Raw genomic sequence first — 72,089 nt, forward strand, 5'->3', positions numbered from 1 at the left:
AAAATATATTACAACTATACTTTCGGGAATTAGTTTCCCGGTAATTTATTCATTTTTTTCTGCAAGGCATTTTGTAGCAAAATTTTCGCATACAGCCGAAATGTATAAATGAAAAAAAACAGTTATTGATATATTTAACTTTTGTTTGATACTTAAGTCTGAACTTATTCCTTCTTCCTTTCGTACCTACATCGGTCCACATATTGCTCTTAATAATTTGTTTTCGAATGTAATTAATCATTGTGGAATTCATTTCGCATCTTTAAGGTTACATCGCACAGTGGGAGTTTACCGTGATAAAAAAAAAATTTATATATATAAAAATTTAGATCATTACCTACCCAATTCAGCCTGCTACGAGGATCATCGGCGCTTTTCGTTTGAACGCAGTACTAATTGTTTGCGTTGATATACTATTTTCTGAGTTAGGCGGGTGACTGTGAATTAGATTATTGCGAATATCTTGGAGAACCATATTGTTTTCAGTATACACTTTTGCCCTGCAGTATTAGGTTATACACCGTCAACGAGTTGCACCATCTGATTTATTTTTTGATCCAACTCGAAACTCGATAATTATTTAAGATCAGTGATGGATTACAGTGATTGGTTTCAATGCACTCGGCCATAGTAAACCTTAGAGTATTAACGAAATAAACTTTGTAACCGTATGAAACGCACTCACAGTGAACTATAAATATTTTGTGAAATCCCATGGTACCTATTCTATGCACATTTATAGAAACATACTAGATGAAGGCAACACAATAAAAATAACTTAGTAGTTGTATACTAGTATAAAATAAGGAAATTCTTGTGTTGATAAATATACTTGAAATACATTTCAACTTATATGTTGTTTAAGCATTCATACATATTATTATTATTTGAATTTGATTTGAAATGTTGCTGTTGACATATTAAAAAAAGTAATAAACCTCATAATTACGTTTTAATTACGACGTCTACTATTATTAGGTTAATTTTACTGGTGATTGCATATATTTTAATTGGCAACTCTTTGTTAAAGATAAAAAATAATTTATTTTTATTTTTATACGAACCGTAGAGTTTTTTTTCTTGTATGAAGTCAATTTAATATATATTTTGTTAATTTAATTTTGAGTAACATACTCACAACTATTGTAAATAAAAGAAAGAACTTATTAGGGCTTATTACTTCCCCAATTATAGAGTTGGAATTTGTAAATAATTATTATACATATAACATAATATACATTTTATCGTGGTTACTGTTTTATGTACAATTGTACAAAGCTGGCAATATTATAATTGAAGTAAATAAAAAACAGTACAGTGGAGTCGGGGCATAAAGAGGACGGAGAGCTCACAGGTTTACAGGAATTTTTAAATCTGAAAGTGTTAAAATCACTTTCGAATAAACGCTTCGATGTAAATCAGTAGTTAGTATTTTCAAGCCAGTACAGTCCAAACCAAGCGCAGTGTAAACCAGCTAGTAAAAAAGTATTTAATTGAGGTGCTGTATTCACAAATAAGCATCAAAGCGTTTATTTAAAAGTGATTTTTCTTAAAGACTAAAAAAAGTCATGTCATTAGGGCTGATAGACTATACAAGGCCATAATCTTAGTGTCCCCTTAAAGTAATCCTCAACTCGCAACTTTTGTCGCCTAAGTTTTAATTTTTTTCTAATTGGTTTTGATTTACTGTTAACAAATTAGTTTGTTATATTGCCAGAAAGAAAGTAAGAATGAAAGAAAGAATATGTTTTATGTTTTTGAAATTTCAATTATTGAATTTTCTGGTATTAAGTTACACTTGCAATACCGGTTTCCTATCTTTTTGAATTTGGTTAAAATTTACAATACCGATAATATTTTTTTCCGATATCGATTTTTATATAGAATACCGGTAACATTTTTATCGAAATTATTTAATGCTACAACTCTTATTAAATTACATAAAAAATGTAGGTACTAAGTCTGACAATTCACCCGGTATATATATTTTGTAGTGTTAAGCTACCAAGACGTACAATTTTTTATTTGTGTATCGTCAGCCATCGCAGATGTATCGATAAAGATTGTCAAAGATATAGTTTAATATCTGTCAACAAATTCCACCGATAGTTCGACTGTTTAAAATAATTTCACTATTTTCCACAAACGTTACTCTAAGTAAAAAATACCAAAAAAGTATCAAATATCAATTGTTGAAAATAGCTCCACATTTTCTGCAAATTATTCTTTGTTTAAAAACTTCATAAAATGGTTATGTTACAATTAAAATTTTAATTATTTTGTATGTATTTATAAATTGAATATTCTAAATAGACAAAATTATTTGATATTACACCGAACCGAATCTTTTAATATTTTCTTAAAAAATAACCTAATTTGTCATGTTACAGCCAATTATTATGAGTATAAAATACGATCACGTTCAATACAATGTTAAAACAAAATCAGTCCTTCACCGCCAAAACCTAAAACAATATTTAATATCCCACAATAACCTCAAATTTACATTTCACCAAACCCCCAAATATATCGCAGCACTTTTTTATTGTAGAAATACAGGATAATATAAAATGTTTATATTGAATATTTAGTAATTTGTATCCACAGTTTCACAACGAACCGTTTATTTAAAAATAATTTTATCACTTTCAAATAAAATTATTTATTCCTGAACCCCTTTGACCCCTACGTCCATAATATACTTCGATGTTTTTTTTCGAATTTCAACAAAATATGTGTGTTTACTAAATAGCAACATCGACGAACACATTTTTTATAATATTAATTTTTTAACAGTATATACTCTGTCAGTGCTATTAAGGCATTTGCGAGATACACGACACGTGTTAAAATTATTTTACCTATGTAATTTATACACGGTATTTTATTAAAAATTTAATATACTTGGTTTTATGTACTTGTAATAACTCATATAGACGTGCGATACCCCCTCGCCCTATTGTGCTAAGCTAAGCGGATACAATATTACATTTATGTGTAATACAAAAATGTTTTACATTTTATAACACGAACCTATAGTCGTAAAATAATTATTAAACTAAAAGACGACGTGTACAAATTACAGACCCAGTATATATTAAAATCGTTGGGCCCATGAAATTTTTCCAAGTAGTTTTAGTTAAAATGAAAGTATATTTTGTTGCATGAATATTCAAACAATACCTACCTATAGGAGTTACAAAAGAATATATCGAAACATCTGTGCAAAGACACCCAAAATATGATGTCTGATTGGAGAATATTGTCGACTTATGACTTTGTTAATAAATCACCTTTTAACATATTAAACTATAATAATAATAGATGCACACACTAAAACGAAAAAACAAAACTTGTGGGCTATGATTTTATACATTAGGTTTGTGGCTTACAACTAAAATATTATACACAATACAACTAAAACATTTAAGAACTACAACTATCCCAAATCTATTTACCCACATAAATATATTACTGTTTTATTTATTGTTTGTTTTTCTACAATTTACCTTTCAATTAGTAGTAGACTATTCAAATGAGCAATTTTTTGGTACAATTTCAGACCCCTAGCTCAACTCAAGAAGTACCTACTTCTTCATAAAACAATTATAACTAACACATCTTACAGATTCAACTAAACAACACTTTTTAGATTTAAAAAACGGTTCTTAAAGCCATCTTATGACACTTGAAAATTATTTTTATTAAATTGTAAATATTTTGATTAGTTTCAAGATCAGATAGTTAATTGAAAAAAATTGAATTTCCCTTGTTAATAGAATGTAAAAAATAATTCACGAGGAAGTACTTAGTAAAGTTAAGTTAGGTAGATGAAATTGTATGTATTTCTTATTCAAATAGGCTACTACTAATATTGAGGGGGGGGGGCAGAAGGCGGTTAGAAACAACAAATTTAAACTGCCTAATATAATGTATATATTTAATATAAAATTATTATTTAAAACCCTTGATCATAAAATAATACACTGCGTATACGTATTTCAGCAACAATGTATATATTTTTTTTCTCACAGCTCAAACCCCGCCACGAAAAGAATATTGAGTTTCAATTTATTTACTCTTTTTTTTATGAATTTGTTAAAAAGCTAGTATAAAAATTGAATGTGTTTAGGTTTTTATATTATTTAAAATTTTGAAATTTGATAAATATATAACCAGTACTAATAAGTCAATAACAATAAAAATATCTTTGTCTTAATACACATTTTGGCTTTGATGCGAAGCTTTTATTTATTTTTATTATTATTGACCAATTTACCAAATTCATGTAAATTTCAAGCTGCATATTTTAAATAACTATAATATGTAACAAACTTAGAAATAAAAATATAGACAAACGTAAAAAAGTATTTATAGTACACCTATTTACCAATAATTCGAACAAAATTACAGCAATTGTTCCAGAACTTTATCATTTGTTCAGATAGTTACAATTATAAAATTAATATTGAATATTCTTTTAGTTTTACCGCATCATCAAATGAACTATTTTGTTCTTCTCCAATATTTCATCACCGAATAAATAACTTTTTTATTGTTCTTCTTAGATTATCATCGAAAATAAATAACCAAGACATATAGTATTCTAACCAGTTTACTTTTAAATCGTCGTATTTTGTTTTTGTGATTGTAAAACGAGTTTGAACTTGAGAACACTAAAAAATAATATTACAGTAATAACGATTTTTAGTGATACCTCAAACATAATCATTTCCAGTTGTCTATTTAAATCCAATTTTTTCTGTATTTAATCACTTTACTTACAATTATACCATGCTTATTAAAACTCAAAATAACATTGTGTATCAATTCTATATAATAAGTTTATAGTTTTGTAGTTAATTAATTGTGATAAAATACCAATATATTTAAGTGTCACCACAATACTAAGATTCTATAACTACAGACAAAATAGGATAGTTTATGAGAAAGACCAATATTCAAGAAAAATATGACAATAAAACAAGAATAACTATACTAATAAACTTTTTTTTTTAATTAATTAAATAATATATTTAATAATAATCAACCCTAATCACAATAAAATTCACATAATAGTGGCTAATAGTATATCATGATTTGTTACCAACACCACAAACTGCTGACTTAAGTTAATTTTAGTTTTAAATAAAAATTCAGTGAAAAATTGCCAAACTCGACAGCACTTACTAAAAACTGGTGTATTGCAAAGTTTGAAAATTAAGGTCCACCGGTTTTTTTGATTTGTCCATTGACTTAATTTCTCTATTCTTTACTTTATTTTTTATATATACAACCTGAACACTCGGGACGTTGAAAAACACCCATCTGAATATATACTTGAGTCATTTTCATATTTTAAAAATTAAATAACAAATCAACTACAGAATATTATAAAGTAATACAAGTTTAATAATTACAGTAAACATTTCTTTTCTAGGACTAGGAAATTGATACCTTTTTTTAACATAAATTGATAAAAAAAAAGAATTATATTTATATGAATTTGATTTTTTTTTTAAATTATATGAATTATTTACTCATTCAAAATGAACAACATCAGAAGAATTATTACATTAGAACACTATTATTACAGCTTAACATTGTAGCACCCCAATACTCGGGTATTATTCTCTAATATTGTCTTGTAAATATAAATAATAATCAGTCCAACTTCTTATACAACAACAAAATGAACAATGAAAAATAAGATTACTTGCTTTCCCTAATAATAGAAACAATTTTTTTGTAAGCGTACTCCAAACATTTGGCTAATTCTAGACTGCAACCGTTTTCTGCAATCGTAATAAAACGATACGTGCGAAATATATTGTTTTCGATGAATGTAACAGCATTCATCATAGGACACAGTATGACTTTACTGTGATCTGTGAAATTGATCTAAAAAATAAAATAAAATTGTAACCAAAAAATAAAAAGTTATTTTTAACACAATTTTTGACTTTACCTGTAATGTACCATTCGTAAGCTGCATGATAACCGATGTAGTCGATCTAAACCATTGATACATGTATGGAGTACGGCTTAACTGATCAGCGTCTTTTGCCAATATATCTGCCCCAGCCTTGATCAAGTGATCGTTCATATATCGCCTGAAGTACATGAGTAATTTAATTTTTTTTTCCAAAGTCTGAGGCGTGTGATCAATGGTGTAGTATTGTTCAGAACCGTTTCTCTCTATGTAGTGAACATCTCTGAAATAGTATCAAGTAAAAAAATTTGAATAACTAGTTATTTATTTACAATCATGATTTTGGTATTACTTAAAATTTGCTAGGAGCACAATACGAGTGAAATCATTGAACATGACGCCCACGCAATCATCAGACAGCTCATAACCAAATCCATATTTATCTGAGTAATCAACCCATTTACTCACCCATACAAGAGGTTGTGCAGCTGGATCCGTGCCCTCCTCTAAAATATGTGTATTTAATAAGAGAAAAAAATAATACTCTCAGTATTTCGGATGCGCAATATTATTTAAATTATTAAAAATAAAATATTAACCCATATTTATCATTCCTTTCTTAGCAAGATTAGTCTTCAGTAATTTTTCCAATTCTCTTTCTAACGACAACATATGTTCTTTACACTCACTTACGGACACACCGTTTCCATCAATCACTCTGTTTGGTAGGTTAAATGGAGGAACTTTGGAAGAGTCTTGAGGTTTAGATGCAGCTTTCGTGACAACAGCTTTTGGACTGTTAAGTTCTAAAAGTTTTGGTACCAAACAAATTAACAAATAAGATATTAAAAATGTACTTTTAAAGTATTGTTGTAGAAATCTAATAAATCCGACAGCTTACATAATTTGTTTTATCTTAAACAAATTACAAATTTTATTCATTATTTATAACTTTATTTAATATTAATTCTTTATTAAAAAAATGAAATCAATGTTGAACCATCTTTTAACCCAACTATAAATAATACTTAGAAAAGTGATAGAAATTTAATAAGATTCATTTAAAATAACACATAATAACAATTTAAATAATTACAACAAATAATTTTGTCATAATAATCATATAATAAATGATAAAGTAAAATACAAGGTGGGCCAGAGAAACGGGAAAATTTGGAAGTTTTAGCGGCAGCCCCGAGGAGCTTGAAGAAAGGTGATAGTCTGACTGCCACTCGCAGGGAATTTTGATGTCATAACAAATTGGGACGTCATGGTTGTGTTCTCAAAATTCTAAGCCCAAGTCTTGATGGCGTTGCATGATAGAGCACAACCATAACAATCATGCAACGCCATCAAGACTTGGGTTTAGAATTTTGAGGAGATAACTTCAGCTCTCAAAAAGAAACCACAAAGAGCTCAACTTACTCAATGAACCCCTCAGAACATTGAAGCAGTTCGGACGTTGTTTGAAAAGAGCCCGCGACGAAAAAAAGCAGAAAATTATGGAAAAAATTAATTGCAACCCCAATTTTGTTGACAGCCTGTTAATAAAGACTCATGAACCGACCCATGATTACTAAATGTCAGTTACCTGTGAACATAACATTAACACTATTGCCTTTCTACAAGCTCCTCAGGGCTGCCAATAAAACTTTCAAATTTTACCGTTTCTCTGGCCCACCCTGTATAATTTTTTTATTTATTTCTTCGCCTAGAAAAAAACATGGCTTAAATATATCAGGTTATTGTAATGCTATCTCCCCACCAAATTCACTAAAGAGATTACTGCTAAAAAGTCCCCCACTCCATGACCTTATTTTTTTCACACCTATTAAATACTTCAAGGATTTTACTAATAACAGCCTTAGAGAACTAATTTGGTAATTTAGTAATTTTTTTTTTCAACTAGATTTACGCTCTTGGCTTGCTGCAAACTTAAAATATATAACTTCAAAATCAGTTGCGATCCGCACAAAATGTTTGTTCATTAAAAATTAGGAAAAAAATTGTTCAGTAAAGAATATTTCTAAAATTAGAAGTAAAATCGTATTAGATCAAGATTTAACTAATAAAACATAAATCATAAAAACAACATGGTAATAATAACTTACCGTTAAGTGGCCTGCGATTAGATATCGACTCTCTGTAGTTGATTGAATCGAAACGTGGCGCCATAGTTAAGCAGGACGGTGGCAACCTTTTTGGCATATAACCAGTGGTGAAAAAATCAGCTTTCATTATATCGGACACTGATGGACGTTTTTTTGGATCCGATTGTAGCATTTTGCTGATTAGAATACTGGCACTTTTGTTTACATGAGAGGGTACATTGTAATCACACCGCGTTATTCTCGCATATGTTTCTTTAAGCGAACTTGTTTCAAATGGTGGTTTCCCTACCAAAAGTGTATACCTTAAACATAACAAACCCTCAGTTGAATAAACCACCATTGTTTATTAATTTAATACTACATTACTATATTTACATTAGTTATATAGTTATATTAACTATATTACTGTCCCAGAAAAAAAAAGTATTTTTGCTACTTCCTGAAACATTTATACTCATGGAAAAAATTAATTATTTAAAATTTTAGCATTTTAGGACAACACTAAATGGTTCCTACAGAACCATATTTTTCATTGAATTAACACTTAAAAATATATTTCTCATTAAAATTATCACGACTTCAAGTTATAAAAAAAATTTTAATTTAAAGAAGATAAAGAGTTGAAATTGTACCTTTATATTACTTTTAGACTTTTGTTGTTTTTTCTTCATTTTTTAAGTGGACGTCATACCTCCTAATATTAAGGAGTTATGTATAGGCAAAATCTTTTTTTTAAGGTTAAACTGAGATGTGTTATTATTATTTCAGTAATTAGGACTCTTTTTGATGTTATTTATTTTTAGGATTATCACAGCAACCTTGAAAGCGATTTAAAAATGTTTTTTCATCTAAACATTTACGCAGACTGACAATGAGTACAACTAGCTTAATTTTGGTTTCTCTGGAGGGCACCTCAATACGTTTTTTCCATTATTCCAAATATAACACTCAATACAGCGTTTAGATATAATAACTGTTTCAACATATTTTAATGACTAACTTATCAAAAAAACAGTTTTTTTTTTAAAAAAACCATTGAGGAGCCCTTTGAAATATTGTCCTCTTTTAATTTTGTATTTAACACTAAAACCAAAACTACGTGAGTTCTACGCAGTCTGCGTAAAAATGCGTTTACCACAAAAAATTACCATTACGACAGCTTCTTAATTAGTTACAATGACTTAAAGTTAGTAAGTTTTTTTACAATCGACTATAAACAATGACTAAAAATGTATTAATATGTATCTTTTAACCATTGTTTCTAATTTAATTACAATTTTTCTATCAATAAAAATGAACAAGATCAAATGTCTAGTAGAGCATTTTTAAGGTCAAAGTGTCTTGAAATTTTTGAAAGTGTTTTGAAATTAGGACAATTTTAATGAGAAATAATTTTTTTATGTGTTAATCAACGTGGAAATTATGGCTCTATAACCATTTAAAAATGTGCTAAAAGGCTGAAATTTCAACATTTCTTCTTTTAGACAAATAAAAACGATTCAGAGTGGTAGCAAAGTATATATATATATATATTTTTTTTTTTTAATTCGTCTTAACTATATTATAAGCTATTATTATTTATTAATACTTACATAATACAACCAATGGACCATACGTCGACTTCAAAGCTGTGCCCTGTTTTGCTTAATATTTCTGGCGCAATATAGTTTGGTGTTCCACATAACGTCCTAGAGTTACACAACAGAATTATTATTCAATTTCAATATTCACAATGCCATTACAAATGTTGATACTTTTTACGTTGCCCGTCATATTCGATTCTAGCGGCTAAACCAAAATCTCCAACTTTTACTTCCATCTCATCATTCAAAAACAGATTGCCTAGTTTTAAGTCTCGATGAATAATGCCTAAATTGTGTAAGAAAAGAGTGCCTTCAAGTATCTGACACACATAGTACCTAGTCTCTGGTTCAGTTAAAGTTTTTCGTCTTCTAAAAAATAATAAAAGAAAAAACATTTATTTCCTATTAATAATAAATAATAGTATTATTTAAAAAAAAAATAATAGAATAGAGTATGTTAAAAATTAGGTTCAAACCCTTGTTTATGCCATCAGTAATCTATAGAAATTTAAAAAAAAATTTTATAAAAAAATTACATACTTGTGTAACTCCATCATAGATCTCTTTCGGCAAAGCTCCAAAACTATATAAACGAAATCAGAGTCTTCAAAAAAACTGTGAAATGACACAATATTTTTGTGTTTTAACCTTTGGTGAATATGAATTTCTTGTGTCATTTTATCTTTTTGATTGTGTTTTACTAGGTATTTTTTTGAAACAATTTTTCCAGCAAATATTTCTTTTGTACGCATGTCCACAATTTCATAGCATTTCGCAAAACCTCCCTAAAAAATAGAAACACTATCAAAAAACAATTTTGTTTTTACTGGAGCACACAATTATTTGAAGTACTACAAATATTGTAGTGTAATATAATCAATCGAATGAAAACTTTAACAATCTGGAGGTAAATCTATATTATATGTTCTGAATGGAGTCTGGTTTCAGATTGAAGTAAAACATACATGTATATACTTATTTTTATTTTTCTCTCTTCTACACTTTATATTGTATTACTTTATCTATAATTAAATTTGTATGGATGTATTTGTAAAATTTGATATACTCAGTGAATAAAATTATTATTATTTCTACTGGTTCTATCATGTCAATTTCTTTTTTAAATTGTCTCAAAAGTTGTAAACCAACCAAAACAAAAAACCAGAATTTTTTAATTGGTTTTGTTTAAAAAAAGATAAAAATTGTACATTAATAAAAACACAAATCAAAAAGGAGGGAGAAGAGTTTGTTAACAATGGTCAATAAACCTACTGAAAAAAAATGGAAAGATTTTGATTATTATTCCAAAATTGTGTTGTACTGTGTACAGTATTAATATAATGAATATTTAAATGTTATGTAGGTATGTATTAATAAAACTACCCCATATAATGAGAAATTATTTAACGATTGTGCTTAGGATCACACAAATTATTGTTATATTCCAATTAAAAAAATCCAACAAAATGTATTTTGATCTAAAATTTTGTCAAGTGTAATCAGTTTACTTTAAATGTTAAGGTCTATATTATTTTTTTATAGATTTGACTGTAAATTAAAATTGAATTTTACTTCGAATATTATAAATTTATGTCACAGGAAATTGATAACGTTTTATTTTAAAAGCTTCAGCAAGAGTAATCGCCGTCGGCATCTTAAACGCATACCTTTCCCAAAAAACTGCCCCTCTGATATCTCTTATTGGTCTTGTTGTCTACAATTATCTCTGGGATTTTGATCTCTTCATCTTTCGGTTTGGACGACATGTTTCAGCGGACGGTCGAAGCACAGCAACAATGGCGATGTAGCACAAGGGGCGCGAACAACAAATACTGGGTGGCAACTCCAACTGGACCGAAGACAACGAAAGCCGCGTTGTCCGGTTAACGGCCAAAGAATTTTCCGGCAACAACGATGATTAACAAAACATATATATATATATCAGTAAAAAAACGTCTATGATGATAAAATAATATACTGTTATTGTAATGGCTAATGAAGCTGTACGCTCAGATTTCACGTGTGAGCCGTGAATGTAACCGTTAAATTATCAAATTAAATTAAACCCAACAACAACAGCAAGCGCAGCGCGCACGCCTACAATAGTCGCCGGATACGGACGGAATACAGATTACAAATGACGTATAAGTATAACGTGATAATGTCATTAGTAAATTATTGCATAATTATTATGTTATATAATATCGATGTGAACGTTTTACCGTTTGGCGTATTTGTGTACAAAATACAAATGGTAAACTTTGTGCACACTGCACAGCAATAAAAAAAAAAGGTATGCCGGCAAGTCGCGTCCAATGATGACCACGAAATGGCTGCCGACTGCTGCTGACTGGTGTTCTCACTTCTCGGGCGGCGGCGAATCGGTGACCCGTTTGTGTTCAAACCAATCGCTTTTCTTTGAACACACCTATGTCACTTAACCATGCGCGTTGCACGGCCGCCTCGGCTTGGCTCTGTCATGGCAGAAAAAATTAGACAACCCCTTACCACCACACGACGACAATATGTCATAAAGGTCACAGGATCAGCTGATCGGGCGGCTGGTTACTTTCAATCTAAACTTACAAAGTTAAAGTTCTTTGATAGTAAATAGTTAATACAAACATCACATATGTAGTTTTCAATACTCATTATGGTCATCTCTAAATCAACATACCTAAATATATGAATCGCTAATTACAGAATGAGCACACGTCCAAATTTTAAAATTTTTCAGGAGAGACAAAAAAATGAATGAGTGAAAAAAATTGATTGCAAATTGTATGTTGTTAAATAATTTAGTATGAGACATGATATAGATGGTTCTACAACCACTAGCAGAAATATTGTAAAACTCTAGGTACTTAATGATTTTTAGGTCTTGAACATGTGCCGTTTATGCTTCAAATTACTAAGAATACCTATAACATTTTCTTATAAATAATTAGTAGCTTATTTCTTACCAAAATATAAAATAACATTAATTTGATAAACAGTTGTTTATTTTATGATAATGAGTCATAACAATTTTATTTTATTGAAATTTAGGACGAAAAATAGGACTTGTTTGGCTCCGTTTGCACAAAACCATGTATTTATCAATATTAAATTTAATAATGTAAAAAAGTGATTTTTGTAAAATATAGTGTACATGTGCCCTTTCTGTATTTAGCGATTCATATACTAAGGATTTAAAAATAAATTGCGCTCAGATACCTACTATAATATTAAAATAAATATTAAAGTAAACGGTGAATGATATTATAAACATATTGAAATAAAACGTACGTACAATAATTATAATTGTATATAAGCCATTGAATTTCTCTACTTAATTGAAGTGTTGGTAAATAAATGAACAGTATTTTATTATTTTATACAATAATGCATTCGCTCTGTTGCCTGTTAGCGAACTAATATCAAGGGCAGCGTGAATTGCTTTCATCGTTTCTCTATTAAATAAAATAAATCCAATGATAACCTTATAGTGTTTACAGAGTTTCCCAAAAAGATCATCTAATTATTTGAATATTAAATATATTTCTAAATTATATTATGATTTTTAAACTAGGTTTGATTTTAATTATTTTGTATTTACAGTGATAGGAATATTTTTTACGAATAATTATCTGAACTATTTGAATAGTTAAAATTCGAGTTATTAAAAATTTTTAAAAATTATTTATTGGAATCTAAATATTTGTTTATTCAAATTTAAATCACAATCCTTCAAAAATGTATTCCTTTTTTTTTTTACTTTTTAGAACTAAAAACAATAGATCTTAGTATACAATGTTTTTTTATAAGTATTAGTAATTTGTTAAAGAATGATCTACTAAAAAAAATGACTATATACTGTAGTTAATAATATGTATTGAACATTTTTATAGTTAAGCGCACACATGTGTTAAGTACACATTTAATAACTAATTGTTAATCAATTAGTTGGTGTAAAGGTTTTAATGTACATTTAACGATAATACTCCTAAAAATTCAATTTTTATCTTGCTGTTTTAAAAAAATTTAAAAAGCCAATATTTATTTTGCCAATGTGAAGTTATATAGTAATAATGGACCATTGTAAAAGAAAATAAACTATGAATAAATATTTTAATAAATAATAGATTAAAAATCATCAAGAATTTCTGAGTATGTTTTATTAGTTATTGTAAACCTATACCTAACGACTAACCTGAGATACACTTATGTGTAGTGAAATTGCCTACTTAAAGCGCCGTTACATTCTTGAAAAATTCAAATACTTCTATCATAACGTTCTAAATGCAAATCTGGTGACGTCAATCTGTCAATAAATTAAATAGTTTAGTTTTACAAAATATAATAGGGCCGTACAAATAATTGAATGAGTCAATCTATACATTTTAAAATATAAGAAATACAGCCGACCATTTAACGTCACAGCATAAGTATAGCATGCAAGAGGTCGTATTGTGGAAAATGTAACCTGTACAATATTCCACATACATAGATTGGTTACAGGCAAGGAAAGTTTTATGTTAAATATGCCAACAGAAGGTCATAGTTATTGGAAATTGTTTTCCAAAGTTGAGGCATATTTAACTATATTAGGCTGGACACATATTTTCGGTAAGTGTAAACACACAATATTTCCAAACAATCATATAACAACAGCCTAGTCAACTGCTGTAAAGATGAGCTGCATCGCTGTGTTGTATTTTATTTCCGCAGTTTGCCACATGTAGGGTAAGATACGGGAAGGGTTTGTCTAAAAAATGGCCTTTGGTTATCCTATATCAGTTGCACCTATATCAGTGAGGGATTTATGTTCCTTTACACTCGAGTCTAGGTGTTGGTGGGATATAATACAGACGCCCGAAGACGTAGAAAGTGTATAACCCCTTACTAAGTATCACTTATATCGTGTCCAAACTAAATCGCAACAAAACTATAAATAACGAGTTTCAAAGTCAGAAAAAATGGAGCTGTTACATACAATTTGTCCCTTAAATTTATTGTTCTTATAGTTGTGTTTAAATTCTTGTGTTAATTACTCTTGTTTACTAGTACAGCCAGCCAATTCCAGATTAAAATAGACGTTATAATTTTGCATTAAAAATGTTCTCATCATCAACACGATGGTCTCTTGTCGTTGGGGCAGGCGGTTTGTTTCAAAAATTGAACGATGGTACGCACCGGACTACCAGTCATTCTTTCTGGTCTAAGGTAGTGTTCCGGTTTGGGGCTTCTGAGAAATGACGATCCTCCAATGTCCAACGTAATCATGGCCGATCCCTTGGGCTTGTATCTCTCGAGATACATGGCAGCGGACATAGAATCTCCTATAAACTGATTGGGCGACGCTCGGGTGTCGGCCAGTGAGGGCCACAGCGTTTTGGCCTTGTAAAAATTCCACAGCGGACCGCGAATGACCCTGTCACCGGTAGAAGCGGACGCGCTCTCCAGTTCGTTGTACAGTACGTCGTCCATGGTAAACCCGAATATGGCGCCTCCGTCGATGTACTTATGCGTGTCGATGGACAACGCCGAAACGTTGATGATCATGTTCGGTGTGAGCGTAGTACTGTAGCCGACCATGTCGCTGAGCACCAGCCTAGACGCCACGTTGGTACGGTGCACCTCGGTAGTGCTGCCATCGTAAGTCTTGATGACCGACCCTGGCTTCATTGCCATAGCACCTGGCTTGTTTTCGTACAGCGGCACCAGAGCATTCACGTTCAATGGTAGTGAGAGCTGCGCTATGGCTTTCATCGTGCCAATCACAGACGCGGCGCCAGATTTGCAGTACATGCCCCAATCTACATGAGGATTATTCCGTAGGCAAAGTCCCCAACTGTCAAAAGTACATCCGTCGCCAATGAGCACTGCGGGTTTTTCGTCGGGCAACCCACCGCAGTACGATAGCTCAAGCATCATCGGAGTGCGACGTGATCCCATGGCTACGGCTAACAAAGAGTTGAGCTTCTTTTCTTCGATCCATTCGACGTCACGGATGGTCACGTTAATACCGCATTTACAAAGAACGTCGCGCGCGTAATCCGATATGCCATCGGGCGTGCCAATGTTGGGCGGCAGGTGCGAGATGTGCCGGGCCAAGTTTTGTGCCTCGCCCGTAATTGTACCGTTCTTCCACAGTTCTGGATTCTTGACTTGGTACGGCATCACTTGACTCTTAGTGCGTTGCTCGGCCACCTTGTACCCTTCAAAGTCCCATGCGCCTAGCACGGCTCCCTCGGCGGCCGCTAGGTCGTTGGACATGTTTTCTACGTAAATCTCGTCGACGCCGTACGCCTGCAGTGCCCGGGCTCCGATACCCGCTCCGGTCCTCGTCCATTCCAGACACTCCTCGAGGTTCTCCAGCTTGTTGTATTCGGCGTCCAACGGCCCGATGTCGGCGAACGCCACGGCGAAGAACTCAGGGTGCAGGTTGTGCGCCACCACTGCGCCCTGCCGAGCAATGTTGGACGTTAACAGAAAGTCTTTGGCGTGCCCAGACACGGATAGGTCGAATTTCTGTGCCTCGTCAGACATGCGCACTTCTCCTGGGTTACAGCCTCTGTACACACCCAACACCAATCCTTTTTTAATCGGAGCACAGGCACTGTCGGCGGACGTGCTCCTGACCATCGTCATCTTGCTCAAATGCTTAGGCCGCACAAGTCCTAGCATGGCTCTTCGCATAAACATGTTATTAGGTTAATTTGTTGTCACGTCGAATTTTAAAAAAAAAATTATATTTTCACTATAGGTACTACAAATTTTGAAAAAATATATGTGTATACGAGACTCGCATAGTTTTGAATGAATCTACGATTCAAACTAACTAAATCAAACTATTGTTTAGTTTGGTGGCATAGCTTGTTCTTAGTGGCCAGCACATTTAGCGCGCACACCTGATTCAATCACAGTTATCTAATAATAGTAATTTATTTCAAAACATTTCAACTATATTTCCGTTCCAAACCCTTTCTATAAAGTATATAATTAATATTCTTTTAAAAGCGATATGATCAATTCAGTTTTTCAAAAATTGTTTCATACATTTTTATTTTTATCGAGTACCACCCAGGCATTGAAAAAAATATGTTAAGTCAAAACCATTACCAAAACTGTTTCAGAATATTTAAATTTGTCATTTTTTCTGTACATATTTTTATTTTTCATATAGAACAAGGAAACTGAGTGAACTATTTTTAATTTTGGTAGGTAAATATGGTGTCTATTGTCTATTTATCCAATAGACATTGTACATTCAACTCTTATCGGAGATCTTAACCACCGTATTTATGTCATCATATTTTAACATGGCCAAGTATTGCTTTTTTTGTTTGACAATTGACACCTTAAATATTGTCTGTAAACTATTATAGAAAATAACTACATAATATGTATGGCGCATTATATTTAATAAATTAAAAACCGTTTATTTGTATATACGACCAATTGCAAATATATAAAAGACTGACGGATAATCGTAATTTATTTGTATACACAATTGGCATGTTTGTTCGCGACGGGTTTTTGATCTTTTGTACAGTTTTTTTTATGCTGTATGGAAAATTTGTTCATTTTGACAGCATTTAACTTACCTATACAATAACAGTGCAATATGTCTATTATTGTCTAACCCATTAAATCTAACACGGTAATAATACAAAAGCGGACTATTATATTATTGTTATTAAATGGCGTGGATTTATAACATTTAATATAAAAACTGTTTGGAATACAGTGTTCTTTTAAGTCTCAATCAGCAATCTCTTACTTAACACATTCCAAACATGAAGGTCATCGTTATAGCATTGTATGTGTTTGTAAGTAAATTTTATTGAATATATCATTACTATGTCTTGTTTGTTCATTCGATGATAATCGATAAGTTAAACGGTATGAGTGGGTATTCCTTATATTTTAATCAGCGTGCACTGTTTCGATCCACTTTGATTTTGTTTTTCTTTTGACACTTGAATTCTCAGGTTTTAAATACTTTATTAATTATTTGTACAAAACAATGCATCTCATATTCAGTGCAATCCGTTTGGACTCTAATTTATGCTTGTTTGTCGAAGAAACTTACCAGCTAGGTTCCTAATGACCGTGCAATAGAAGGTTCAGTGTGAAAATAGTTGTGCTTTGTCTCAATAATGTCCAAGCCGACTCTTCCCTCTAGACTATTGTGTTGTCCTAACCGCACGGTTTCTTATACAACTATAAACTATAATAATACATAATTCAATATAATATTACGCTATAATAAATCATTACAAACTATGATCGATGTTTAATTTATAGTAACGGGTTCATTCAAGTTTAAAGTCATAAATAATTTCTTAATATTTCAGGTTTGTCTGGCGTCGGTCGAGCCGATAAGAAGCCCCATTCAGTCCTTTTTGCCCGCCAAAGCGTCGGCGCTCAAATGCTTGTCAAACAAACATATTCTCCAATATGCAAAGAACGATCCGCAATATGGTAATTCGTTTAAATGATAACTTAATGAAAAAAAAAAAACAATAGGCATAGACACGCATGCATTACGGTTATATGGTGCCTACGTGGTATCTACTATTATTAGTATAGTTTTAAAAATTGTATCAAGTAGAAAATAAAAAATGATCTTGATTAATCTTAGATAAACAATTTTTTAAATTTAAATACTACATATGTGTTGGAAATGAATAAAAGTATTTTTTGTTTTGTTTCGGAAACATAAGAAGTGGACGCCGAACTGCTGCACTTTGCGCTGAACTTGAAAAAGTCTAAAGACAGTATAGACGACCAAAAGGCAGTCGACGAATATATCGACAACTTCTGCTCTTCCAAAACGACAATTAAAACACAAATAGAAATGGTTCATAACCTTAGAGTCGATTGTCGGACGGCAATGAAGGAATGCGCCACAGATTTTCTGAATAAATTAGTCTAGATAACGACCGTGGTCGTTTTATGTTGAAAAATTAAGTTATACTATTATTAAGGCGGTCGGAAAAAAGCCGCCTTTACACATTTATATTTGGCTGCACGATTTTTGCTTTAAATGTTCATTATAATTATAACAATACATTATTATACATATTATACGTATTGAACGAAGTTTAACATTGAACATGATGCGCTGTTTTTTTTTTAAACGCCTCTTAAACGAAATTTTATGGCGTAGGTATGTCGCGTGCACGGCTATTATGGCAATTAAACTTTAGTAATGCACGCAAATCACAATGGAAACAGATGTCGTGTTTTGACAATATACAATAATTGTGATTAAGTGCACAATTTCCAGTACTTATACGTTGTTTAGAAATAAACGATTGTAGATAACGCATAACTATCTAATACAGGATAATAGAGACACATGCAAGCTAAAACCACATTATCCATAAGATATTATGGAATATTTGTTTGGGTAGTGTTCAACTAACTTCACATCAACACTAAATAGTATACTGTCTTACAAAATAATTTAATTCCGACATTTGACGTCTGAATTGGATATCAGTTACAAAACTCTGCAAGTTTGAATTAGTAATATCAAAATAAGTTATCTCATAAACAATAAATTTCCAGCTAAAAAAAAGTAAATCTCTAAATTTAAGCTTTTTCGATTGTTTTAACGAGGCTTTAAATTAAAGTTTCAAGTGTTTGAATATGTCTAGCATGTAGCGCCCCCTAAAATTGCGCCAATGGTAAAAAGGTACAATTAGCAGAAACTTGTAAAAGTAACTAGGTAAAGACGTTAATCCCATATATTTTATTAAAATGTATTAGACATATTCGGTATTGTATGTTTTTTTTTCTATTCGTTCACTTTTTGGTTGTAGCTACTCTTTTATGGCTAAAATCAGCCAAGCATTGATTTAGAAAAAGTAATCCAATTTAGAGTGAAAAAATCAGTTAGTTTCCTGTTTGAAGTATTTCTGTTTAGGTATTGGTTTTCGATAAACGCCACCCAAACCTATTTATTAAGGGGTTTGGTATAGGCAATTATTTTTCTCAAAGTCTTAGTTTTAACTTAAATGATAAATCTAAAGTGTATACTCACTGCAATGAGGATTCTTTGTCGGCAATAAATTCTTCAGATTGATCAGATGATTACAGCGGCCATAATAATAACGTTTTTAACGTTTTGTCTAACCTAAACATACGCAGAACATTGGTTTTAGAGGAAAAACATCTAACATAGATTCTTAGAATCTAATAATATTTTTGAAGGACTACGTTAGCGGAATTTTAAAAAATATATTAAGTTCAACCTTTCCCTAGAAAAATACCCAAAAGTTGTATAATTTAAAACTTATAACAATATTAGAATTACGTAGTTCCCATATTGTATGGAATATTCTTTAGATAAAGTACTATCGATAAACGTCGACAAACCAAAAAATATTAAAAACCCTTTTTCTCTAGAAGTAAAATCTATTTCTTTATTTCGTTTTTTTTTTGGATAGTTTTAAGGTCTGAAAATTAGACTGAAGTATATCTAGAATCAATAACATACCTCTATAACGTTTAACATAACCAACATGGATATATATTTGAAGTAGTTTTTTATAGGCTTTTTTCACATTGTATTAATTTAAAACGGTTATTCACATATTTTTTCTTCTCTCTTACTATTTAAATCATTTCATTAAGTGTGTTGACCATCGACATTTCCGGTCAAAACAAATATATTTGTAGGTGTAGATATATCATATAACTTAGGGTGATTTCTATGGTACTTCTGAGGGTGGGGGGGGGGAGAGGGCACTGTAGAGCGTTATCCGATTGTAGTTATACGGTTACAATAAAATTGTAAAATAATGGGATTATTATAGTTACCTTTTAATAATTATATTTTTACAATCAATTTTATATCACTGTCGTTTCTGCCAGACAACGACTCCTCGATAATATTACTATTATCGTTTATCGTAAGATATTACAAGATTACATGACATAATATTATTAGATCAATTGCTCGTGAATTGTTAAGTAGAAATTGATATAGAAATAATATAAAAATTTGTCTTTTATGTCTTTACCTTATCATAATATGATCCAGTAAAAGTCTACCATGTATTGTACACAATGGGCTGATGATAAGCTTTTAAGTTATTATATTAAATTAAGTATACAAGTGGTTCATTAAATATGATTTTATCGTCCATTGGTAATTTTTATAATTGACACGATCGGCATTCACAAGAGTAACTTACTGGTTTTATTTCCATATTGTATACTTAAAAAAAATATTGTAAAAAATATTTATGAGCTATAGGTATGAGCTATAGCTATAGGTACCATTTTAAAATAGTGTATAAAATATTGTATTCAAAACATTGTTAGATTCTTAATGTGTTTAACTATTAGTTCTAACGTAAAAAGGTATTTTTTCAAAAAAAGAATTGAAAAAAATTATAGATCACTTATTTCCATAAACTATTACCTACTTAGAAACGAATAAAAACTTTAAAGTCGTTAGCAAAATAATAAAAACATGTATAATATAGATTATTATAAGCATAAAGTTAATTTTGTACAATGCATGTGTAAATAAAACATTACTTTAGTTTTACTTATACGTTTTATAATTGATATTATTCCTTGTAAAATATTGTTTAAACGTTTTTTTCTTAAAGTTTTCAACATTTAATTGAGTTGGGTTTTTTCAGTTGATGTCATTATGTCAATAATAATTATTGGCGAATAGGCGATTGACTGCCAATATCTAAAGAGTTGTATCTGATACAAATTAACCAATACTTCATTTTTTACTAACTACACCTACAAAGACTGTAGGTTTATAAGTTTGCTTGAAATTAAGATAACCATGTTATAAAGTGTTTCTAAAAATTTGTTAGCTGAAATTTTTGTTCAATAACCACTGTAGGCTGAGGACGAGTCAAAAAAATTTTTTCTTCTAGTATAATATTGGTTCTAAAATAGTTTGTGAGTTTATTTCTGACATTTTAGTAATTTCATTTGAAACACATTTTTTAGACTTGAAAATTATCAAGTTCATGCATTTAAGTAATATTATATATTTATTTATTTATGTATTGTCTAACATATTATGAAGCTGGTGCGGTGGTCTTAAAATGGAACTAAAAGCTATTGGTATATTTTAATATAAGTTAACCATTATGGTCTATCACACTGGTGGCATATAGATAGCAATAAAGCGTAGAACTTGGCACAAGCTAATAAAACGATTAGCCTAACTATACCATTGGGTATATTTTATGATGATACAGAAATAATAATAATTAATACGTTATAGCTGTAATCAAATAGCAAGAACCAACATTTTTGTTGTGATTTTATAGTACTAAGGAACAGTAGTGGTATTAAATTATGGACAAATGGACTATTGGGTTTTATTATTTGCTAGTCGTTTGAAAACAAATCTAACACAGTTTAATCACTTATGTGCATACACTCAGTGCTTGGAATGTTTATTCAAAACAAGAATAAGTGTATTCTCACATTCAGCTTAATATGTTCCAAGTTTTAATAAACTTGTTCTTTCCTCGCTCGGCTTACTAAAACAAATTTTGTTCTACTTTATTATTTAAAAAAAAATATTTTCAAATAACCGTAATACTTAAAAAAAAACAATTCAATAGTTCATAAATCATAAATATAAATGTATTATTTTTTTTAAACAATATTTGTTTTAATGGACAAATTTATTTAACTATATATTTTAATACTTAATAATCACTATAATATGACTAATCGGTGTTTAAGGGCATTATGACTAAAGATCCTTATAAAATACATAATATAATTTATTAAAGTGCGTGGGACAATACTATTTTGTAACAGTATTTGCATATATACTTGATATAAAATTTAAGAATATATGAATAATTAAAAATGTTTACTTAAAAATCGTACTGAGCATTATTAACTTATTGATAATTATTAAAAACTTGTGCATTTTTTTTTTAGCAGTGCAAACTAATATCAAGCAAACTGTTTGGATATTTGACTATTTTTAGAAAGTAAAGGTACCATTTTAAAGATTGTGAACTATGAAAATTTCAATGAGGTTTTCCTAAAAGTTTATAAGTAAAGATGCAGGGCTTTTCAACTTTAAGACTTTTTAAGTACCAATAGTTTTTAAATGTTCAGACTTCATACATTTAAGAAAATTAAATATTTTATGAATATGTTAAAGCTTTCATGGATTAACAATTATCCATATAATGAAATATATCATAATTGTAATTTATAAAAACAATTATTTTTTGATTTTGTTAATTCTGCATCTAACTTAATACCAGAAAAAAAACGAGACATTTTATTTTTAAATTGTATTTACTAAAAATGAACGAAAAAACGTTTATGTTCCTCCGATAAGTGGCGCTGCATTATTATAAATTATATTTTATAATATATTACATAAACACATATAGCTATCATGCTCATACATTATGTTATGATTTTTAATCCCGAGTTCCGCGGTTCTTCTCAAATTAATCCTTAAAAAAAGGTAAATATTTGTATACCCGGAGCGGCAAAATCCTAAATATTTCAGTTCTTAAGCATCTCATTTTTCTCAAGCCAAACACTGTCTAAATCGGACTAATGTAATTGAAGTTAGTTTTAACATATTCGTACTTATTATTTTATTCATTAAGCAAATTGTAATCCTACTCCTTCTCCACGCCATTACATCGTAGTTGCTAGTGCCTATTTATTCTATCGCGCTAGTTATTTTTATTGTTTATAGCAGCTGTGTCCTGTGATCGAAACTATAATATTATGATATGTATATAATATATACATTAAGTTTAGAATTAGATAATCTTCTTTGTTTGTGGTAGATTGTAAAAAAAAAAAAGTAATTTGGCGGGAAAACGCGTTATCGATTTAAATAGAACCGCCATGTTGGGAGACACGTTCTTGCAAACCGGGTAATGCGTGGGGGATGACCAAGATAACGGACGGACTGCCCGTCATTTCATCTCGCGCCATGGAGTCGTACTGTTCTTCGGATGCTGAGCGACTCCTCCAGGGCTTGGCCGCCCGGTGCAGGCCGTTCTCGCAACAAGCAGCCGCACTCAACTTGACCACGGCAACTGTCCGCCTGCCGTCACCCCCACCGGCCATCCCGTGCTGGCCGGACTTACAGGTAAACCACGAAATTATCTTTGCGCAGTGCTCGCCGCACGGGTCGGTTTTAATCGCCGTTCAGTATAATAATTAATTATTGTCGTCGTATATTATTATTATGATAATAACAAACGCACCAGCGCGTACCGTCGCAGGTCGGATTCCGATAATAATCGGTTATTTAGTATTTACAAGCAGAGATAACCGGCCGCGATCGTTTCTCGGTAAACGCTATAGAGATTGTCCGTCGGACTTTCCGAGGCTTTGTCGAGTTTATTTTTAGCCACCGTGACGAGGCCGCCCTCGGAACCGGTTGCCTGTCGGCGCGATAACCGCAACTCGAGCGGGCCGCCGGCCAACCGCCAACCGCGACACCGAGCGGCCGCGGGTCACGTCCGACCACCAGTTACCTTTGCTGAGTCCGCACTCGATCCGTGTCACTCGTGTGTCGTTAATATTTTAGCAAAACAAAAAAGAAAAATTTGCCTTTTCATCTCCTTAAGTAACGTCCGTCGCGTCTAATACACGTCGTCGGCCCACCAAAAGCCTTTGCAATATCATTGTACATTGTTTATTATCGTTACTGAGCTTTGTTGTTGTTTCCGTTTGTCCAACAGTTTGTTGGTCAACCGTACTCAAAACAGATATCGGCCGACTATGTCCCGTTGTCCGCTGTAGAGACCTTAACGTCCTTCGACTCTGCTCCGGCCACACAACCAACTATGGCCAAGAAACGCCGAGGAGCCGTCGGAAGGCCGCGGAAGACCAACAGCAAGACCGGAGGACGTTCTTCTACATTGTCGTCGTCGTCCACGCCAAAGCGTATGGTTGGGTCGGATAACAAGCGAGCACAATCCAGAAGGACTACGGCGGCCAAGCTGTCTGCGATTAATAGTACAATGATTCCGAAAAGCGATAAAGTAGTGTTGCCAATAGTAGTCCAAGTAATAATATGATGATATTACAATATTGTCAGTGTAATAATATCAGTGTGTTGTATTTAAATTTACATTGATGTAGATGTCTGACGAAGCCGTTGTGACCAGCACTACCAACGTTACTAGTTCGACTGCTAAGCCGGGTGGCAGTCATGTATTGGCCACCAATAAGACAAATTCAGTCAATCACCAGCCGCCAATCGCCAGACACACCAGTCAACTCTTGAGGAACATGCTCTTGTCCACTGATCGTCTCCGTGCTAAGTCTTCCACCACTCCCACTTCTTTGGGGTTTTCAACAAATGCGGCTGTGACCCCTCCGTCAACCACACCTCTTAACAATCCACCTTACTACTACGACTATTACCAGCAGGTATATATACGCTAAGTTTACGACTTAACTAATAATTTTGTGTACATACCTTTTTCGATAGTTTTTATTTATAGACTCTTTTTGTTATTTCTACAGTGGTGACTGGGTTGTATGGAATCTTAACAGTGCAAAACGCTTTGAGTTGTTGTATCGTATTAGCTCTTTGCTAAGAATATAAAAGACATAATAGGTATCTTAATTTGTTGTAACATTTTAAAACCAGTGTATTATCAAAAATATCACTTTATATATTGTCCATTTTTTACTTTGATCGATACTTCAATAAAATATTTCTAAGTTTGTTGCAATAATGTATTTTAGTATTATTTATTTATATTTATTTAGTATACAAAATAGGCATAAGCTCCAATAAACAGTTGATAAAAGTACCAGTAGTTAATACAATTTTAATGATAGACTAAATAGAAGTATGAAATATTATAAAATACACATTTATACAAGTACAAGGTATTGTTATTTTTATACAATACAGTGTTCTCGTCACAATTGGATGTCAATTCATATTGATGTAAGTTTTAAAAAGCTAATAAAATAAGTCTTATTTTATGTACATTTATACAATTTGGTGTAAAGTTTATTTTTAGAAGGCGTTTTAAATGTATGCACAATAAATCAAGATAAATACTGATTAAAATCTTAAATAAAATTAAAAGTAATTAAATAAGTAAAAGTTACAATGAATAATTTTTTATGCTTATAAAATACTTTAATAAACTTAAAATATTAGACATAACTTAATCTACTGATTTCTGTTTTATTTTTCAAAACATACTGTTTCATGGAATTATTTGTTTTGGGAACTCTATAGGAATTGTATTCAATAGAAAATTATTATATAACAACAATTAAACCTAAGTAATTCTTGCTAGAACACTTATTTTGTTTACATGGTATACTTCACAACCACACATTAATATTCTTTGGTCATTGAGTTGTTTGGCTATTTAACTTTATGAACAAAGACATTACTTTTTTTTCATTCCTTGACAAACAATATTATGAATTCTCCCCTCTTACTCTCTTAATGAGTATTATCAACAAGCCTTTTTTTATGATCAACACAATTTCATAATTTTTCTGATAGTTATTATTATTTCTTACTATTTGTTTGGATCATATTACTCTTCAATCACATTTTATATATCACATATTTTTATTTTAAAATACATGTTATTTTTAAGTTTCTGTATGAAATTATATCCATAAGATTGATAATATTTAAAAACTAACGAATCAAAATTTTTGTTATTTATAGGTTTTTCATTGCCTATGAATTGCCTTTATTACTCAGTCTATTAAATAAAATATGTACTTGGTCTCTAGTTTATTATTATAAATTTTACTGGAGTAGAGTTACTCGGAATGATGGTGTTTACAGTATAAATGAGTAATTGTGTTGGTTTTATTTTTGTTCTTAAAATTTTTTTTTCATGTCTTATGCTTGGCATGTTTCAGTATGACAATGGGCCGCTCAACCTGGAGGTGACATCTTCACGCAAGACTCCTGCAAAAGTAATTTATTTTTATTTATTAAATAAAAGCCTCATTATTCACTAATGACAATATACATATTGTATGGAGAAAAAAGTATAGGATAGAAAATTCCATAGTATGGTCATTTTCATTTGAAGAATGTACGTAACATTTTTTGTTGTAGGGTAAATGCTGGAGTAGTAGAAGATCAACCTCAACGTCTGAACCGTCATCTAGATCGTCAGCTTCTTTAAGTACCGATGGTTACTACGCTCCTGCTGATTTGCATGCATTTCCTGACATACCACAATTAGCGGATGTTGATGTAGCTGCTAGCCTCAGAGGAGAGCGTGACTGTATGGGGTCGGTAACACATTAATTCTATATGTTTAGTTGATATAAAATCTTACACGGATACAATCAACTGTAATAAATTAGTTTAAATCATAGGCAAAATAATTTTAAAAAAAACAATTTTATTTGAAAACATCTAGGATTTTAGAATGCTACCTCGGAGTTCAAAACCCAAACTTATTTGATTATTTTTTATTATTCTTCCATTAAATTGTTTAAGTAACCATATTAAATATATTTAGTCTTGTATATTTTTCTTTAAAACCTTTTTAAATCGAATATCAAGCCAAAACTAAAACTGCGGATTTCATTCAATTAAAAAAAAGCTGTTTGTCCTCAATAAGAAAAAGTTGATTATAGGTTTTTGAGAATATTGTATTCTATAGCTCATTTCTACGTAAAATTTAATAAAAACATAATTAAAATCAAAATCAGCCTAACAATCCAATCTGAAATATGACAAAAATGTTCTATTTAGATTGAGTGATTTAAAACTGATTAAAACTTTTTTTTTCTTACAATTTGGCTTGTTTTAAAATTTATATAATTAAGTCAGTTACAGTAGTAGATTAGTTTGGGCAATTGTAGTGGGTATTACATGCTTTATGAAACCGTTTTTTAATTTAATTTTTTAGGAAAGATCTGGTAGCGGCAGACAATGATGATTCAACAGTTGCCCAAGTATTGTGCCTCGAAGATAACGATGTAGAGTCGACCGCAACTGAGGATACATTGAGTAATCAATCCGCGACTGATAGTGAACATCGTGATTTTGATCAGAAGTGGGCTACAATGATGTCATCATCAGCAACTCGATCAGTGTTTGATGAGAACAGTGGCTGTTGCGGAAGTGGTAGAAGTGGTGGAAGTAGCGGAGCAGTAGATGCTACTATGACAGTGCCATCGACCTGTTGTGGCGACACGTCAACGTTTGATGGTGATGACAGGCTAGTGGTTGATGTATGTTTTTCATGTTGTATAAGGGTTTAGTTATAGTTTTACAATCATGTTTTACCAAAAATTTAGTTCAACAAGTAAAAAGTAATACCTTGAGAGTAGTACCTAGTATAACATATTTAATTGTTGAGACTATATTTGTATAAAAACTTAATAAATAATTTTTTTAATTTTATAATGTATACAATTCTTGATAGTAACTGCAAATATTATTCTTGTAGGAGTCGTTGCTGCTAAACAATGATCTAATGCAAATCCAAAACTACATCGGGGACAGCGCGGATGCTGTGGCAGATGATGGCATAATGCCCCTGCCCGATACTTCAGATGTTATACGTACATTGCAATACTACGAGTCTAGGCTGCTCGCAGCGGATCATCATGTAAATAACATATAATAATAATATTTTATTTTTTATAACAATATATTATACTCTTGTCCTTATTTTTTTCTATAACAACTGTTAGGTAATGGCCAAAGAATTTTTTTTTGTCCAGTTTAAAGCTTAACAACTTTTAGACGAGTATTGAAATTTAATTATCTCGGTGTTCAAGTCATTCAGTTAATAAAAGATAAAATCCTTTCTTTTTTGTTTAGCAAACCATATTTTTTAATTACATTAGTCGTTTCCGCTTTTTTTTTTTAATTGTTTGTGGTTTTTGAAGTTAATATTGTCATTATTAATTATAGTGTAGTATATTTTAACGTTAGTTTTGTTCTTATAGTTGCATAGTATTAACGGCGGTAGTGTGGTGTCGTTTGATAATTCAGGTAGCCAAATGCACCACCACCATCACCATCATCAAACGTTGTCCGAGTTTGCTACCATGCTTCCGTGTCCAGTGGCTGGCTGTCTGTGGTACTCGCACTCGGCCACACTCTATGTGCATTTATGTACAGTAAGTAAAAACTTCATACCATTTACTTAAGTCTCGCATCAAAGCTAAGAAACAAAAGGATAAATATATAATTTTGTTTGAGTGTGTGAGTATTGGCGAATGAGCTCTTACAATATATCCTAACCTTAGAACTACAGAACCAACATTTTTTATCAGTTCCCGTATTGATTAGAAATTGCATTTAGTTGACACCTCCGGAGGTTATCATGAGGTGTCTCTTATTAAAATTGTGAAAAATATTTAGAAAAATTGCAAACATAGTCATGTTTATGATTTGAATAAAAATAGTTAAAATTATATCTTTAATAATTTTAAACAAATTACATAGATGAAAAAAAAAAATAGAAATCGATTTGGTAGACACCTAGGAAAGTTGCTTCTTTATTTGTATAAAAATTGACTCTTTCGTTTCCTTTTAAAGTTACATTTTAGGCAAAAATTATCATTAGGAAACCCCTTAAGTAAGCGACACCGGGGGGGCAACACTCTTTAATTGAAATATTTTGACTAATTTCTTAGGATAATGTTATTATTTTGACCGTAGTGCCATCAGGATATGATATCTTATGGTAGCACGATTACTCATGCTTTCCGACGGCAGGACGTGCGAGACTATTGTTTCTACACTCACCTGCAGTACGTCCAAAACACAGTGTACATCGTAACAGTGGCGTACGACTGCTATAGCCGTACGTTCGTTGCCACTATTCAGGTATTTCTTTTGACCATCATTGTCTGTAAAAGACTTTTATATTATATTATATTTTTTGTGTTTAGCACGTATCCTCCCACGGGGACAATACGAGGGCTTCGTCTACTACGGCAACGCTGACCGCAGGTGGCCTGGGTAGATCCTCAACTCCTCCACAAGTGGCATCAACGCTCGGCTTCAACGGCCGACATCACCACTACCAACAAGAGCAACAGAGTCATTCGTGGACTGGGCACGTACAGCCTTACACGGTCCCACTAGACGTTCTACATGCTGATGGTCGTTGCCTGTTTATAGATCCTGCTGCTCCGTCTGCTGTAGCCGATCACGTTATTGTAGGCGTACACCTATTGACTCCGGCAATGCAGTACATTAACGACGCTACAACCACTTCGTCTATGCTCGCTTGTCTTTGACAGACAACGAACATACAAACAAATTGTGTATGACCTCAATAGCGTATAGGTTGTTTTATAAAAGTGACATACAAAGACTGTTGTTGTTATAACAACAGTGTGGTGTATTTTGTGGCGTTTTAGTCACCCAGCTTGTTTTCCTGTCACGTTGCACATTGATATAATACTTATATGTATTATTGTGCATGGTATTGTTTTTATTATGTACAAACCGTTAAAAAGACTTTTAGAATTTTTATTTTTATTTATTTATATATACAAAAAATATATATCTATTTATATATATATATATATATATTTATTAATTAATATGTATTTAAATTTGTATAATATATAATTTATATTATATATACGTACACAATGATATGATGATTTAGAGTTTAGGCCGTTTACCCCCTATTTGTTAGCCATACAGACATTCAGTACGCTATTAAACAATATTTTATAATGTATTTAAGGTTTTTTTGTTCAGTCGTATTAAGCAAATTATATATATGTAATTTAATTATATATATTTAATTTATACATTTATATAAATATATATATATATATAAAATGTTTAGGTCCTTTCAAAAAACATTGTATTATTTCTCAGTAGTATTTTAGTAAAGATTTTTTGTGCCTACATTTATTTAAAAAAATAAGACATTTTGGAAAATTATTGCGCATTCAACAGGTTTACTTTACAATCTATATTTTAGGAAACCTGTATCATAGTTGATTTCACACCATTTAAACAATTACAGTAAAGCATAAAAAAAATGTAAGATGGACCAATTCGGAAAGTTTTTTAGATTAAGAATAATTAATTATTATAACTGATTATTAAGAAAAACCTATTTTTTTTTGTTATGTAATTTAATTGTGGTGGTATTTTTTTTGATACATTTGGGTATGGTTAACCTTTGTATTAATTATGTTACAATATCTTAAAAAAATCCAACTATTTAATATTTTACTACTTTTACAAAATGATTAAACTAAATTTAATTTAACATTTATGACTATACAGTAATATATTGAGATTGCTTTACTATAATATAAGAATTGTTACTTCCTTGTTATTTTAAAAATTGTGATTGTGTAACATGATAATACTTTAAACAATTTTGATTCAATTTATAGTTTCTAGTTAGAAAAATTGTACTGGAGTGTGATAAAACCGTCTATCAGAAATGTTAAGTACAATTTGTGATTCAGAATCTTAGTTTTTGATCATGATTCCAAGTTAAAAACATTTTATAGCTAGAAAAAAACACTTAGTACAAAACTAGCTTAAAAGTCAAATGCAAACGACTCAACTCGAGACTACGTCTATTTAGGTTTCTTCTGCTAAAGAAAACTGCCATACAAATTAATACACTATAAAGATTTACCTCGGCTGCTATGTTATTATGCCATTGTTTTCTGGGGTTCTGGAAACCCATCAAACAAAATTCAAAGCTTTCAGAACATATGTCTGCACATAGTTGCAGGAGTCTCGTGGTATGTTAAGAATGCATCACTTCACTTTGGCTTAAACATAAAGCATCATCATCCCTAACGAATTGGTGACGGGATTAGCCATGAACTCATTGCCCAGGTAACTCACCCAAAAGCCTAAAAACATTTAATCGACTTGACTATTTAAGTTACAGAAATGGTAGCTGTGTTTATTCACATATTCTATATTTTTTTGTAAGCCAATTCGTGGGAGGCTTCGCACAACCCCTTAATCTAACATAACTGCACAGTTTTCAAATTACAATATTTATTCACAATATAATATATTTTATAAATACATAACATTTTGAAAAAAAAATCGATAAAATTGTTTTGTCTATCAACATAATTGTCTTGCAAAATTAAATAATATGTTATACTGGTATATACAAATAAAAATAGTTAAATTTGTAAGCACTTATTATAACAAATAGAAGTAAATATGACCGCATTACTTTTTAATAGTATTTTTTAACTTGGGTGTTTCAATGTGTATATAAGAACACTGTTATAGTAACGTGGATAAGCAACAGCTGTATAAGAAAAAAATTAAAAACAATAATAATGGTATATCCATTTTTGTTATGTACTGTGTAAACTAGGGGGCTGAAATCAGTTTCAATTTCTAAAGTATCTGGATAATCAGATTTTTATATTGACTAACTATCAGGATTTTCGGATTTAATCATATTTTTAATTCGGTTAAAAATAAAAAATAAATATGTATTTAAAATAATAATTTAATTATTTTATTGAGATAAAAATTTCAAAATTTGGATTCCTGAAATTGTACGTCAATTTTAAACAAATTATAGCATTAAAAAAAAATGCTAGTTTTAGGCTTAAACAGTAAACTAACGTGTGGGGTTCTCTTAAATATTGATTAAGCCATTATGATAGTGGCTTATAAAATGGCACTCCTTCGACATAAATGGAAAAGATAAGAAGTTTATAATAAAAAAGCATTACATTAAGATAAAACAAATTATTAAAAATTGAGCGGGTATTGTATTTACATAACTTGAGGTGACTCCCACTTGAGTAGTTTGAGTGGTTTGTCAACGTTTCAGAGTACTTGCAAATACTTGCGGAATACTTGAAGATGGAATGTGCAAGCATTTCGAAACGTGGCTGGCAGACCAGCCAAACAACTCAAGTGGGAGTAACCGCAACTTGTGCAAATATTTTAAGAATAAAAATAAAATAAAAAACATTGTACAACCCATCTACTTGAAAAAAGGCAAATTAAAAATTAAATTTAACATTTTCCAGATTACTTAAGACATATTTTTTTAATTAGGCCTTTATATTAAAAGATTATAATATCATTGATATAGAGGTACTTACTTATTTCTCAAGTGCACTTATTTACTAAGTCAACTGCTCTTTTTAAATGTCCTACTGCCAATAAACGAAACCGGTAACGTACAGTTGTAAATGTACACCTTATTTAAATAAGACCATACACTAAACAGTAAAATATAAACAGGTACACACTAGCACCCGGTACCACATACATATATCTTGCTATGTTCTTAAAATATACCTAATCAAAATATATAAACATTACTCTTAAATCATCTTAGTCTTAAAAATTACAAGTAGCACTGCAGGTTTTATACATTTGTATTAAATTAATGTGGGTATTTTAAAGATAAACAATGTACCTACCGCGTGTACGGTTACCATTTTTCATTAAGCAATAGCCTGCAACTTTGATTCAAAGAAAATAATCAGCGATAGCCCTGAAAATGGTTTGGTTTTTTTTTGTTCAATAAAAAATGCTTTAAAAAAAATCGTTTACATGAAAATTATCATTGACTACAACAATATAACAATGACTCGATGAATGCGCTTTGCCACTCACGTCGGTGTAGCACAATTGCCTATGCGGAACGCCGTTTGATATATTTTGGATTTTATTATAAAGCTGTGTGCTCCGTTAGGTCAAAGTTTAACCGTTAAACTGTTGCGCCATCTAGTGTTTGGTATGATGTTCCTATTCCGAATGGAGTGCCAGAGTTAAACGTTAGGCTGTATTAGTATTTGTGTATTGTACCCGATGTATTAAATTATAAATTCTTGAAGCTAACGATCACATTGATTACAATAGTAAACAACAATTATGGTCTACTAGCTTTAGAGCGCATTATCCGACTGGAAACGCTGTCATACACCCAATTTGTTGTATTAAATGTGATAAATTAAGTGCAAAAGAAATAATAGCCTAGGAAAATCATTAAGACTAAGTAAAGTTCTTAAACAGCGTGTCTCTGTCCTTGCATCTATAATATTCAAAGGAGTTGTGATCTTGACAGCAGTTGCCATTCTGCAGTCAGTAAAGCCAAAAACAAGTCTAATATTATGGTTTTTAAAATATATTATATAATTTTTTTGTTTTGATTAAATACAACAATATTGCGGTCGGTGCGCGGACTATAAATATTTATAAATATTATAATATTAAGGAAAGAGATGTAGAAAAAAAAAATGTAAAAAACATATTCACAATAGAGAAGTAAATTAAAATATCTAGTGCACGTTTGTTTGGTCAACATCGGTAAGTGTCCGACAGTAAAAATAATTATAATAATACAAATAATTATAAAAATAAAAAATAAAAATATTTGAAAAATATGTAATAAATATTATAATAAATACAAGCGCGAAACTAATGGTAGACGTGTTTTGTACACTATCATCTCGTTTCACCGACGTTTGTCAAGTCAAGGTACAACGGTTAACACTTTCGTGTCGATAGGCTTTAACAACGCTCTTCGGTGAAACTAGATTTATGTATATACATAATTTATATTATATAACAATAATATTACTGATCGTCGTTTTGCTGGAAATGTCGAAACTCGGCTGAAAGTTGCTCGGATTGAGGTGAGGTGGGTTACTTGGCCGGCATCTCTCCTCAGGCGTCCAACACTTTGTCGATCCACGGCACAAATTTCTGAATGTTGGTGTACACGCCCGGCAAGTGTTCACGACCGCAGCCGATGCCCCAAGACACGAGTCCTATCAGAGTCCTCCGGCCGTCCAGTACAGTGGTAAGCGGACCTCCGGAATCGCCCTGCAAACAAGCAACAAGGTAACCCGTAAGTGTAATGCACCTTAAGGCAAACATGTATACACAACGCTTTTGGTCCGTAGGAACTAAGTTTGTCGGGCTCCCCGTGAGTGTAACAGTACATCTATTAGACGAGGAATATTAATTTGCAGAGAGAGAAAGAAATTTGTCACTGACGGTTAAGTGTCGAATAGGTACGTAGTGACGCTAAAGCGCTGCCTCTTGCCCGTCACTAGTCGATCGAAAAATGCTTGTATCGTTGTTTCCTACTGTTTCTTATTGGCATTTAATTTTCTAGAAGCTATACCTGGCAACTGTCGCGACCGCCCTCCTTGTATCCGGCGCACAGGAACACGTCGTGTATCTGTTCCCGTCTACCGGCCGCCCGGAACCACCTCTGGCAGCGTTCGTTCGGGATCACTTCCACCTGGACCTCTTGCAACACGGCCGGCACAGTGGATACACCTGCAATACAAACAACAAACCAGACGTTATTGAATGTGGCCGGACTCGTAGACACTGGCTTTGAGTTCACGGTCGCGTCAGGTCGATCGAACGGACCCGGATCACAGGTTACAGGTCGAAGAGCTAGCCAAAAAGGAGGGATAGACGTGGTAAGGGCTTGTAAGAGGATCGTAGGCTAGGAAATCGCTGTCTTAAGTTAGAAAGTTAAGTGTGGTGGTGTTTATTGTCCGTTCGATCGACCATGTAAGGGTGCACCCATGGACAGCCTTGCAAGGGAAGGGCGAGGGTCATTCACCGTGGCGGGTTCGGCCCCATCCGGCCACAGTGGCAGTCTTGCCGACCAACTTGGCGACGGGCGCGGGCAAACACACGGGCACGATATGCTGTTTGTATCCGACGTCGGCGTCTACCCGGACTAGCGCCAGGTCGTTGCGGAAGTCTTGCGGGCTATACTGCGGATGCACCTGTTCAAAACACAAACGTTGCAACTGGTTAGTAAGCACTGCAGTAAATTTTAAATAAAATTATCCGGAAAACGGTCTCTAAATAACCCACCGATACCCTCTAAGACCTGCCGCTGAAGTACAGCCTGCTTTTAATCCACTCCAGTTACTTTATAACTGGAGTAACCATAAATTTTTAACGGCCAAAACATATATATTTTACAAAAATAAAAACCTGATACAAATAAAATAAGTATGGTTTTAACTGCTAACCGTAGTTTAAGTAATAAAATATCTTCTATTCGATAAAAATTAATTGAATATAGTTGGGGTGGTTAGTAGGGTAACATCATATTTAAAGGTACCTAGAATTATCTTTTTTCTTCTTCGATTTATACAAATATAGCCTACTGGAGATGAACGAAAAAAGCCCCCCTGCCCTTGGTAAAGCATTACACAATGAGAGGTATTTTGTATGCAATTTATTGGAAAACGTACTATGTTATTTTTTAAACCGAGCCTATTAAAATAAAACATTAAAGAGACGTTGGCTTTGTCATAGTTAGCCGACTACTATTCAAAAGTATCATATCGTCCTCGTTCACGCAAAACACTCCAAAATTTGGGTTTTCGAGATACTTATGAAATAAAATGCACAATGCACAATTGTCTACCATATCATGCTATACTCACCCAAGTCCAATTATGTTTAAAACATTTTTGAAGAGTGATTTTAAATTGCAATTAAGTCCGTTATATAACATTTTACAATTTGTACATTTTTATACCCATTTTTGGACTTGGTGTATTTTGCGTGGACGGAGACGATATGTCTCACGTTCATGTACACTAGTCTCTATAGGTTTACCCCACTTTGATGGGAGAACCTTGCTTACCTCTTTCCTTTCTACACCGTACTCTTCGTGCGCCAACCGTTCCGCCGTATCCCGAACGTCCCATTCGCCCAGCCGTACGCGTAGGTTACTGTTGGCCGTGCTGCAAACCGGGTTAAGTATTGGTTAGCGTACAAATATATATTCAATTCAACATAACACAACCGGGTTTCGCCGAGTATTATCAAGCTCAACGACGGTGACGAACGTTTAGACGCTTAATAATGCCCTACAAAATCGCGGTGGGTGTGCAATGTGCACAGCTATTAATATTGTGTATACACATTACTGTCAACCCGGACTGACTAGTATACTCACGTGGCTACGCAGTGAGCCGCTGTCACCACCCACCGGTTGTTCAGCAAAGCTCCGCCGCAGGAGAGTTTTTTGGTCAGGAACCCGGATTTGATGATGGCGGCCTGTAACGATAACAACGACGTCGGGTCAACGAAATAATTTTCGCATAGCGATACAATTGACACGTTACAATAGTATGGATTTATAGGGTAGAGATAGTGAGATAGGGGGATAGGGGAGAGAAAGTCTAGTGATAGTCTAGAGTATGCGATATTGGTTTTTAATGAGTTTGGTAGACCAAATCGTAGGACCATCGACTTGAGGTTGAGTTGTGTGAGGTCTGACCGACTTTGAGGTTGTAGAGGATTAAGAAAGCGTAGTCCAAGTCTCACAATACATAATGTACACAGGGTGATACATTTAACGTAAAACACTCAATATCTTTCAAAAATAAATAATTGCAATTTTGTAGTTTTTCTTTTTGAAAAATCTTTGTTTTGTTATTTTACAATTATTTAAAACTTCTAAATATTTAGCTTTGTAGCATTTTCCATAGCTCTATCAACTCGTGAAATTTAAATTGTAATATCCGCCCGTTCTACATTTTAAACTTTAAAAATTACAATTAAAATTTGGTTATCGATCAGTAAAAATATTCAGCAAACTATTCTCAATATAAAAAGTTAATAAAGTATATGTTACAATTTAAGTTTCAAAAGTAGATAAAACTCTAGGAACTACCAATAAAAGATAAGATTTAAATATTGTTTTAGCTGTAATATAACATTGACTAAAATATCATAAAAAAGAAAAACTACAAAATTGTAATTGATCACTATGTATTATGTGATGGTATGGGATTTCGTCTAGGAAAGGCACACTTACCTGCCATGGATGAGCGCCAAATGTGGCGCCGTGCCCTCCGACTATTCGGTGACTGCGGGCGTAAAGCTCTCCACAACCTGAAACACATACACCATTCATATATATTTATTTATACATTAATACACACAGAGTGTCCATTCACTAAGATAAAATAACAATATTATAAATAATAATACTATGCAGAAGGTTCAAGGCGTGCGGTAGTGGTACATAGTGGCATTACTTTGTGCTGAGTGACCGTGTAGAAATCATACGCCTTACCTTAAAGCTTATAATATGCATAAGGTCTATAATCGAAAATGTTGTTTTTACCATAGGTATGGTGGTCGACATAGCACATGGGCACACGTGACATATGTCGTAAATGTGCACTACTGTAGTAATTTTTGTTCGTGCGATTGTGTGGCTTTAAAATACTTTATACCTCTTTCAGGTATACTTGACCACCACAAAGTTGCTTTAATATATAATATTTTTATAATCCACCGTTACATGGAACAAAGTATTTCTGTGGAGTAGGAGTATGGATTTATACATAGACAATAGAAATGCGTCAAATGCTCTCAGATTATGTTCTGAGTCATTTTTTAAACGTATTTACTGACATAGGATGGTCTGAGGATAATGAACTAGAGTTTCTAAAAGTGCAGTAATGGTGTTTTAGAGTATACTTAAGGTGTTTTTCGATATACTAAGGGTGCACTATAAGGATTGACACGTGTGGTATAATGTACAGAGCTGCTAGCTGTTGGTGCTGGTGACTTAGACACCTTTGGTGTGCACTTGCGGACGTTGGCCGTCGAGGTGTTCGCTCCTTACCGCGGAAACCGGCTGGAGGATGATGGACGAGCTGTTCACCGGCGGCGGCCGATGCGGTATCGTACTGGACGGAAGGCAGCGGTGGAGCAGGAGGTCTGTGCGTTGTCGTAGTCGAAGTGGTCGACGACAAGAAGAACGACGATTGAGGCAAGAGCTGAGGCCGGAACGTGTGCCATTGCTGCTGCTGCTGTTGCTGGTGTTGATGTTGTTGGGACTGCTGCTGCTGATGGTGGTGGTTTTGTTGGAAGTAGTATGGAGGACTTAGGCCGCCGCCGCTGTCGTAATGATGATAGGTGGAAGGCTGAGGTGATCCGAAAACGTCGACAATGTTATAGTTGATATCGACCGCCGAGTCGGAAGACGCAGTGCTGCCCATGATGGGCATTGACTGTTGTTGTTGTTGTTGATGCATTAAGGCCATATAGCCCGGATAGTACTGCTGGAGAAACTGCATGGCTGCAGCACATCAATAATACACAATGATGTATAATATAATGTACAGTTATGTTATCGAAAACTACGACCCAGTTTTTGTCCTCATTAAAGACCCCCACCCTCCTATCAATCTTCATATTTTCGAGGAATACTCAAAATATGATCCTGACATTTAGCTCGGCTCAATCAGTGCAAGAATTTACATTTTTCTATATCCAAGATACGGTGACTATAGGTATGGTATTTTAAAGTGAAGTACTTTTATCTACATCCGGTTTCTTATCAATAAAGAGTTGTATTAGTAGAGTTCATTTTTAAAATATATCTCATCATAATCTCATATTTGTTTTCGCTGCACACAAGATATGAAAATGGTGTTAGTTATATTTTTAAGTTTTTGTACCTAAGGATGTTTAAAGACTATACAATATATTATCAGCATATCATCACAGTATTACTATTTATATATTTTGTCAACGTTAATGTATAACACGTTACTAGTAGAGCCTAAAAACGTGGAGGTTTTATGATATAAACGTATCATTTAGAGTAAAAGGAAAATTGTAAGATACTGTTGTAATGTCTGCAACTATGGTGAAGTGAGCATAAGACATTGAACGATACAGACTCGTAAATCGAGGAAGTTCAAGTAAGTTTGAAACAAAATAACGAGACTGAACAAAAGCAAATACGGTTTGCAGTTAAAACATTAGCGTCATCCGCTTGATGATCTAATAAGAATTCGATGGTTAGAACAGTTGACATCTAGTAGTCAATGTAATGCGAATTGTTCAAAGTAAAACTAAACCCAGCCCGACCAAACTGACAACCCTAACCGAATCACAGCGGCTATTGGCTTCGGTTCAGTTGAATTTCCATCCTAAACCATTTATTATAATCCCCGGATGTCGATGTACACGGTGATCCTGTGTCGGTCGGTGACACGGAGCTTTTAGGTAAATCGTTTTTAAACGTCCACGAATCACGATTGAAGCTTATCACAGTCACGTGTAACGTTGGCGAAATTATTAGACAAAGCACAGTGCACGTATCGTATTGATCTATCGAATACGAATCCAATTACACGAGTCTGCACTAATCGTCTTAAGCCGGCGGGGAGGGTTCTTGAGAGCTGGATGTGTACACGGTTTTAGCACACGCGTTAAGCCGGTTGCATAGGTCTGTCACTGAAGACATTGGGACTTGCAAGAATCCCAGAAAATGTCGTTGACTCCGACCTTCGGGAAAACAGGAAACGAATAACAATAGGTACATCCGCTATCGATTATGACTACTTGTCAATAATCGTTGTCACTGCGAAACGGTTTGGATTCCCCTAGCTGGGAACGACCGACAATCTGACCGAATTTCGCAATAATAATATATCATTATTATTAACAACGCGGATGTCGCGTAGCGGATTACACAAGCGGTGCAAATAGATATTATCATAGCTAAGACGGCTTAACAATACTAATAATATTCTTCTTCGGTCAACGTATAGTATTATAGGTGTATTGTTTTATTGTGCCAGCCAGCAGGTACGCTGCTATTATTGTTATTATGCAAGCCGGTTATTCATAATGATTCATGTTGCATACTTATACAAGCAAGAGTTTTGCGCCGTTAAAGAAACGAGATGAATCATTGCCGCGGCCGACGACGACATGTACCTTTGCTAAGGTCTACTGGTATATAGGATAATTGGGTTTATATAATGTTTGTACAAACAGTGTGTAATAATAATACCAACTACTACTACTACTACTACTACGGTTATTGTTGTGGAAATTCCCTAGATACAAGGTAGGAGGTACGACGTGTCGCCGCAAACTCGGGCAAAACAAAACCCCGACCACTGTTCGAACGGTCATGAATCATAATTCTGTAGTTTGGGGGCGAATCCGGGTGTGTCGGCCGGCGCACAACAAATGAAACAGCCAAATAAAATACCATTAGAAATTATTATTACAATATCACAATAACTACAGCGACAACAATAATACTGCCATTGTAGTACCTAACGTGTAGCTGTTTTGTAGTTTTTTTTTTTTTTTTAATTTGTATTAACATGATTGCGTTGCATTGCGGTCGTCTCGTTTAAACGATGGAAATTTAACTCGGTTTGCACAAATGCACGATGACAGGCGAAAAGTCCAGTAAACCAGACGCGGGGGGAGCGGATTAGTAGGGTTGCTGCGTGACGTCCACTCGAGCGGGGCAAAATGAGAAAACGTCTGTTTGTTTTCACAGTTATATAATATATAATATACTCGTATGTCGCAGAAACACTACACCGGTGTAAGTGTCCACGAGGGTTTTTGTCAAGTCGTCGTGGCCCGACTCAAATATTAAACTACCGTCTACTATTTTGGACTTAACGCCTTTTTATTTTGACACTACAGTGAACATTATTTTGTTATTGAAATGACGAACCGATAAAAAATAAAAATCATATTTTTCAGATTGGTCTGGAATTATATATATAAATAAATAATAATCGTTGAAATCAGATATAGGTTGCGCATTTTGGATGAACGCATAGTAGACAATTGAACACTAATCATCAATCACTTAATTTTTAAGATTGCAGTTGTCTTGTAGGAAATAATTGGTTGTAATTTTAACGTTCATTTTAGATGTATTAGAAAAATTCGATAGTTACATTAATTTTTAAGTTTTTTGTCTGATGTACTACACTAATGTCACTACACACAATATGTTAAACTACACTCGTTTTGAGAGTATGATCATATTATTTTGTCGTTTGGCTGTGAACTAGCACTGTGTGTACACATCAGCTCTATATCAGATTTCCAGGCGGTTGACATTTCTTGTGCGCCGTTAACGAAGTGACGACGTTTTTTTAACAAAAATGACGTGAAGACATCATATTTTTACAACCCAAGTAGCGATTTACAAAAAAATAAAGAAACTAAACGTTCTGTACATAATATGAGCTCAGACTTGGGTTAAACTAGAAATATTCTACTTTAAGGTAGACATGCCTATTCTGGTTCTTGCATTCTCATTAGAATGTGGTATTTTTTTCTTCTAAATCTCTATGAAAATTGTCACTAGGCGTGACTATGCTTACATCAGTTGAACTAAAGTGCTATTAATTAAGATATTTTTTTTAATCGTTAATTTGTTTTTTAACATTAAAAGTTTACTAGTTTGGTAGTTTTCACTAACTAATTAACTGCCATAATGTTTGATTTAGTAACACAACATTTGTTTATGTTGTTTATGACCAGCACGACCTAAACCATTGCTAACTTTGAATTTTTTTAAATTATACATCTTCATTGCACTACGTTTTACCGTCAGTGTTTTTAGTCAATATTAATTTATTATTAATTATTTTTAACTAAAGTTTTGTAAATCGGTTTAATGAAATAACTAAATTGTCTCTTAGGTAAATTAAATTATAATCCGCTGATTTATTTTTTTCCAGTTATGTACCCAATTTTGATGGAACCCGTTATCCAATAATGGATATAATATGTGTAGGTGTGACTCGGGAACAGCGATGGTCTTACAGGGGCTGCAATTGCTTAAGCTGTTCTTCAGACTATCAACGAGTGTAGATCATATGGAAATCCGATGGGTTACAAGTCCTATCAGACAAATCGATCAAATCGTATCACCGACAACAACAGGACCCGTATTATAGCCGGCAGGTGTTGGTAAATTTAACAATAATGATATTGTGGCACGTTATTATTGCTGTAACCGGTTAGGTTGGACGAGGCGCCGAGTGAAGTGAATAATCTCGTGAAAGCGATTATCCATCTGCTATACCGTGACGACCTGTCAGCGGTTAACACCTTATTTTTTATGCTCCAGCGATTCAATCGAATCACTTAATTTAATGAACGGTTCGATGATAATTGAACGATAATTGAGCGAGTTCATCCAGTCAGGTTGTAATTGCCCGACGTTGTTACGGTTTAAGTCCATACAGTTGTATTAATTTCATTTTAGAACCATTAGAACGAATCTTCATTGACAAATAGAAACAACCATGATCGGAAGTAGCGCAGTCGGATTATAATAAGAGTGTACCTATACAAACGATTAGCATAACATTGAATGCAAAGCATAGTTGAAAAGGTATTTTTTTTTAAATGATGTGTTAATGAATATATTTTTTTTTGTCTGGACCTACGATTATTATGAAAATATTCTCATTTATTTCTATTTATAGACACCAAACAGTGACAACAAACAGCTATAAACAGACGATCAACCCTAATCTCATTCACTCTAATATTCAAAATATAACTATAAGTACATTTTAGCATTTGCAATGCTTTATCGATTTATGTATTTCTACCATATATAGCATCGAAACAGTTATTGAAAAGTGATTTTATCACTTTCAGTTATTATAATGTCTGCATATATAATAAACTCCCCTGTCCCAATATTCTCCGTCCCCATTATTTATTCATTTAATAATTTACTGACAGAGCCCAGGTATATATAGTAGTTCAATAATACATAATAAGACATAATTAATAATAATTCAAATAACAACAGTTTTTACAAGACAAAACAAAAAAAATATATATAAAGAAATGTAAAGGTGGTCAAAATAATGTTGTTGAAAAGCAAACGATAGATCCTCATTGGCGAGACGCATAAAGCGAACAAGAAGTGAGTTTTGGAGGAAACTGGAATGTAACATGAAAAGGGGTAAAATGTCTTGTCCGATGAGCAGGAACTCTAAAATTAATAATAGCTAACAAGGAAGAAGAGTCTGCCGAGCCGGAAAAAATGCCAGATAGGTATCTGCTGTTAATCATAAGCTTACATCAGCAAAGCTGGGCAGGTTTCACACGGAAAATAGGTGTATAGTCGTTGATTTTACAGATCTAACAGATCCATATTTAATAATTGATAGGACGGTCAATTGGAGGACACTGGATAAAGGGAACGGTACAGTCAACTGTGTGCCATGCAGCTTGACCCATTGCTTCTTATACGTTAAGTATGAGTAAAACCATAAAAGTAGATGGAACACAGCTTAAAAAGTGTCGGATAAATGAAATAGTAACCACAATGGTCCAACAATCACATAAGTCATAAGTCATAAGAAGATGCTTAAAAGGTCATCCGGACAAATCATCCGTGACACCGCAAAGCGTAGAAAATTCAATTAAGATGTTATCCAAAGTGAAATAAACATTATTAGGTAGAGCAAACTGTAGTTTCACCACACTAGATGATATATGTGGAGTACTGTAGGCAGTGAAAGTCGAGGAAAATGATTTGAGCACATGTTAGCGGCATCAGCTATATCATAGCTAGGTAAATCAATAAGAGTAACGGTTTTGGCTAAGAACTGGTCGATCGATTGTTACAGACAATTTTTTTAGAAGAACAAGGTTATGTTTGAAGTCGGCTTCAACTCATAGAAAACTTATACTTCTTGTGAGCAGTTTTTTCCATAAAGATTAAATCCTTATATACTTTAAAGTTGAATGTACTAACAGGGAAAACTAGAACTCCGAAACGTGGATTGGGGAACAAATGAACCCCATTATGCCCTAACCCTACTGTACTGGATTTTTTAAACTGAACTAAATTTGCGATTTTGTTATTAAAGTTAATATTGGATTTAACAAGGTATTAAGCAAAATACATGATTAAACATAATAAAGAGGATGATTAAACAATTCAATGGACTAAAAATACAAAGAATAATCAATGCAAAGCATAACAGTTTGGGTTTTTGCTCTTTTTAAACTTCTAAGATTTGGACTCTAAAGATCTGGATGAGTATTTAAAAGTCTATGCAATTTACTTTATGCCATTCTTTGGCTGAATTAGAGCAAATACAATTCAGTCTAATACTTGGTAATATGACACTAAGTCGCTTATCACCATTGTGTGAATAGTGTAATTAATTGACAATAAAATTACTATTTCATTCGTTATAAGTATGATAATTTCTTTTGGAAATCGTTCCGACATATAATTTGACATTGTCACATAACGTTACGACCCCGGCACAACGTTGATATACAACACAACCACAAGAGAGTGATACAGACGTTGGTAATGACCACAAAGATAAGCCTGAACTTTCAGTCATCACCAATCGCAGTAATGATTTGCTATTGATAAATAAAAACTAAAGTCCAACAATCCTTGTAATGCTTAACGTTGCCGAGAACCGTTTCAACCACCTTAGCATACCAAAACGCCAGAACACAGAAACATCAGGATAAAATATATTGATCTTTCCTTTATTTACTCGAGATTGTTTTAAATGCGCGAAAATTATAAATTTTAGACCACACAAGTTGAAAAAACCGACGAGTTTACACACTTTAATATGGAAGTTTGAATACCTTTTAGTTGACGTTTGATATTCAACGATTTTGAAATATTATAAACGACTTAAATAATGACTTTTCGGAAAATATAAGAAGCATTTAACATTAGAGAACGATGAATGTGACTCGGTAAAGAGAATATTGCACAATAACATAATAATATTATAAATCGAGTTTACTTAAGCACAAATTGAATTACATTTTTTTACTTCAAATCTTTTTAAGGTAAGCATTTAATATTTCTGCATTTAAACGATTTGCTTAGGTGGTTCAAAAACAGTGTAGTTGTCAACTTTGAAACAGAAAAACGACATTGTGTTGAGCCGGTGTAAGCTCTGATTTTAATTTTGTTTCTTTACAAAATAATTAAACAAGTTTTAAACGAACGTTTTAATAACTAAATGTTTTTAAACAGTCCTACCCTGGTCCATACGGACTTGGTAAGGACGTTTAATATATGTTGAATTATTATGAACGCGCATACATTATACGTAAAAGGGTCGGAGTGTAAGGTTCATAAGGTTTGGTTTTTAGCATACCATTTCCATATTTATAATATTTTAAACGTCAAGGGACTTCCTCATCTCTGTGTAGTGCGAACATTTTCTGTTTGAGATAATAACAGTACACATTGTTATTTAAAAATATATACGATTATCACATACAAAGAATGACAGTTAAAAAAAGGTTTCTGAGAACTCTTTTATTGGATTGTTTTTAGATTTACATTTTATTTTCAACTATATAAAATAAAAATCAAGTATCTGTACAACATTAACAAGTGTTGACTTACTCAATATAGATTAAGTTAATAGGGTAATGAGCAAAACTTTATAAAAAGTAAAGACTAAGTGAATTACTGAAAAATCTGACGAATTTAAAATTTGTATTTTCAACACATTTTTCAATGGCAAACACTTTGCAAAAAAATTGCACTTAAAATTAAATTTCCTATGATTTTATTGAAAAATAGCCATTTTTTAATTTAGACTTATAATTTTTGTAGGTATATAATATTTGCTGTACGCTACAATTGTTCAGTTCCTTAAAAAAGTGTATTTGCTGAGGCCCCTTTTGTAAAAAGTGAATTATTGTATGTGATGGGAATAAAATTGGATTTATCTTTGCAATGTTAATCCATAAAATATATAAAAAAACAATGTTTGCTACAGCCTTCGTGGAAAATTTTCATCGACATTTGTTACTATAAAATTATAAGTATATCAAGGTATACGTTTTCCCCTAATAGAACAAATAAGATTCGAATAACATGATCTTTTCTGTTTTTTTTCCACTTAACTATTTCCATTGGATATTTTTTCCACGTACTACGTTTCGATTTTCATCCTCGTTTGCCGCACTTGCACCGTGTCATGTGCGGTAAAAATAATAGCAACTTATATACTGCCTTATATAAAATAGCATCTTATATACCGAGTCATATAAAAATATAATATTGTGGTTAACCTAGCCGGTATATTCTGCCTCGCCGTTTTCCTAGAGCTTTTAGGCAACGGCGGCCCTTGTGTGCAAAAGGTCAAAATAATATCATATATAATATGCATTAACGTGACACCACTTGGGCAAAATAATAATAATAATAATAATAATATATGAAACGGGGCCGCGTCCGTTCCACTTGTGAGCTTGTTACGGACGCAGGCCCCTTCAAAAGTATTTTTGGGGGACAATATTATAATATATTATATTATATATTGTGTTGTACACCGTATGTGCGCTGTCAACGCTCTGATTGTCGCAGAACAATCATAATTGTTATGTTATTATAATTAAAAGTTGTAATTACTGTGAACGCGTACAATGTATAGTAATAATATGTTATTGTATGCCGGCGCGACGCGCGTAGACCTGTTATCCTGTATTATATTGTGTATATAGGTAATAGCGTTTTGGGTAATGTGAGCAATAGCCGAGCGACCCTGCTATTTTTCGTTACATTTCAGAACAGTGCCCTGCGGTAATATTAATAAGAACTTTCGACAACCTGGGGGAAGGCAGAACTTTAAATCTCTATTATTAGCTTTTGTACTTGAAAAGTCTAAGTTGTATCCAATATATCTCCAAAATGCATACACAAGATGTTGGGACATACTATAGCTGTTGTTGATTGGCTTAGTACAAGTGTTGTTCACCGTGTACTTGAGTAATGTATAGGTCTACGCGCGTGAACAACGCAGACGAAAGTCTTAAATGGTTTTTTTCTTTGGGTATGGACTTACTTGCGTTCTCCACGGAATTGGCGGCCGCCGTGGGCGTGGACACGGACGTGGACGACGAACCGGCAGTGGACGACGAGGACGCCGACCTGGGCACGCAGCACGACCACAGCATGCCGCCGCCGCAAAGGTCCAGCGGCCGTCCTCCGTCCAGCACACAAGCCAAGCTAAGACCGCAGTCGTGTCTCCGGCCTTGATGCCAGCATGTTTGTGGTATCACTGTGGACAGGCAAACAAAACAAATACCGTTAAAACAATTGAAAACCCTCAAATGGCAAAAGTCTAAATGAAAATGTAAAAGCTGCATTTATTAAAAAAAAAAAAAACATTTAGATGTGATAATTGATTTAATCTCTAGACATAAAAGTCAACAATATATCATAGAAATGTCAAGATAACGTTGAGAGTGATAGACCAAAATTATACTTGGAAATAGTTATATAAGAATCGCTCCGGTTTTCCACGAATTTTGGCTTAGGATGTTCATTTCATCCTTACTAGATTATGTCCTCGCTCTTTAAATTATGACTGATTTATTCAAATGTTAAAAATTTAGGTTATCAAATTGTATAAAAAGGCTTAAAATTATCAGCTCTTAAAAATGGATTTTCAGTCAATGTCAATTATTGTGATTTGTGGTCCTATATTAGACACGTATCGAAACCGTCGGAGAAGTAAATGAACGGTGGGGAGTTCTCGGATCGTTTGATATCCCAGTTGGTGATAGTGACATTTGTAATCGCTTGATCGAGGAGGCTCTAAATCAAATTTAATTAAACGATTTTTTTTCTTTGTCCGTTGAGGCCGTCTTAGCTATAGCAGCGTCTCTAAAACGACACTTTCTTTCCTTTTATACCTCGAGCCTTCGACAACGGCCACATCGGAGGGAACGTTTTTTGAAGTTGGTTGATACGGTACAGATGTTTTTTAATTTTTTATTATATACACAATACATAATACATATTCTTGCGTGTACCTAATTACTATTTAAATATATATATATACCAGAAACAGCTGAGAGTATAAAAAAAAAGTACAATACACACAAAAATTATAATAAACGGACATACGGATTAAGCTAGTCGGTGCGGTTTGGCGACAGTGTTACGAGACCTGTACGGAAAGCGATATTATACAATATGAAAGCGCTCGTTTATACCGATAATAGTAATATTACACTTATTTTCTTCACTTTCTAAAACACACACACACACTCGAGTGTATCTGCACGGCATAACGGACGTTTGTCAATAACAAAAATTATATATATTATTAAGAAACCGTTTTCGATCGGACCAGACCAATACAAATTATCATAAACAACTTTCAGATGTACTTGGTGGAACCGCGAGGAGCCGCTCGTTAACACTTTCGTTCTATCCAATATATATGTATAATATATGTGTGAAATATAAAGCAAAGCGGAGTTACTATAATTTAGAAACTCGTCAAGTTATTAGTTACCTATGTACTTACAAAAAAAAAATGGAGTTGAGCAAATTAGAAGTCACTTATAAGTTATAACACTACTGTCTTATCAAAATTCAGTAACTCGTTACTCACAAAGAAAAAAAATAAGTGGCAATAGTAAAGCTAGAAAATCATAAGCAAATAAATAATCCGCGTGAAAGTGAAATTATTGACCTAATCAAAATTATGTGTAAAATCTGAATCGTTTGGCTAATGAATTATTGAGTCGCTTAAAATTAAAAAAAAATGTTTTCTAAAATATGGTAGTAACTCCTGTCACTTTGCATTTTGCAGTGAAGAAAGAATTGCAATGTAAACAACATAATAAGAGGTATGAAATATAAAAAAACATTTAATATTTATGTGGAATTTCAAACACATTTATTGAAATCAAATGTAGGTAACGGAATGAAAATAAATTAAAAAATGTCTGTATGATTGTTGGAAATAATAATTTTATGTCAATGGCATGTATTGCTTGTTTGTGATTTCAGGCTTTTATGTACAATAAAAGTAGCAGTAGTCTTTTGTTTGCCTAAAGTAAACACGGCGAAGGTCTACATTTTGCATTAAGAGACTTCTTATTCGAGGTAATAAAATGGTTAAAGTAAAAGCGGTAACTTTTTTTTTTATGTAGAAAACTACAAGATTTTACGGCATAATTATTTTTTTCTTAAAAAAAAAAAATCTAAAGAACCCTTAATGCACCTTTGCAGTCAGTACGTTTTATATTCATATTTAACATTATGTGTTATAAGCTATAACGTTATGTGTACAAAAATCTTGCTCGATGTTTACAAGATATTGGTTTTAATAAAATGTTTCAGATATTATTTCGGCGAAAGACGTTATGCTTGGTACTGTTATGTAGATTCAAAGTAATCGAGCAGTATTTGTATAAGTCGCGATGGCATTTATTATTCATTTAATTTAAGTATCTGTCCCCTTTTCTGCGGTTGGCCGTTCAATGTTATTTTGTTATTAATACAAACAAACCGAGAGGTCGCTTTCGCTTGGAATAATAAAAATAATGAACATAATAGTGATAATAAAAGTCGTTTTTGTATTTTTTTCCCATTCCGTTTTACTTGTGGCCTATATATATGTAAAAAAAAAAACAAAATCATCGCTTCTCTTCGGTCCACATACTACGCCCTAACAAAAGCATACACATACACACACACACACACGACGCTCTGATAACTTAGCACTTGTGTTCCAAAAAATTAATTTGAATTACATGAATGAATTATAATAGTTTAATATTGTCGTCTGCCCGCCAACCGTAAAGACAATATTGTCCGTTGATGGGAAATCTCGCGGAACCGAGACGACCATCGACATGAAGACGGCGGCGGCAGCGGAGGCGGCGGACAAAGGTGGAGGAGGCGGCGGCGGCAAAGGAGTAGTTTCTCTTTCACCGGCGGCGGCCGTGGAGGAATGCGGCGGCCGTGAAACGAGCAGGTGCGGCGGCGGCTGCGGCAGTGAAAGAAAGTGAAAACCGGTGCACGGCCGCTTTCGTATACTATGTATTATTGTTATCTATGAATAATAATAATAATAATACACGCTGACTTTGAAAAAAAAAATATATATAATATTATATTTTACTTTATAATTAACGATGACGACGACCGATCAGGAATCACGGTAAAATATTTTATTCACGTATAACATCAGATATATACGTATACGTATACGTATAAACGATTATAACGCGATCCCGGAAAATGGAAAAATACACACGACCGTCTTAACCAGGAATTCCGCTAGCGATTCGACGCGCGCGTTATAACCGCTTCGTTTTACTCGTTGTTCTTCTTCTTCCTACGGATTCCTTTTATTTATATTATCTACTTTGTTTGTATATATAGTTATATTATATATTATAAAAAAAATAATAAAAATAAAAAAACGATTATAACCCGGCGGATATTACACGGTCCCGGCGGATGTTACGCTACCCATTAGATAACTCAAAACGTACTTTTTCCGAGCATGTCCATTAATTCGGTCTGGAAACCTTTGCCGCCGGCGTGCTTGACGGCCGTCAGCGAGCTGTTGAGCCCGATCGGCAATTTGTGCTGTTGCTGTTGGACGAGCGCCTCGGCCAGCATGGCCGCTTCGGCGGGCGATGACGCTGCGGCCGTGACGCCGGCGGTCGTCTTGGTGGACGACACGTACGGCAACCGGTTTGCCGAATTCCACGACGAGGACGAGGACGACGAGGCCGCCTGATCGCTATCCACGGCGGAAGAGGACGACCCGTCGCCGCGGTTGTGCACTACCTGAACGCGGACGTCGGACACGGACGCCGCGGCCGTGGTGGCCGCTGGCCAACTGTCCGAATCCCGGCGGTCGTCGTCCACGTCGTAGTGCTGCTGCTGTAGTCGGTGTACCGAGGACGCGGTACCGCTGCCAGAGCTCCATCCACCGCGGCGTCTGCTGTCGGCTATGATCCACCCGGTGGTGCCGCCCTGGTGCCTGTGGTACGCTGCCGACGATTCGTCCGCCAAGGCCGTCGGCCACAACGCCGCGGTCATCAACATCACGGCGGCTGCGGCATAACGCATCATATTATCGTTATCGGTTCAGTAGTGGCCGGGCCGCACCGGTGGCATTGAGACAGACGATAACCTTACACGATGTCCACGCCGTTGCGCAATACACATCCGCTTTCTTCGATCACTGTCTTAAGCAGTTTACCTTGCCGCGACTTTCTACGTCGTTCGTTTGTTTGTATATAGTAGAAATAAAAAAAATGTATAATAATAATACGATCACTTTCACTGGAGGTCGCCGGTATGAACCTTACATGCCATTTTATTCGGCACCTTCAATGACGATGGAAAACGCGAAAAATATTATAATTTTTGGTCGGATTTTTTCGATAATCGTGTCGCGTCGTCACCCGTCGTCGTATATGGTAGATCCGGGTCTATTGTTCGAATACAATAATAATAAATAATAATAATGAATAAAATAATAATAATAACTATGATGATAATAATAGAGTTTTGAGTCTCTCGCGATAGACTCGCACACAATGAGAGAAAGATGGGAAGAAAGCGGTGGCGACGGTGGCGAACAAAAGACTACTGGCCGCCACCTCGGAGAAGAGTAACCGCTGCCGCCGCCGCCGCCGTTGCTGTCCGGGAGAAAGTTCTAATGCGGCGTCGGCGGCCAGCTCCCCACCGATATCGTTACTATTATTAGACCGTCGACCGTCAAAATTAATACATCAAAGGAGGGTTTAAATAATATTTAAAAAAAAACATAAGCTTCAGGTTTTTACGTAACGCCCACAACGCGGTATCAATATTAATCGTGCTATATTATTATCAGCGTAAATCATTTATCATTAAACTAACAATCAATAAGTATACTCACGAAATTGATCGAAGAACCGGGCGGATCCGTTGGCCGTGCTGTTTTGCTGCGGCACGTCGGATGCCGTTGTCCACAGTGTCCGCGCGGACACCGAGAGCACCGCGGCCGCGGCCAGGGCCAGTGCGGCCGCCCCCATCGATGTCCGCGACAGCGGCGGTGTCTTGTCAAAGGCGGCGGTGGGCCGTCGGGATGCGCCGGGATGACATACCGTTGCGGCGGCGATGCTGGGGAAAATTGAAAACCAAAAAAACCGACACTAGTACAACGTAAAACGCACACACCTAAAACCGACCACCGACGAGTGTATGTTGTTGTTGTTGTTGTTGTTGTTTTTTATTGCTTAGAAAAAACTCAAAAAAACAAGATCTACTGCTCCGGGCTAGGTGCGTACGCGACAGAACGCGCCCCGGGTCGATACTGGACGGCGATGGCGAGCGAGACAACCGGTTAACGGCCTGGACGGGCGGCGAAAGTGGGCGGCAACGGGAGAAAATGCACCCGACGCCGTGGCCGCCGTCACCACCCGGCCGGTTTCGGCACCGAAACCGAAGGCGCCACATCCGAGTTCTTTATGCGCTCACAATAAAGCCCATAAACAATATAAGTGTGTAGACATCATCAGATGCACATACAGTATGCCCCACAATGCTAAATATGCGCCCATTGCTCACGTGCCATCGTCAAAGTCAAGTCCGGATTTAACAACAATTTAGGAACCCTGGCCGAGTCATCAACAGGAATGTACCGCCCCTCTGCTCCCCCTCCCTCCCAGTGCACATAATTGATATCTAACGAGTCCCTATACCGTTACCGACTCATAGTGTAAGTTAGATGAAGTCATGTCATAATCTATTAGATCAGTTTTAAGTGATCTTACATGTTGTATAAAACACTATATCACAAGAGACTTGTTCGATGATAACTTTGAGACGACATAATAACTCCAAAAACCCATTATCCAAGAATGATGATTTTTAAAAAAACCAAAATTGTATTATTACAGTTAATCATTTTTCATAAAAGAAAACGCCCAATAAAAACATTGAATATCTAATGCGCGGCTTAAATGATTGTTATCGTAGATAAACGGCCAGACAAGTCACAACTATTGTAAGAATAGCCGTATAAAATAAAGTAATATTTTCATTATCTTCAGATAATGTTGATTTACTCAAAAATAAGTTGACATGATCCAAATTGCTCCCGGAATAAATATTGTGAAATCTTTCCTATATTTTACGCCTTAATAAAATCCAGCACCCCTATGTCTTGAGCGCACGATGAAAATAATTGCCTTATCTAGGTTGATGTGCAGAGATAAAAAATTGGATTATGTATAAAATATAAATAATTTTTCTTCACTATTTAATATCCAAAAGCGTATTATTCACACAGTCTAAAGACATTTTCAAAGCCTAATATGAGTATACCATTATCAGATGTCATAATTGACTTAGGAGATGATCAAAATTGATATTGATTCAATTGTAATTAATTTGTAAAATTGTGTTGATGGAAAAATAAACATTACTATTATTTAAACGTGAACTGAAAATTATTTATACACACACAAAGAATAGGTAATTAATTATCGATTATAAATTACACGGGATAATGAATTACATATACTTATGTAAGTAATTGAGTTAGTATATATAATTCAATTAATGACCGTCGGTGGCGCAATAAACGAGCTATTAAAGATGCTTAAAATGGACCTGGTTTTTTGCCACATTATAGAAATTATAAAAAAAAAAATATTCAATTATTTTTAGTATAATAAGCGCTTTGGTTCCACATCAAAACGTTAAAATATTAATAACAGTGTTTATTCCATACAAATTTGAAAAATACAAATGCAATGCGTTCATAGACATAATCAACAATAATTCTTTAATGGAATTGAACGTTTTAATTATTTAATTTAGTAATTCATTTGTAAGCAGCTATTAAAAGTGTCAATAGGATTTGAATTTAATTACAGTCATCCTATCCTACTCAAAATAACACAAAACGTTCAACAAGGCTGAACGAGTCGATCAATTCACCGAGTTCATCAAGTCCATTGATTTAATGTGATGTAATGATTGATTGAAGTATAAAAGGCTAAAATAAATGAACTACTGTATTAACGGGCTAGTTGAAATGGATTATAAATGTTAGTTAAACCGAACGGTTTCTTAGCACGATGGTGTATTAAGTCGTCAAAAGCCGTTTGAGAGACTAAAAAAAAAACTATTAAATTGTTATTTTTGTCCTTAAGTAAATTAAATATCTACTGAAAAAATACTTAATGTTTTACGATAAAAACTTACGATAAAATAAGTTATATTTATTTTTTCTTAAGTCATAATCTTGTATTTTTTTTTATGAAATTTTAATGTAGCGATTTGTATTTTTACTGTCCACAACTGTAATATTTTTTTAATTATAAATAAATTAAAGTTTTAACAAGTTTAAGTATTATACATTTTTTTTTTAAATATTGATTTAATTTTTTACACTTTTTTAAATATTTATTGATCATAACTTGATATTGTATTGGATATGTTTCAAGGCATTTTGGTGATAATTTGAGGTAATACATTCATTGGTTTTAAAATAATTTTCCATTGCTTTTTTAGATGATCGACTTTTATTCCCTAACCATAACATATGGACAACTTGTCGTTGATAGATAGTTGAATGATAATGCAAAGGTATAATACCTTTGTGTCTGATTGAATTGATCTGCGTGAATCAAAACCCGGGTAATAATTATTGATTTATTACCTATGACGTCTGTTTCTTGGCAATATTTTATTTTGAGAGATTCTCTATTATTATCATTTGGCGTACATGTTATATATTAAATGTGTGGTTGCCCCCAGAGGCGGACCCAAAGCCCGCTGAAGCGGAATAGGCAATCACAAATTTACCTTGACTGGCTCACAAAACTGAATTATTGCCCGAGAGTTAGGGCCCCATCAAATATTTATAATTCAATTGTTCGGCCGTTAAATAATACAGCCGAATAAGTGCGGATGAATTATTTATAATGCCAATCGACCGGCGCGTTAGGTAACTTTAATGTTTTCTACATAATTCATGTAGAAATCATATTTCAGACGGAACACCATCCGACTGTACGGCCGAAGAGAAAACCACCGAGACGAGAAACACGGGCTCGAACAGAACTTTTTTTTTTACTACAATATTATACAAGCGGTGATTTGAATTAAGCGGGCCAGGCGTTATTCATATCAGGGCTATTCATCAGGCGCGTTTGAGTCGTCGTCTATTAAACGTCAGTATTATATTTTTGAATAATTAATCTCCAACCGGGCATACTCGATGGTTATAATTCACATTTACCTTATTTACCTCAACAGCCGAGCTAACGGTAGACAAGGTCAGGCAGGTCGGGTCAGGTGCAATAAGCCTCGTTGCTTTTAAAAACGATCAGCTGCAGTGTGGCATTTGGACAATTAGCTAAAGCTAAACCTAGGTCGTGTCTAGTCAAGGGCGTTGCAGACACTACTTACTCGAGACGATTGACAAAACGACTGGATCAGTAAGGAAATAACCGTAAGGTATTTATCGATTCCTCGGGGACCGAAATCCAACGCCAGCACAAATCCTGCCGGTTATATCCAATTGAATAACTAACTAATACCCAATTAGAATTTCCCAAAGGGGAGCAACTCTGGCTTTGTCGACAGCTGCCGTGTTGGTAAAATCAAATAACGATGATATAGGACACAATAATGTAGTTTCCGGGGACTAGTGGCATGATCATCACTAATTGAGCAATTAGTACATTCCCGCGACAGCACAATGAACTTTCCAGACAAAATTTAAAGCAATTTTGTATGTATACTTAAGGGCTCAATATGTTGCTGTAGTCATATTTATTTTTCAGGCGCCAAGTTAAGCAATTCAGTGGTTTTGTTGCGATTGCTATATCTCGTCCGTGCAGAAATTTCAAAATATTAATATTTTTTAAACGGTTTTTTTTTTTGGTCGGGTAGAAAATATTAAAAATACAAAATTAATTTTTAATTTAAGAGTTTGGGTGAGGATATATTATTGAAATATGTATGCCGTGTGTGCGATTTTCGATTTCATACCAAAATGTGATTAAAAAAAACAATTTGACAATATTGGAAAATATAAAATTTCTGCGTGGGCTTAGTGAATGCTTAACTCTACCCGTTTCTAGTGTTATAACAATGGCCGTTGGATTGTGTTTTGAAATAAGCGTTATTGTGACAATATCGAGCTAGGTACTTATTAATTGTTTTATGGGCGAACAAAATAATATATTGTGTTATAATCAAAGTCGGTGTAATTACTAAATAATACAGTAATATGTCACCTAAGCAGTTAACTAGCTATCAATAATACAAAACACTTAAATTGGATATTATTTTATGCAATGTTGAGGCTTGAGAAGGTATTGATTTTACAATAATGGGTTTTTACATTTTTCTCTTGTCAGTTGTCACTATTTCTTCTTTCTTTTCTTTTAATATTATTATTTATTCATCAACTACAAAAAAAAAAAACCTTAAAAATAATTGAAATACTTTTTTTTTTGTTGAACTTTAATTAATTGAAATAAAACTAGTATACATTTTTAAGTCGTTTAATACACGTTACTAATGGAAAAAAATAAATGTTATTTTGAAATTTCCATTACAAAGAGCTGTCAAGCCAGTTCAGAAAAAAAAATAAGGAACCAGGGAATTACAAATTCAACGTCTTTTGTAAAACGGTATAATGTTAATTTGTAATTTGCTGTTGATGTCAAAGTTTGAATAATTACCCGTAGTCTCGGGTAAACCAAAAATGTCTCGTGACCTGTGTAACCTTTTTTTTATCTAGAAACTTTTATCGCTGATATAGTTTTATTATGTTGATAATTATTTAAAATCGAATAAAATAAAATACCTACCGAAAAAGAAAATGCGGATATTCCATAGGCAAATGTTTTATGTTATGTGTGTATGATATTATGTATTCTACATTTACACTGTCAGTTTGAAGTCAGATTTGTACCTACTCGCATGGTCACGGAATTGATTAATAGTAGAAAACCGAAGTCACTTATTATCTGAAAAAGCTATAAATTCCGTTTTCATGAAACACTTAAAGAAAAGCAATAGCTAATTATAATGTCACCGCAATTCGTTTGTCCCTCTCATGAATCCGGGCAGCAGCTCGTACTTGATTTAGGAGAGGAGTGCGAGATATTGTTTGGATCGAGTAAAGAAATGGCGATGGATTTAGCTGACCGTCGCTGTTTGTATGGTACAATGTGAACAAGGATCAGTATGCATACATTAATATAGGTATACATACATATATGTACCTGCTGCAGTGTAGTTAGCGAATGTACACCGCACTAGTAATAAGAGGTAAAATTATTATAGTGTTAATTAAAACGCCTAATTGAAAATAGCACCACCCCTCCACTTTTCAAACGATTTTCGGTTCTAAGTCGGATACCATAAGCGCCTGTGTATTATGGTCTCGGACCATTATTGCCTGTATGATAATATTATAATCATAGCAATGCATGTAAAATCAGCGCGGTCGTTATCAGGTCCTCTATGCGCGGTGTGTGTGTGGCGTTTAGCAAATTGAAACCGTTCACACAAGAGTTTTGTCATCGATGATAATAATGATAATTATTAATATTATTGTTATCACCGTTCGAGTGTGGTGTGAACTCCGTACCGGGTTCGAGCCGGTATCGGATAACCTACAATATTATAATACCTATACACGATCTGTGTGTACATATATAATTTAATTAGATCCTGTATGTGCATAATTGTGTATAGGTGTAGGTAAGTACGACACACATGTGTCGCCCGAGGGGGCTTGCCGGTCGTTTGGAACATAATCATCGCGGTAGTATTATTGTTATTGCACACCGGCCTGGCAAACGAGGTCAGTGCCGCGCTGTTTAATTACGATTGTCCATGCAAACCTAGTAAAAGTAGGATTTTTGACGACGGCTGTGCGCAGACCGGAACACAAAGTACCCGTATTCAGAGACATATGGGCTACACGTGGCTTGGGCATTTAATGAACTACAGTAGCGACTGAAGTCGGCGTTGCAAAGGTCAAACGATTCCATTGTAATGTAGAGGTGCAGCATTAAGAAGATAGCCGCAGCGTTTTTGTATGATAAGTATCTTCCCCGAATTAATTGTTATCAGTGTCCGAAGCCTGGCAATACCTAGTTAGGCTAAGTGTCGTTCGTATACATGACAGGATGTAAAAAAACTTGAGGTTCAGCAGGAAATTTGGGCCAAGTCTGGATTATCAGAGTTTTCCGAAATCCCGAATCAAAAGCATTTTAAATAGGATTTTTAGAGGGAAAGTGATTTTCAAAATCGTATTTTAAACCATTCAGATTATTAAATCTAGATTTAGTCCCACTGTGCAATCATTTTAAGCGTACCTATACTCTATATAAAAGTAAAAACTACATTTTACATAAGAAACCCACATAAGAACATTGGAGAGCATTACAGGACTTAGGTCTTGTTAGTTATGACCGATACAAATTGGATTTAATACCCTATGTGTATTTGTAAAACGGTCAAATGACGGTGACCACCATTATTCAGTTGTATTCCAATACAAACATCAATCATATATTTTACTAACATAGCGTTTTATAGTTGTCACGATAATGTTATATTAAGTTAAGTATTATGGCAGTACTACTGTGAAAATAATAATTATACATAAATTATTAAATTTAAAATCTTCGACAAACCATTAAGAAAATATTTAGATGCTTCTAAATTACTGTAACTGTGCTAAGTTACTAATACAAAACTAAAAATAAAAACAATTTAAAAACCTATATAAATTCCCTTTGTTATGTCTGATTAAATACGATTTTTAGTTAAGTTAAAAGTTAATATCAACTCGTGATTCGGAAATTAGTGTCTTATCCTTAATGAATCACTCTGTATACATAAGATTCAATCGATGTACAATACTGTAAAAAACTATAAATGAATCGACCGATCAAGTAATTTTTGAGTAGATTAAATTTGACTGCATTTGTCCGTATAGTAATAAACTAAAATTGTTGTGGAGTAGTATTAAGGTACAGATTTAACAGTATAACACATAGGTATACCTAAGCAAGTAGGTTCATACAGAACGCCATCTGATAGGAGTTTTTGACTGGAAATAGGTTTTCACGTTTCCTACGTATAGGACACTACATTGGTAAACCGTTACTAATTTTTTTGACATTTTTTTTTTTTGTCTTTACTCGATGCGACATGCACTAGGCTCGCCTAGTAATTCGTTTTACGGAAAACAAATACAAAACTAAGCACACCGAGTAAAAAACTTGAACGCGCATCGCATATGTAATGCGACGAGTGAAATCTCCGTAAGACTTTATTCGTTTTATGTACAAGTTATATATGAAAAATGAAAACCAGAGCGACCGCGACAACGTTTTCCGCTGTGACTGGCTTCATTCGGTATAAGAATACATAGCATAATATTATTATGTTATTAACCATTTGATTCACACGCGACTCGAAAGCGTAAACCATCAGAAACACACACACACATACACAAGGTGTACTATTATGTGCCAGCGGGCGACGAGACAGCGCCAAGACACTGACCTTAATACATTGGTAATTTACCAAACGCCATGGAAATGTAATTTTATTCTAGTGCGAGAGAACACTGCCGCTGATGCCGTCACTTGGAAAGTAAAACTTTTGTCTTGGCCAATGTTACTTGTAAACTAATGAAAATTAAGTATTAAAATAAAGTATTCAAAGTACGACGCTTGAAAATCTTTATTCTAATATTTCGCCTTACATTTTTTTTTTTTTAGGAAGTTATCTAGTTTCAGATCCGTCAGCTCCGACAGGCTGACCTTGGCTGTAACTTGATAGAAACAATTTTTACAGTGAAATTTAAAAAGTGATTTTTGAAGTGTCATATTTAAACTTGAAATAAACGACAAAAATGTATTTTCAAATTGTAAAAAATTTGATTAGTTTTCAAGTTAAAATAGTTTATTAATCAAAACAAAATCACGAGGAAGTACTTAGTTAAGCTAGGGATCTGAAATGTTCGGGATTTCTTATTTGGATAGGCTACTATCGAATGGAGGTGATAAGTGAAGTATTTTAAACATTTATTAATTATTATTACTATTTAAATTAAAACATACCGAGTGAACATTTAGATTGGTCGATAACCGGTTTTGGATAGTTATTACTTTTTGAGTTGTTAAATTTAAAATTTAAGACGGGAAAGAGTGGCGAGTACTACAAAAAGTTATAAAGTAGTACACCTACTAATTAACAATTCATTTACGATGAAAAAATGTTACTATTTACTCGGTTAAACTACCAAAACCAAAATCGAATGTTTTAAAATTATTATTTTGAAGCCAAACCGTATTATTGACAGATATTAATATCTGTAGTTCTGGACATAGGAGAAAACCTATAATATCTGGAATAAATGTAAAAGGATCACAAACTGTAATTGTTAATTATACTATGTTGATAATATAAACACTTTTTGTTAACAAAAATATCCAGCTGCAAAAATATTTAATAAATTGAGTGTGTTTTTAATGAGTTTAATTAAATGAGTTTTTTTAACTAAATATTTTTTCAATATAACAAACCTTGTGTATATTTACATTATAAATAACATATTATAATTTGAAACCAATTTTATGAACTAATTGTTTGCACATAAAAGCGTTTTAGTGTACTTAAAATTTTTCTATACTGAACTTAATTTACTATAAGTGCAATGTCGAATGTATATTCATCTTTCTCTAACACCAGTGTTTTTTTTTCTAAAATAAATATATTTTTTCAAATAGACAATCTTAGTTCAAACCATTTTGTTTAGACCGATTTATTCTTTTCAAGACAAACGGGTTTCGATTTCATGCATTTGTAATTCAATCTCATAATTATAGGTAAACTTGTAAATGTTATACATAAATGTCTATGTTCTTTATTGATGTTAGATCGGATTTCATTCCTTCGGGTTTTTCGAAAAATATTAGATATGAAATTGGTAGTCATTAAAAAGTATGCTGTAAGCGTATTTATTTACATTAATGTATTATAATTTTGATATTTTTGTTATGTTGACTTAGTGTGTTCTAGACATTTTAGAAATTTTTTTTTTTTTTTTAAAAACGTTGAAAAATTCATTGAATTCAATCATCTTATTTCGTAAGTCTACTCAAGGTTTAACTTGTGTAGAAATATTTTTTTAATATATTCAGGTTTACTCGCCAAATTGGGCGAGTTGTTGGTAATTTAATGAAAACATATTATATAAAACTTCAGTAACTTGTAGACGTATAATCTTCCACGTATTAATTTCATGTATCTATAATATCAACATGTAAGCTAACGTTACATACAATTTTATTTTAAGTACAAACATGATGGATGTGCATTTCTGGGAACCTAACCGTGTAGCTTTATCGTTTAAAGAAACCCAGAAATAATGTTTAATTTCTGTCTGAGTAAATCTTGAACAGTTTTCTTGAAACGATATTTCCCAGGAAGGGTCTTTGTTAAAAATGATGTAGCTATATTGCGTTTAAGGAGTTTGCAACAACAAAACAATATGGACTTTTTTTCTAGCCGTATAAATATTTCAAAATTAATATAATAAGTATAATACAACCATAATATACAGGGTGATTTATTGTAAGACACCCTTTTTCTTTTAAAAAACAATTACAATTATTCAGTTTTTTTTTTAAATTTTGTTTATGTAATTTTTTCAGAATTCTATCAACCATTACAAAGTATTGAAACTATGAAACTATAGCTACGTATATATTTAATGAAGATAAAAATAGTTTACTGAACATTTTGACTGATCGATGATAGTTTTGAATCATTACTTTTATAGTTAATGTTTTAAATTCCAATAACATTAAAAATTAAAACTCGAGATCGACCAGTCACCGTTTTCATAAATATTTAGAATACTATTATATTATTATGTAAAATTATGTAAATACAAATGTTGTTTTTACAAATTTTGACCAGGAACGCTTATACTAGCAAAAAACTTGTGTTTGCTAGAGGAACTTCGGTTTGTAGGGGTGCATGATTTTCGAACAAATTAAACTACTATACTTACCTTGGCCGTTAATCATAGACACAGTCGTGCAGTAATGACAGCCGGTTTGCCGTGTTGCCCCTTCATTTTTTAAAAATGTTTTGTCATTACTTTTTTTTTTTTGTCAGTCGTCAGGCGACGATGGCGCAACAGGATAAGGAACGTTTAAAAAAATCGACACGTCGCATTGTTATTTTTATGTTTTTTAATCGTAATAATAATTATTAAACAATTTACATAACGTCGTATAAGTGTTGTAATAATATTTTATATATAGTATACATATAATAGGTAAAAACATTGGTTTTAAAATGTACAGATTAGCGGTGTTACGCACAAGAACGGCGGCCGACTTAATGTCTAAGATCTGTCGGCGTTCATGTGTAAAACAGCACTGCTTATTTGCATATTGTAAAATCAACGGTAATTATAATAATAAAAGAAGAACATGCGGTAAAAACGAATCGTATAACAATACAAATTACAGTCGTGCACTACTATTTATATATTATTTTTATAAATAAACATATGTATAATATAAATTTTGCAATATGTATAATAGGTATATTACGGATATAATAATGTTAATTTTAGTATACAACAATGAAGGATAAAAAATAAGACCGTACGAAAAACAGCTGATGAAACAAAACAGTCCCACCCTTTTTTTTTTTTTTTGGACAGTGTCGTTAAGTAGATTTTAACTAGTTATTTCATGATTTTTAACATTGAAAACACTCGTGTCTTCCTAGCTACCTATCTCGAAATCGAGTAACGTCCATGCATATAATCGATAATGCATTACTTATACATGTTATTAATTAAATAATAAATTATAATATATTCTTATGTACCGAACGAAAACATTTGAAAACACGGTAATAATAATGATAATAATAATTAGACTAGCAAGTATAATAATAGTTCCACAGTTAAAAAATACACCAAAACGGGCAACAAAACTAAAAGTAATATGGTAAAAAACACTAAGGTATGTCGTCTACACCGCGCTCTCAAGCTTGTTCTTGCAGCCGTTTGTGTGGACAACGGCCGCCGCCGGTGGTGTCGACGTGCCGTCCGTCGTCGGCGACGCCATTTCCGGCGGTGGCGGCCACGTTGGATCGACGGACACCGTGGCCGTGGCCGCCGCCATCGGCGGGGCCGCTTGCCATCTACTGCCGGTAGTGTACCCCCGTCGCGGCAGCGTGCAGTAGTACACGGGCGGCGGCGGCGGCGGTGGGTATCCCGTGGCGTCCACATCGGCGTCCACGGTCCCCTGCGAACAACAATGCGTCCGTTAAACTCACAGACCCTTGGCCTAGGTGTCAAAGGCGTATGGGGTGTTATATAGGCACAGGGTTGGGAATATCAGAGTGGCTTAAGAATCAGAATTATCAAGTTTACTGTTGAGGAAAAATATCTTAATAAGACAATAATGTAATGCGGTTTGATGTAAAATGAAAATTTACATTTTCACGCCAGGTCAATATAGTCAGTCAAGAATTCTATTTAGGCGCCTATTCCAGGTATGTTTAGTTTAAAATCTATCATTTTAATTTTTTTGCAAATCGTACATTCGAAGACTCAAACTCTTAAACAGAACGCTAACATTAAAAGTTAAATAAAAAACTTTAAACGATGTTTAAAAAGCAACAGCTAGAATGATAGAATCAGGTTTAAGCGATTGAAAGATATATTGAAAGTATAATTTTAATTTCGATTTGTATGATTTTATAAAGATTACTTAAACCCTATTTGTTTTTGATCATATCAACTATTCTATCGTGGTGCATAACATCACTGACAGCTATGGAAACGTATATGCCATGTCTGGAAATCCGAAACAGTACCGGAGGAATGGAAATTATTCCCAATCCATTAAAAAGGAATCCTGCAAGGTTGTAATAAAAGGAAATATCAGCTAAGACACTACCATAGTCAGCTACAAAACTACTAGGATCTAGATAGTTATTAAAGAAGCTTTAAGCTGAGGTTAAGATTGGAAGAAACGAGCATCCGACAGAGTTGGCTGGAGGGATTTGGTGGTTTGATGGGATGGTCCCAGCGGCTATGTAAACGAAGAGGAAGAACCTCGATGACAATATAGCTCTATTAGATTTAGAATAGATAAACCGAACTGTGTTCAAATCCTGTTACCCAGCACCCAGTTATGAATTTAGTTACACGAATAAAATTATTTTTATAGGTTTATAAGACATTATAAACCTATTAAACATTATATTAGCTTAAAATTTAGCTGCTTAAAATTTCTTAAAGAAAATACAAGTCAAATTTGTCTGGCAGTTTTTGGAAGTCTCTGGAAGTTTTAATTTGAACTACGCTGGAATATTTGATAAAATGGTCTTATATTAAGGAAATTGCATGCGGTCTGTTTCTAAGGAGTTTTGTATAGGCAATATTTAAGAAAAAAGTGGTTTTAATGAATTTCGACTTTGACAATTAATTTACAGGTTAATTTGTATAAACTTCAAGGTATTATTTTTATTTTAAATCATTTTCTATGAGTAAAAGCCACTCTGGCTTATTTTAGACCAAAAAGCCAGACAAAATTTCGACTACATAGGATCCAATTACAAATCTGTAAAGAGATTTGAGTTCTTTGGCTACTTTACTATGTTATGTAGGAAGCCGATTTTCATTTAAACATTTCAGTTACTTGTAATTAAATAAATTAAATTTGCAATTTTTTCAATAATAAGACCCAATTTTTTTACATAAAAAAGCAAAAAATCAAAAATCTGTTTTCTACATAACCTAGTAACTTTACTAGGTTATGTAGAAAACAGATTTGCCCAAAAACTCGTATGTCTTTATAGAGTTAAAATCGGACCATCCTAAGCAGTCGAAATTTTGTCGGGATTTTCGGTCTAAAACGTCAAAAAAAACCGACTGCATGCAATCCCCTTAATAACATTATGTCAATGTTACAAAACTGATCAATTTTAATAATAAGATGATTAAAAATCAAATTCCGTTTTCTTTATCCGTGTGACTTGTAACTTAAAAATATATAATATTTAGTATTTTGTAACCGGTTTTGATAAATTGGGCAACTTGCCCTTCATTAAAAAAAAAAATATTCGAATGGCGTATTTGACCGGGAGGGCTATAGCTAACTTTAATGCCAGTTCGGTCGCCGGAGGATGCATGGCATTTCTGCCATGCATATCGGGGGTTGATGGTGTGGGTCGCCGCTAAAAATCCGGGTGGTCACCCACCCTCACCCAAGCAGCAACGGCCACAGCTTAACCTCGAGTGCCATGCGGCAGGTGAGGTGTCCACTGCGCCACACCGCCCCGATTGCCCTTCAATGTACATGGTACATGCTGTGCAGTATTCTATTCCTAACTAATACAAGTTATGCAGTACTTACCTCTGTAGGTGTCACACTGCTGGGTCTCTGCAGAGTTCCTCCCATGTATGGTCTCTGGTGTATCCTTTGGGGTGGCGGCCGTTGACGCAGTACCATTGGATGGTGATGGTGATGAAGGTGTTGCTGGTACTGGCGGACGGGCGAGCGTTCCACGGTCGCCACGTTGCCTATCAAAGTGGAATCCAGAAGAGGGGGAGGCGGTATAATGTCCGGATCGTCGGCTGTCGTGGCCATCGGCAGGTCTCCGCCATGCCGGTATCGGTCGGGATCCGACAGCAAAACTGACGCCGCGGTCAGCGATTGCGTCGGCGCGTTCCTGTGGGTCGAGTTACCGTCTCGAGGCCCTTGCGTTGGCGGTGGTACCATGACCACCGTAGCCGCCGCGGCCGACTGGTAGTGATTATGGTGATGGTGTATTTGATGTTGTCGGCGCGGTATCGTCGTCACAGGGCCGTCGGTCGTCTTGTCGACAGCCGCTACGGCCGCCACGGTGGTAGTGCCGGGCGTCATGGTGGCCCCGTTGGGCACACGGCTGGGGGAGCCATCGTCACCGCGGCATCGGTACCGCAAGTACGTAGCCACGGCACATACGGCGGCGGCCAGAGCACAACATCCGACGGCGGCGGCTGCAGCGGCGACAGCGGGCGTCATCTGGTAGGGTGGGCGGCCGCCTATACCGGCGCCAAGACCGTCGCCTTGTTCGTCCAGCAAGTTACCGGGGCGCTCGACGGCTGGCCTCTGTCTCTCTCGGCCACCACCGCCACCGGGTGGAGTAACGAGCAGGGTAACTGGGTCCGCCCGACCTTTGGCGTTACTGGCGATCACGTCGACTCGGTATAGGGAAGCAGCCGATCGGATGATTACGTCGAACACGGGCCTCTGTTTCTTTCTGGCCGTAGGCAATCTACCAGCGGCCGGGTCACCGTCGTCCACATCGTCATAGAAGTACAAACCGCTCACGTTGGCCCGCACTTCGCCGCCATCAGCGTCTCTCACTTCGGCCCAAAACCGTTGAGGGGGCATACCTCCGTCGTAGCCCTCCGCGCATTGCACCCGAAATGAGACGGCTGCCGACGCATGGCCTCCAGGCTCTTGTTCGCTATCAGCCTCAGCCACCGCGGACGTAGACGATGAGTGGCCACCGTCCGGAGCGGTAGCCGCCTCCACCACAGTGCAGTTGGTAGGCCTGTCTGGTCGACCTATAAAAAACATAGAACCACCAATCGATTATAGATAAACGTTCTAACGTTTTTATAGACTAGGAAAAAGAGTATTACAGGTTGCCCAAGGAATTATTATAGGAAGCTTTATAAGGAATATCGCTCCTAGAATGGATATAACAAAAATAGAGGATATGTAATTTCGATACTACGATTAATGTGGTTTTAGTAGACGAGAGTAGAGAAGAGTTAGTTAAATTACAGCATTGGAGGGAGGCGTTAGAAAAAATAGCTTGAGAATAAAGGCCTAAACCAAAATACTTTATAAATTGAACAGCAAGTGGTAGGTTAAAAATTTAAGTATTTGGGATCAGTCATGCAAATGAATGGTGGTATTGAAGTAGAAGTAGACCAAAGTTGGTGGATGTAATATGTAATGGAGGTGTTTGGAATGAATAAATAACTTGTGACGGAAATAAATTTGTGGACATAGCAGATTTAGCTGGCTAACCTAATTTGTATGGATTAAGACGAAGAAGAAAATATTATAACAATTTTTGAAAAATACCATATGACCATAAAAACAGATCTGAAACGCGTTTAACCAACGGATTAACTCACCAGCGGCGATGACGTGGTATACGCACGGCGATGCCTTGTTGGCGCCCACGTTGTTCCGAGCCCAACAAGACACCGTCCCGTAGTCGGTGTCTGCGTGAGGGGCGTAGTCTAACCAACGGCCGGCCGTTGACCCGTTGCCGCCAGCTGCCGGGACGAAGCCGTCGTGGTAATGTTGCCGGTGCTGCTGTGGCTGTTGTTGAACCCCCATCGCGGTGTTGTTGAACGACCAACTGTACTCTACCGGTGCTGGGTTGGCGTCCACGCGGCACCCAATTCGCACCCGTTCTCTCTTGCCCACCCCGTACACTCTGGTGGCGTCTGCCGAACAAGAAGGAGCGTCTGCAAAGCAAAAAATAAGCACAACCGTAGAAGTATCGACTCATTTCTAACATAAAATGACTACTCTGAGATATGCGCCAACTCTATACAAGGACTCTGCGCCTAAATTACAACTGAATGTTTTTACCGATGCTTTGGCTAGTGTAATCTGTTATCTGACTGCACCAAAGATAGTTAAGTATAGCTCTTTCGCAGTCCAACCCGGGCACGGAAAAAATGAACCAAAGAACTGATAAATCCTAACCACGCCAATAGTCGATCGAGAGGAAACAGTTAAAAATTTAAAAATGTCTTCAAGTTGAATCTGTTTATTAGATTTGTGAAAGATAAGGGCCAAGCCTAACACTGTTTGCCGAAAACAAACATTATCATCTTCGCCTTTTGATCCCTGGGTACGTCTCCAACTCCACATCTTCCCAACCTATGATTTTCACAGCAATGCCACGATAATATGGCTAATCCCTGTCAATCACGTTCGTCCGACGCTCAGTCCATAATCAATTTGCTTTATTCTTATTCCTCGACCCTTCTCACTTTATCTCGGCCAGCCACAAAGTGTTGATCTAAATAAAGTTTTGAGTAATTGGAACGTGTCATACTTGTGGCACCGCATTAAATCTGTCTGTTGGCCTATCGCATAACCAAGTTTCGTAATTGTTTAATAAACTCTCAACTCTAATATATTCCTCAAAGACAGATCCATCATCACAATTCTATACCTCGGTCGTCATAGTTCACCGTAACAACCTTAAACCCTAAAATCACTTATAAATTTATTAAGGCGTCCAATTAAGGAGTGTAATAGAAAAAAGTCATTAAGTAAACTATTCTAAGAAATTAATGTTTCCAACCTAGGTTCGTCCTCATTTGGAAATTGCTAGATGTGTCATGAATACTCTTCGCCCGTGTCTTGCGTTTAAAAAAAACTACTGAAAGATACTTACATTGGACGTCCAAGTACAGAGCTTGGCTGCGGCCCGTTCCCTCGGCGTTGACGGCGGCGCACGAGTAATGACCTGTCTGCCGGCGGCCTACTCCTTGCAGGGCTAGTGACTGATTGCTGACCACCGTGCCCCTGGCCGCGTCGTGCTTCAGTTCTGTGCCCTATTCGAAGTAACAACGTTCAAGTCACGCCAACCGATCGAAGATTTATTGTCATACCAAGCGACTACCTCAAGGTGTCATTGTATCGTTGAGTAAAACCAGGTTTTCTTAAAAACGTTCAATCTTAAACCAATATGCTGTAAGGTGTAATTTTTAGGTTTAAAACCCTAATTGATAATTTCGATATCTTATTTTTATCAAATTTACATTTTGAAATGTTCATAATCCTGGAAATTCGGATTATGCTCAGTTCTGACGTAAAATAAGATGCATGTGGGGATTAATTAAATGAGTTTTGCGATTTTCGTGGTTACATGCAACTCTAATCTAGAAACTGGAGCGCTGCCAGATAGTTTTAACTCGGTTACAGACTACTTTTTAGGCCCACTTTGCCTTACTGATTAGATTTGGGCTATAGGTGTTTGTGGCCATACAGTACACACGATCACAATTAAATCACAGTGAGGTGTAATAATCTAAGCCTGTGTTTGCTCAATTTATTTATTGGATCCTGTTGGTCTGTTCTAATCAACCTGGTCCTACTGACTTGTCTCGTTACCCTAAGAAACTAAGTCTTTGATGTTAGTAAGTGCTACTCAACGATATCGACAATGCCAAACGGATAATATAATAAGTTAGGTACTCACGTCTCTGGTCCACAGGACACGCCTGGCCGGCGGGCGAGCGTCTACCATACAGTCGAAGTAAACATCAGCTCCTTCGCGTACATTATCCGCCCTAAGCCCGGCGCCCAGCTCGATTCTAGCCACCGGAGCGTCTGTAACGATTAAATATTGTTGTACATAATTTTGACGGTATTGACACGTTTGGCGGTGTTTGTATAACACGAGAAATCGACGGAAGCCAAAAAAATAAATACATATATTGACACTATTCGCCACAATACATAACGTAAGGAGGTATTTATTCAGACGGTAGGTACGGGTGGCGATGCATGAATAAAAAATAACCGAGGTGGCGGTAAATCAAAGGCACGCCATCGCCGATGCCGGGGCGGTTATCGCGGCCAACACGCGCGCGGCCCATTGTATTGAACAACGACGGGAGCTTTGATTCATTCCTCCCCGACCCCGGATCGTTTTGGATTTTTTTTGTGTAGATTTTCATTTTTTTTTGGCACCTGATGCCGGGCTGATTTCACAGCCCATTCGGTACGCACGTCACGTGGAAGCGCGGCAAATGGCCCGGACCGCCGACAAAACACACAGGTCCCGGATGCTGGCCAACCGATAACGCGTCTCTCCCTGTACAGTATTGTTATTATTCGCTAATGATACCGAACTATAGGGTCGCATATAAATACAATCAATGAGTTATGGACAACAATGTATCGACACGTCGTTAAGACAATATATCACAACGACGACGACGACTGACTATTTCGCTCAGACCGATTTGTCGACGGTAATCGATGAAGAAATTGTGTTTTTACTTTTTAAATCCCCAAGGAAATAATTGAATTTGGCGATGCGGACGTGGCACGGGTGTGGCGTAAGCCGTATGCCGTAGCTCCCCCCCCCCTTTGCGTTAACCTCTGGTTGTCGTCTTCAGCCTGGACGAGGGAGAGGATAGTGGCGGCCCGTGAGCTTGGATAGGGCAGGTGCTTTAAAGTTAATTTCATTTCGCTATTGCAATGGGAAACAAACAATTCATCCGGCGGCGGCAGCAGCGTTACGTGAGATTTGCCCGGCCCCGCTGTCGATGTATACCGCAGCCATCTGTACACTTTATGGGCCCATAATTGGGGATCAAGGCGATAAGCCCCCGGCGAAAATAATGAAAATCCGCACCAAGCCTAGCGAAACACCAGAACGTTATCCGTAAGCCCTTCTGATGTAATATCTACCCTATCTTGTTATACGTTTGCGGTGGCCATGCTTGGGCCGCTCAATCGTGTGTATACGTCCAATCCTCGACGTCCCCCTCTCCTTCCGTTAAGCCGTCACCACTGTTTTTTTTTTATAGAAGGATATGCAAAATAAATTTAAAAAAACCTAAGTAAGCCTGATCGCATTTCTTTTATTTTTATTTGATCCTACTGCGATACCCATTATATTGTTTTAGATGGAAAAATAAAACACATTGTCTCCGTTGGCTAATCGAAACGAACAATGGTTGGTGGACGACGGCGATGCACGGGTAAGACAGGCAGGGGTAGAGCCGAATACGAACTGTATGAAGTTTACCGTAACGATCTAAGTTTATCACTTGTCAGTTGTAGCTGTTGTAAACGAAAATTGGATCAATAGAATCGGTATGGAAACGGCTGTTCGTGTTCGGTTGTAAACAGAAGCTTTGGTTTTAATCACGAGCAAGTACAATATACTTATGATCGATGATTTTGGGCGTGATAGAGCAAATTTAATTTCACAGTCCGTCAATGATTTTAAAGGGGTGTGTATTGTATATAACCTTCCCGTCTTCTACATTGAGCCTGTGCAGCTTCTCCACACACCGCCTACGCCGCTGACCGCTGAACTCAATTTATGGAACGCGTATTGCCTATAGTCGGCTGCCATTTTGTGAACAGTTATTGTTTTCTCCATGATATATTATTGTTTATTCTGTGATTAACCAAACACATGACCACAGACTATATGAAAATAGTCTGTGATGAGACGGCGTTGTCATTACCTAACCTAACATTTTAATATGTATCCTGGAAAAGTAACGTGGCGTTTTTACTTTCTATGAAGTTGGTACTCAAAACGGCTGCCTCCCGGGTCGGGGAATTTTTCAATCTGTACTAAAACTACGACTACTTACTACACTAAAAAATAACTCACATTGTATCCGAAGAGCTCGGCTGGCTTGTATGAACGGGACGGCTCCGGTTCCGGATATGGCGGCGGTTGCGTGTCGGTTTTCAGCACGGCAAGTCAGCACGCCGTCAGGTGCGCCCGAGTTGGAAACGTTCACCTGACCATTGGGTTTTTCCGGCACAAGTGTCAGCACGCTAGTGGTAGTGTTACCGTCGGCAGAGGTCTTAAAAAAAACATATATTTGTTTACACTACCAAACGATAAATATTAAACTAAAGCGAGAATAAAAATAGCAGCTATTATAATATTCATGAGACGGGGATCACGGAGTTGGACAAGTCACGTGACCGGATACAATTTTTTTTGTAACTTTGGAATTACATTTTAAATTTGATTTATCGTAGGTGGACATCGCGAGAAAAGGTCAGGGTCG

At 34.6% G+C, this 72,089-nt stretch overlaps 5 protein-coding genes across 5 annotated transcripts; 2 read left to right on the plus strand and 3 right to left on the minus strand.

Moving 5' to 3' along the window:
- Positions 1-5,448: 5,448 nt before the first annotated feature.
- LOC126836414 (serine/threonine-protein kinase PLK1-like) lies at positions 5,449-11,788 on the minus strand. The gene is made up of 9 exons (XM_050569771.1): positions 11,294-11,788; positions 10,167-10,411; positions 9,798-9,995; positions 9,636-9,731; positions 8,044-8,345; positions 6,532-6,738; positions 6,285-6,438; positions 5,969-6,215; positions 5,449-5,901 (listed from the first exon to the last, which is right to left on the minus strand). The coding sequence occupies exons 1-9, from the start codon at positions 11,390-11,392 to the stop codon at positions 5,713-5,715; spliced, it is 1,737 nt and encodes a 578-aa protein (XP_050425728.1). The 5' UTR covers positions 11,393-11,788; the 3' UTR covers positions 5,449-5,712.
- Positions 11,789-14,735: 2,947 nt separating this feature from the next.
- Positions 14,736-16,259, minus strand: LOC126837173 (cytosol aminopeptidase-like). Its single transcript, XM_050571001.1, has one exon. It carries the CDS (start codon positions 16,257-16,259, stop codon positions 14,736-14,738), a length of 1,524 nt encoding a protein of 507 aa, XP_050426958.1.
- A 991-nt stretch (positions 16,260-17,250) lies between these two features.
- LOC126836856 (uncharacterized) lies at positions 17,251-18,729 on the plus strand. The gene is made up of 3 exons (XM_050570515.1): positions 17,251-17,440; positions 17,969-18,095; positions 18,338-18,729. Exons 1-3 carry the CDS (start codon positions 17,408-17,410, stop codon positions 18,547-18,549), a joined length of 372 nt encoding a protein of 123 aa, XP_050426472.1. The 5' UTR covers positions 17,251-17,407; the 3' UTR covers positions 18,550-18,729.
- A 5,368-nt stretch (positions 18,730-24,097) lies between these two features.
- On the plus strand, positions 24,098-30,349 carry LOC126836855 (uncharacterized). Its single transcript, XM_050570514.1, has 9 exons — positions 24,098-24,667; positions 24,744-25,034; positions 26,511-26,567; positions 26,713-26,891; positions 27,518-27,842; positions 28,061-28,222; positions 28,566-28,739; positions 29,284-29,451; positions 29,517-30,349. The coding sequence occupies exons 1-9, from the start codon at positions 24,446-24,448 to the stop codon at positions 29,865-29,867; spliced, it is 1,929 nt and encodes a 642-aa protein (XP_050426471.1). The 5' UTR covers positions 24,098-24,445; the 3' UTR covers positions 29,868-30,349.
- A 3,362-nt stretch (positions 30,350-33,711) lies between these two features.
- Positions 33,712-51,815, minus strand: LOC126836401 (proclotting enzyme-like). Its single transcript, XM_050569750.1, has 8 exons — positions 50,704-51,815; positions 47,250-47,465; positions 37,409-37,485; positions 36,545-36,645; positions 36,230-36,329; positions 35,186-35,354; positions 34,733-34,890; positions 33,712-34,428 (listed from the first exon to the last, which is right to left on the minus strand). The coding sequence occupies exons 1-8, from the start codon at positions 51,290-51,292 to the stop codon at positions 34,270-34,272; spliced, it is 1,569 nt and encodes a 522-aa protein (XP_050425707.1). The 5' UTR covers positions 51,293-51,815; the 3' UTR covers positions 33,712-34,269.
- Positions 51,816-72,089: the final 20,274 nt, after the last annotated feature.

This window comes from Adelges cooleyi, unplaced genomic scaffold (assembly GCF_023614345.1).
Source record: "Adelges cooleyi isolate 19-005CV unplaced genomic scaffold, UGA_ACOO_1.1 ACOO_flye_CR_arks_rails_tigmint_CR_PRNA_247, whole genome shotgun sequence".
NCBI lineage: Eukaryota > Metazoa > Arthropoda > Insecta > Hemiptera > Adelgidae > Adelges > Adelges cooleyi.

Coding starts and splice junctions, on each gene's coding strand:
- LOC126836414 (XM_050569771.1), bottom strand. CDS start 11,392: ATGTCGTCCAAACCGAAAGATGAAGAGATCAAAATCCCAGAGATAATT. Junction 9,732..9,797: donor TATGACGGGCAACGTAAAAA/GTATCAACATTT, acceptor GTGTAACTCTAG/GACGTTATGTGGAACACCAA. Junction 6,439..6,531: donor GAAAGGAATGATAAATATGG/GTTAATATTTTA, acceptor CACATATTTTAG/AGGAGGGCACGGATCCAGCT.
- LOC126837173 (XM_050571001.1), bottom strand. CDS start 16,259: ATGACGATGGTCAGGAGCACGTCCGCCGACAGTGCCTGTGCTCCGATT.
- LOC126836401 (XM_050569750.1), bottom strand. CDS start 51,292: ATGATGCGTTATGCCGCAGCCGCCGTGATGTTGATGACCGCGGCGTTG. Junction 37,486..47,249: donor CAATTCCGTGGAGAACGCAA/GTAAGTCCATAC, acceptor TATGTGTTTCAG/GTTGTGGAGAGCTTTACGCC. Junction 35,355..36,229: donor ACGGTGTAGAAAGGAAAGAG/GTAAGCAAGGTT, acceptor TGTTTTGAACAG/GTGCATCCGCAGTATAGCCC.
- LOC126836855 (XM_050570514.1), top strand. CDS start 24,446: ATGGCCAAGAAACGCCGAGGAGCCGTCGGAAGGCCGCGGAAGACCAAC. Junction 25,035..26,510: donor ACTACGACTATTACCAGCAG/GTATATATACGC, acceptor GGCATGTTTCAG/TATGACAATGGGCCGCTCAA. Junction 28,223..28,565: donor TGCTCGCAGCGGATCATCAT/GTAAATAACATA, acceptor TTGTTCTTATAG/TTGCATAGTATTAACGGCGG.
- LOC126836856 (XM_050570515.1), top strand. CDS start 17,408: ATGAAGGTCATCGTTATAGCATTGTATGTGTTT. Junction 17,441..17,968: donor TTATAGCATTGTATGTGTTT/GTAAGTAAATTT, acceptor TTAATATTTCAG/GTTTGTCTGGCGTCGGTCGA. Junction 18,096..18,337: donor AAAGAACGATCCGCAATATG/GTAATTCGTTTA, acceptor CGGAAACATAAG/AAGTGGACGCCGAACTGCTG.